The 60,948-nt window shown below is 38.7% G+C and overlaps 2 protein-coding genes and 1 pseudogene across 2 annotated transcripts in view; 1 reads left to right on the top strand and 2 right to left on the bottom strand.

The window, feature by feature from the left end:
• Positions 1-18,887: 18,887 nt before the first annotated feature.
• On the bottom strand, positions 18,888-20,368 carry LOC136774898 (putative nuclease HARBI1; annotated as a pseudogene).
• A 6,766-nt stretch (positions 20,369-27,134) lies between these two features.
• LOC136774897 (uncharacterized) lies at positions 27,135-28,212 on the top strand. The gene is made up of 3 exons (XM_066729372.1): positions 27,135-27,671; positions 27,724-27,921; positions 27,967-28,212. Exons 1-3 carry the CDS (start codon positions 27,135-27,137, stop codon positions 28,210-28,212), a joined length of 981 nt encoding a protein of 326 aa, XP_066585469.1.
• A 29,547-nt stretch (positions 28,213-57,759) lies between these two features.
• The window catches only part of LOC136774895 (uncharacterized), a 3,330-nt gene continuing 141 nt past the window's right edge, over positions 57,760-60,948 (bottom strand). The window contains exons 1-4 of the mRNA XM_066729371.1: positions 60,737-60,948; positions 60,169-60,688; positions 58,506-59,889; positions 57,760-58,265 (exon numbers count right to left, since the gene is read on the bottom strand). The exon at positions 60,737-60,948 is cut by the window's right edge and continues 141 nt beyond it. Of these exons, the coding sequence (XP_066585468.1) occupies positions 57,760-58,265; positions 58,506-59,889; positions 60,169-60,688; positions 60,737-60,948 (2,622 nt within the window). The remainder of the gene's footprint in view (positions 58,266-58,505; positions 59,890-60,168; positions 60,689-60,736) is intronic.

Genomic DNA, 60,948 nt, shown 5'->3' with positions numbered 1-60,948 from the left:
AACGGAGGCGGTTGAGAGTTTTATTTCTCGAACCGATACCGTCCTGAACCTTCTCAGGGTAAGAGATTCCGACCTTGTTGACGTCTTTCCCCACATCCTAACAGGTGTGGCGAGGATGTGGTTTGAGGATAATGAGTTCTCAACCTGGTCTGACATTAAGTCCGTCTTAAGGTCTTATTTCATATCACAAACATGGGAGGAAGAACTGGAGACTGAGCTTCTAACAAGAACTCAGGGTGCTAACGAACCTGTGCGAGTCTATTTGCAGACCATACAGCCGTATATTCGGAAAATAGGCAGAGAAAGATCGGATTGGAGCCGAATCGCTATCGCGCACAAAAATATGTTACCGGTGTATAGAAGAGGCATTGCTATACACAAATATATGACGTATCGAGAATTCGAGCGGTTGGCGCTCAATTTCGAAGCCGTTTATAGGCCGTCATTAAAATATTGTCCACCTGCCGCGCCTGAGGAAAGCTTAGTTCCGGAGTTGGCGTATACCGGCAGTCGTGGAAGATCCCGAGAGTCTAGGCGACACGGTGTGCGTGCCCTAGAAGTGGATAAAACATCCAGCTCTGATACCGACGAATCAACAACGGAGGATTCGAACGATAACGAAGAGCATTTGAAAGCCTTCAAATCAACAAGGAACCGACAAGGAACCAGTTCCAAGTCGAAACCTTCGTTAGATAAGGCAGCTGGCAACAATAACAGCCGGCAGGGCTCAAAACGTAAACAACCGGTCCCGAGCGCTACCTGCTTTAATTGCGGGAAAGCTGGACACGGTTGGAGTGCGTGTAAAGAGCAGAGAACAATGTTCTGTTACCGATGTGGCAGCAAAGGGGTTTCTACAGGGGAGTGCCCTAAATGCTGTTCAAAAAACGCCAAGAGGAGTCCGTAAAATTTCCCGAGAATGTTACGACACTCCAAGAGCGGAAAAACATGATACCGAAAATCTTGGGTGAAAACAAAGATAATATAATCCCGGATAATTATGTCGAAGAATATTCAGTACAGCAATGTGTGAATATTAACCATAATTATCGCTCCCGCGACTTCTCAGACCAATATGTTATGTTGGAGACGGAGAATGTAAACAAACACTCAGAGGACACAAGCGCTCGAGTGGTTGCTACCGAAAATTTGAACGATGATCAATCGGTCGATAAGTTACCGGTCGGTGATATTACTAATATAGTAATTACGACGTTTGGCGATAGATCTTGGAAACTAGCATTCTACACCACGATCACCGTACAAGGGGAAAAGCTGCGTGCGCTAGTGGACTCGGGAGCCTCACGCACGTTTGCAGGCAAAGTAGCCATTGAATTGTTTAATTCAATTGGTATACAAGCCAATAAAATAGAACCCTTAAGAGTTACCGTTGGCAACAATTACACATCTAAACTAATTGAGTCCGCCAAGATCCCGATATTTCTTGAGGGGAAGACAACTATAGTTGACACACTATGGATGCCTTCCTTGTCGGGTGAGTTTATTTTGGGGCTTGATTTCCTACAAGATGCTCATGTTGTCGTGGACTTCTCCACGGGAGAATGGGCTTACAAGGAAAAACCTCAAAATAAACATTGGTTCTCGAATGCCGAATCACTAAACTGTGTAGTGGTGAATAACGGCTTAATGGTTCCCGATAATGATAACGCTAAGAAATTAAAAGAGTTTCTAGAAATTAAACTGCCCCCATTTCTGGAAAACCTGGAATTTCAAAATTACCGGCAGTCATAATTGACGTGCAAGATCACGAACCAATCAGACAACGAGCTCATAGGTGCACGGATAAAATCCGCAAAGCTATGTGGCAAGAGGATGACGATATGCTAACTAATGGCATTATCGAACCGTCGCAAAGTGATTGGGCAAGCCCGGTAGTCATGGCGAAGAAAGCCAATGGCAAGCTCCGCTTTTGTGTGGACCTCCGGCGCGTTAACGCTGTAACTAAAAAGGATGCGTACCCATTACCGAACATGGCTGCGATCCTAGATGAGTTACGACAGGCCAATTATTTAACAACGCTCGACTTGAGTCAAGCGTATTGGCAGGTACCGCTAGCAGAAAAGTCACGTGGTATCACGGCTTTTATTGTTCCAGGCAGAGGCTTATTTCAATTTAAGCGAATGCCTTATGGATTAACTAATGCTCCCGCAATATTCCAGCGTGCTCTGGATAAATTATTGGGTCCCGAATTTTATTCACATGTATTCGTTTATTTGGATGACATTATCATTGTCACCAAAACATTTAACGAACACTTAATATAGTTGGATAAAGTTATCGAAAAGTTAAGGCAAACTGAGCTGACGATAAATAGGGAGAAAAGTTTCTTCTGAAGAACGGAAGTAAAATATCTCGGATTTATCGTAGACAGTCAAGGTCTTCGCGTGGATTCGGCGAAAACAGAAGCCGTAATCACGTTCCCGATACCGAAGAATTTGAAGCAAATTCGTAGATTCCTGGGAATGGCATCTTGGTATAGAAGATTCATTCCAGAATTTGCGACAGTTGCTGAACCGCTAACGAAATTGACAGAGAAAAATCAGTCATGGGAATGGACAGCTAATCAGCAGTCAGCATTCGACGCGCTGAAAGGATGTTTAACAAACGCGCCAACGCTTGCCTGTCCAGATTTTTCGATCCCGTTTGCATTACAGACCGATGCTAGCAATGTTGGCTTAGGTGCTGTTTTGACGCAAGTTATCGAAGGTCAAGAAAGAGTAATCGCCTACGCGAGTAGAGCGCTTACGGATCCCGAAAGAAAGTATACCATAACCGAGCAGGAATGCTTGGCAGTGGTGTGGTCGATAAGGAAGTTTCGATGTTACCTTGAGGGTTATCACTTCACTGTAATTACCGACCACAGCAGTCTCCGATGGTTGCATAATTTAAAAGATCCATCTGGAAGACTTGCTCGTTGGGCTCTCGCCTTGATGGAATACGATTTTACGATCGTACATCTTAAAGGAGCTTTAAATTATGTTCCTGATGCTTTGTCAAGAGCACCGGAAAGTTTAAATGCTTTGCTACCGTCTTACGCCGATACCAAGGATGCGTGGTATTTAAAGCGCGTAAAGGATATCGAAAGAACGCCAGAAAAATTTCTTGATTGGAAATTAGATGGAGAGTTGATGTATCATCAACGACGTTCAGATTTAACAGATGCTGAGCTCGAAGATCTTGATGCTTGGAAACTGGTGATACCCAGGGAGTACAGGCAGAAAGTGCTCGAAGAATGCCATAAGCTACCGCAAGCCGGCCATCAAGGTATCCATCGTACATATCGACGCCTTTCGATAAATTACTTCTGGCCAGGTATGTTCAAAGATGTAACGGCTTACGTCAGTCACTGCGACGAATGTCAGCGTTGCAAGGTAGAACAACAAGCTCCCGTCGGCTTCATGGGACGTCGAATTGTTGAACAGCCGTGGACTGTAATATCGGCAGATATTATGGGCTCACTGACGTCAAGTAAACAAGGGTTCTCGTATGTGTTGGTAATCCAAGACCTATACACAAAATGGATCGAAGTAGCTCCACTTCGACGCGCTAACGGCAAAAAGATTGCAGAGGCTATCGAAGACTTGGTAATTCATAGATGGGGTACACCAAAAGTTTTAGTTACCGACAATGGTACCGAATTTGTAAATAAAGACATAACTGCTTTATTACAATTAACGGGTATGAGGCAAACCACGACATCTCCATATCATCCCCAGGCAAACCCCACCGAAAGGGTGAATAGAAGCCTGAAGATGATGATAATGGCCTTTCTCGATTCGGATCATCGAGAGTGGGAACAGCATTTGGATGCATTTAGATTTGAATTTAATACTGCCCACCATGGTTCACTGCAAGCTACATCTGCATTTGCTAATCTGGGTAGAGAACCAGAATCGGCAAGGTCGACGCGACGTGTATTAGAAGGTGATACCGAAATCATGCAGCAACCGACAGAAAAGTGGTTGACATGCATGAAACGCTTGGAAACACTCAGAACAGTTGACAAGTATGCTCTCGAAGAAGCGCACGAACGACAGGCAAGACCATATAATCTACGTCGTCGTGAAAAGCACTATGAGGTTGGCGAGTTAGTCTTAGTTCGCAACCGACAGCTCTCGAATGCCGCAAAACACATATCGGCTACCCTGAACAAACCATTCGGTGGACCGTTTATGATTGCGAAGAAGTTATCGGAGACAGTTGTAGAATTGTCTGACTTGGCAGGAAACGTCACTGGCAAAATGACTACGGCAGACATCAAGCCATACAAGCCTGAGATACCGCAACAGTAAACCCAGACTGAAGTGCATCACTGCACGCTTGGGCGTGGAAGCGAAAAACGAACTCGTGTTCGGGCGCTTTCGGTTTCGGGTCGAAACCTCCGTTACGGAGGTGGGTATGTAACGAAGTTCCCCGTTACGTATGCAAGATACCGAATAAAAAGTATAAAAGCTACCGAACAGTGGATATTATTAATCCCTATGTTACCGACTCGTGAGATAGGCTCACGAGTGGATTATAGCTAACGTCAAGGATAGACCCCGTTGACAGGCAGAGGCCCGGATGAAAAGACCGGCGCTCCAGTAAACGATGTCCAGGTTGTCCTGAGAAGTAAGGTAGGGCCATGCTAAACAACCCAGGCAACCTGAGATAAGGAGAAGCGGCCTCGGGGAGTCCTAAAAGAATGACAGAGTCTATAAGTCCCCACGTGGAGGGGAGATAGAACATCGAGTCTGGCTTGAACGCTGGTTACGCGCGTCAAGCAGGCTGCGCGAATGTCGTGCGCAGACTGTCATAGCAGGCAGTCGGAACGCGGACACTGGACTGTGCTGATGTGTCCGTGCGTGCTGGTGAGCGCGTGACGCGGCACTCAGACAGCCATGGGTCGGTTCGCGTACGTGAGTCGTGTGCTATAGGCCAGCCTGCATGTACGTCACGACTGGATACCGGCCAATGCATAGTGGGTTGTGCAGGGGCGTAGTTAGCCCGTTGGAATGTGTCCCGGTGCCCTCCGTAATCCCATTGGCTTGCGCTATGGCTGGACGGGCCGCAAACATTGCCTCCGTGGTGGTCCGCTCCTGGCAAACTCTATGCTTGGCAAATGATACCACATGTTCCCGGACTCCTCACCACCACCTGGGTGTGGGTGGTGAGGGGGATAAATGTATGCCCCTCAGCAGATAGGTTTGCGAGGCTCGGACTTCCGTAAGGAACCCTCCCCTCTCTCCACGACATAGCATACTGAGCGACCCTGGCTACCTCTACCGTCCACATGCATGGCCGCAGGGCCGTATAAGACGCATAAAGAATGGAGTCGGAAGAATCTATTGATAACGTAGGGTTGTTGGCCACCCGACTGACCAACTGGCGCCTGATACCGATGGAAAATAAAGGGCGAAGGTAATGAGAAAAAACCCGTAGTGTGAGTGGCCCCTCACACTGACGGGAATAACGTTACAAGAGTCTAAGGTCGCCATTCCTCATGATAATTGTACTAAGTCCGCGGCCTTGAACCGACTCAAGGGAACGTTCCTGTCAACGGCCAAACTCACAACGAATCGATGTAATCGCGAACACTTTTACTAATTCATGCTTTTACACAATATGACGTTCGTTACAGGTCCGACGAAATGACTACTCCGCTAGGTTGCCCGCTTACCCGTGACAGGTGAGTAAGGCCAGCGATTCCCTATAAGACCGTTCAGTGCTACGAGCCCTAAAGCTTTAGCACACCCCGGGACGTCACTGGACTTTTGACAATACGTATAATCACCCTTATATCAGCTACCTAGGTCTGGCTCTCTTCTATATCCCTCTCGTCTCTCTCTCTTTCTCTTTCTCGCTCTTGACACTGGCCCTTAGGGCAGTAGGTTTCCTCTAGTCTGGTATGGGTTCGTGCCCTGGCTTTCCGTTGCTGCACACTTGCACTCCTTTTCAATTACCGGATCGGCAGCGGCGGATGGCTGGGTCACTACTCTTAGCGGCGGGGAAATCTCGCTCCAGGCACTATTTGTCACTTTTGACATCTAAACTATGTGTGTCGGGGCATTTCGCGGGAGCAGGTAAGGCCATGCACCTGTCCCGCCGTTTCCCCGCTACACCCATCGCGCGGCACTAGGGAGCCGACATGTTATCGATCCTAGATCAATACTTATCGGTTGATAACTCCCTAGTTCGTATGCGACCCGTCTATCTAGCGCTTGAGATTAGCAAAACGCTAGATGGCAGCTAATGTAACGCTGCAGGAACGCAACGTTACAATATTAATCAAGAGAATAAATAAGTGGCACTTGTTTAACAGAGAAATAACCATAATGCAAAGTTGATAGTGAGAGTAGCACCTAAGAAAAAGGTATATTTAGGGTGGTAGGGAAGATTGCCAAATAATAAATTGACCAAATGATATTTTCGCCAAAAAACGCTAAATTCACACTAGTCAAAAGTCGGTATTACAGATTATCGACCGAAGCGACTGATTTCCTAAATTTGAGGAGCTGGCAACATTGGGCTGTCATTGTCGAACGTCAAACGTCAACAAATAGCGTTAGAGGTTATGCACAGTGGATTCAATTGTGGATTTATCAGATAAGTATATTGATTGAATAAATTAAAATGAATGAGTTACTTTGTGGATATTTTTGACTTTCTACAGATGAGACAGAGGGAATCTGCAAGTGCTTTAAATGACAGAGGGTGATATGAGGCTATATTGGAAGTGTTTGCTCAGCAATGTCAAATTAAATATTTAGTAGCCGAAGCAGAAGAAGTATACTTATGTTTGATTAAATAGCCTTTGGATAAACTAGACTATGGAGAACACGGTGGTTAAATAATGCTCGGATAACATACTACGATACAGGATGACATACTGTTGGCTAAGATAATCTTCTGCTGTAGCAGCCATCATGGATCTAAAAATCAATAAAGAAGGCACCTTAATAAGAGGTACAGTAAATAGTAGAGATGCTATTACTTGTTCGATTTCTGCAGTGAGTATATATTTAATACTTTTCAAGCATTGAAAAAATTCATAATGGAATAAAATAAATTAGTTTTGTGTGGTTACTTACGCTAACTAATATTTATAGGAAGTTCTAGCAAATATATATCCTTTGTAGGGATATGATATAATTTATTTTTTGAAGGTTCGTTGAAAGAAAAACATCTAGGAATGCATTCAAAATAATCTCTGGTGACTGCGAAAGTTACCTGCTAAATGTGATAGTAGTCTGGTTAACAAAAAGGAACAGGATCATCCGATGAAGTAAAGGAAATAGAATTCATCAAAATGTTTTAAATCTCTTTGGTAAGAAGAATGAGCATTTCATTTCAATGACAGAATTTGCTATAATATTCATTACTTTTTGTAGATGCAGTGATGATAAAATTGTTTGATTGCTTTGCCTTTATTGTGAAAAACCTAATTTAGGTATGGCTACTAGAATCCAGAGAGGTTGGTTGTAAACCTTTTTAGAAGAGATTTCAATATTATCAATAATGGAAGTGCTTACATCGTGTGCAAGCTTGTTGAATCACAAGTACTAATCTATCTAATTGCATTATACTTCATCTTTCTAACTAGATTTTATTTATTGATTTCTTTAATCCTTCTTATTATTCATTAGGTTTCACAATTTTCTTGAAGGAAGAGAATACAATAAGAGGATTTCTATGTTTCAACGAACGTGATTGGAGATTAGTATTCTTACAATATATAAATGAACCGACACATTCCACAAGTCTCTACGTTATTTGCTGATAATAACAAACTTAGCGAAGATACTATAGAGGATTAAAAATTATTAGTGCTATTATTATGAATATTTCCTGAAGTGACTATTACTGATGGAGGATATACAGCTAGGATCTGCATTTTGAATGTTAAAGCTTTAAGAATATTTACGAGATTTAAAGAACGATAATGAAATTTTCTTTAGAGATTTTTTAATTTTCGCATCATTATAGAAACATGCAAATAGACTGAAAACAAGTATTTTTACGTAACAGTACCATCTCACCAAGATAGTATTGAATCGAAATTTTCTGCAGGAAAATATTATTATCCATTTCTTCAGTTATTTCTGCTCTTAATTTATATAGGCGTTGAATATAATTTGTTAGCTTCTTTAATCATTGGACACGAAAGCTAGAAACTTTATCGTTTTGTTCGACTCCATCGTGATTTAAAAAGAGCAATTGAGGAACCAAATCCTAAACGTTATATGGCAAATGTAGGTGGATTAATATCTAATTGCAATTAATGCAGTTACTTCAATATCTAAATCTCTATGGGTCTTTTTATCTTTGCGTTTAAACCTCTTAAATATTCCTGAACTTTTGATATTTAAAATCGACGCTTCCTGCGCATGTAATATTGTACGATAAAATTTCAAATTAAAAACTTTTATTAATAGCAAAACATTATTTGTCCATTTAGCCTAGTCTCCTTGGAATAATTTGCTAACATCATGCGAGTAATTGAGACATACATTTTTACATAATCATGTACATAGGGGACAATTAAAAAATGCTACTTTCAACTGAGATTCCGCCTTAATAAAATATATCATCTTCTTCTTCTTCTAAAGTGTCTGATACACCGTGATTACCTAAATAAAAAGGAAAAAGATAATTAAAATACAAAATTTATAAAAAAAAAATAAATCTAATCCTCTTACAATAAATCTTATGGCATAATCTATATTTTTATTAGTTTTAGATATTTACATTTTAGATGGTATTATTTATATATATAATAGCTTTTTAGAAAATTGAAGAAGCATTGAAATGGGTGATTCATACTTTTAAATTAATTCTGTCTTTTGTTTTATATATTAATTCGTATTACAACTCCTAATATTTTTTCAAAATATTATGTATATGCATGAGTAATCATTTTATGTAGTCTTTCATTAAATATTTCGAAACAAAACTAAAAATTGATAAGCGATTAAATATATTCTCCCAACCCAATTATCAGAATAATGCCGATTACGCGGACACGCCAGATAAAGAGTAAACCGTAAGGGAAAGGTTATTCATTATTACTTTGAAACTACAATTTAGAATGGCCAACCATGCATACAGATTTGTACCTGATACGAACCATAAGGTTAATTTTTTGTATAAGCGTAAACATTTAGATTATATAAAATCCTACAAAATTTTTGATCATTTACATTTTATCTTGTATGAGGTACCAATTGTTCATAGATCTAATAAAAGCAGCATAATTTTAAAATATTTTCATTAAAATGAATAGATACCTAAATTCGGTGTGTTTCTTTCTTCATAGCCGATGTCGTTAAAAATATGTGATGTAAAATTTATTGACTGTTCTAAAAATTCACCAATTTTTTTTCTCAAAATAGTGTCATTTTGAAGAATGATGTATTTATTTAAATCAGTCCACGCTCTTGAAAGCCAATTGCTTAGTGCATCCGTCTTTCCTTGAGAGTAACTTCCTCTCTGTAGCTGGTTGAAAGTTACTTGGTAATTTTTAATTACTTGGATAATTGTATCTGAAAAAAGAGAAATAAACGCACACGTATATATAGATGGATTCTGTAATAGCAGCTTATATTGGCTTATTGCAAAGAAAACTCATATCTGTAGTTTCTCATATATTTAATTTTTAGAGCCTATATTCGTTTTCTCAGAAACTATTTAATGGTGAAATTCCTATTTTATCAATCTGTTTTCATGATTTTATAAAATTATTAACTTTTTCTAAATTATTTAGGGAAATGTATTTTAATTTGTAAATGTTCAATTATTTTGAAATATCATAAATGTCACTTAAAACTTCTTTTCTTAAAGTGACAATATAGAAGGATTTGGAAGATTTTATTATAGCAGTTCAATCAATATTATAATATTTTCTTTAATTTTGTGTTAAATATAAGGACCTAATGAGCGACGCTATACACATATATACTTACAAAAAAACTTGTGCACAGGCGGCTTGATACCTATCATCTCATACAAAAAGAGGTGGTATCTTTCTTGCGCATTGTTCGTTCTGTCTATAGATTTGAAGACAGATATTACTTCAGGGGTGGCTTGGTTAATCCATTGTCTCCTAAAATTTATAATGAAGGGAGCTAAAATATCTAATGCATCTTCATCTTCCTCAACCGCTTCGCACAAATCTATGAAGGCAATTTCGATTAGATTGGGTGGTAAGAAGCAAAGATTTATAAATTTGCGAATCATTTTTTTAAGCTTATTTCCTTCTTCTGGTACTGCTTCTTCTATTTGCCTCTTAATACCCAATTTTGTCAGCTTCTTTCTAACGTTCTGTAAACCAATTCAACATTGAAAATAAAATATCACAAATATAGAATTATGTAGCTATTAATATTTGTAATTATATCACTTACATAAATTAAATGAAAATAACATCCTTTTGTCTCGCATTGAGGAAATATTTCCTTAATTGATGCAGATAAGGCGGTTTCGTAGACACTCATAAAGGTGACCGGGGACATTAACGGAGCGATATGCTGTTTCATTAATTAAAATGTTTTGCAATATAATCTTTTTGTTTTTCGTGACATTATTGCCCAGGCAAATGGTATGATCTGCAAAATAATATTAATTTTAATCACATTATTAAGATTTTCGTCTTTTTCAAAACCAATTACTTATTAACTGAAATGTCATTACAATGTGATAAAATTATTATTATAATGTTATTGCTTCTGTTTACTTGATAAATGTATTTACACTTTTACCACTGAACACAAAATTGATTTGTTGGCCCTTCAGTTATTATATCAATTTAGCAGATAAAGTGTAGACTGAATTTACCTGAAAAGTCGCCGAATCAAAATTGCCCGGTGGACGATATTTGTTGAAAATTGCGAAATGTTAGAAAAGTATTGTAGAGAACAGGATTTATAGGCACGATGGATGATGTGTGGTATACATAAAACGTTTTGGGGGCTAAGGGAGAGAAGTCGTAGATTGGAAATGGATCGTGGAATATTAGAATAGGAAATTATCCTGAGGAGAAAACAGTAACTCTCCCATTTTATGAACTGTAAAGCACAGATTTGTTGGGGAAATAATAATTCTAGAGCTCTACCGTCTGAAGCAACACTTCTACTGACTAAAAAAATATAGAAAATTGTTAAATTCGTACCGATGCATGTATATAGTCAGCATTGATCTTTCTCTTCCTCTCTCCCTCCATACCCCTTTCCATCTTCCTTTTCCAGTCGTGCTAATAAATATATTAATGAGCTTTTAATGATAAATACGATCGAATATGTGCATGCTTCGATAAGAACAAAATTGACTACTTTTTATCAAAATTTGCATTGTTGTTATATGTTTTGAATATCAGCAATATTTGGAGAAAATGTAAGCTTTGATACACATAAAATTGTTATTATACTAAGTGTAATATTAATTAACATAAATATTTTTAAAAGATGAAAAAATTATACGTTTATATTCAAAATATTTCTTTTAGTTTTTATAAAACTGAATGAAACTTACTTTTTCATAGCGCTTTGTCATTACTGTAAGCAACTGGTATGCACCCTCTATATTTGGTCTTGTCTTATAAGTAGCGTCGACAAAAAAGCAAGTGGCATCCTTCAAAATGTTGTCACAAAATTTCTTTATGCCGAAAACAACCGAAACACTCCCATTATCCAACTCATCCATATATTTGACAACATTTAATTTATAAATAATGTTGTTGCTTGTAAAATTGAGTAAATTTTGCCAAATTTCGTTTGAATTCAACATTACATCAATTTCACATAAGTTGGTGGGTAGGGGAGGTCTACTGAGTTGACACCATTTTCGCACAATATTTTTGATTTCATCGAATGACACATATTGTATGTCATCAGGAAATCTAAAACATAAAATCATCGTGCTTTTGATAGAGTACAGTTAACATAAAGCATTAAAAGACAAGATGGTTATTAATTTAAAAAATCCAAGTGTGCTTTTGCTTATAGGTCATATTTTATTCCGCTAATGGCTTACTTGTGTGTGAGCAATCACTTATATTTCACAGCTTGTGTAAAATTTTTTAAAACAGAAAAATGCCCATGGCTTTGGTTGTAGCTTTAGTAAAAAGGATATTATTTTAATAATCTTTTCTTAAATTTTCTGATTGTGGGTTTAATAGAAGCTTTTTAAAAAAGAAACAATACAGAGGGATTTTATAATTTAAACATTTTTGAGTTACTGTAAAGCCAAAGTTAATCCACTAAGAATATGAGGAAATTTGGAACACCTAGCGGGTAAAGTATTCAATATAATCAGTGATTTATATTGCAATAGAAGCCTATACATTCTTTATTACGTATATATTTTACTTTTCAGAGGATTCAAAAATATCCTATTAATGTAGGAATTCAACCAAAGCCCATTACAAATCATTATTTCATCAAAATACAGAGAAAATACCCTCAATCACGAAATAAAAATTATTATAAGCTTTAAAGATATTTTGTCAAATATTATAAAGCAAAATTGTTAAATTTATTGATTTTACACTATAATGTGTACAATTTTACTAAATATTTTAAATATTAACATGTAAAATCAGTAAGTTTAATGACACTACGTGATAATTATTTAAAAAGTTTCTTTCTAAATGATAAGAATTCCCAGTTTCGCGATTAAGCAGATTTTGTAAAGTGCAATTCATGAAACTTGAAATAGAAATTGTTTTCAACGTAAATACACCTATTTACTGTTAGGACTACAGATCTTGTTAACGAAATTTTGGTGAAATATATTTTTAATAATTATTTTCAATAAATCGCTCGACATAACTTTTAAGAATATGTAATAAAACATGTAAATTTTAACTTAAAACAACATAGATGACCTTATGATCATTAAAATATAGCCTTCAAAATAATCAAGAGGGAGAGAGAGAGAGAGTTCGATAGAATAAATAAGACAAAAATAGTAAAGACAAAGTAATAAGGGTCTTCTTATATTAATAAAATGAAAATTATAGTTAAATAATGACAGCTTTTGTGAGAATAAAACATTCAAGAGAAGGAAAGAGAGCATATAGCTGTAATGAAAAATAAGTAGTACATACTTTTCACACATTTCACTGTAAACTTCTCGCGGATTTATCAGACTTTTCTGAGAATGTTTGAATGCGTTTTCTCTCAGCTTTCCTATTTTTAAATAATTTTCATCAGCGTGATGCATGTTGTGTTCTTTAGTAACAACAATCTCATTGTCATTGACCTTCTTGGCACGGCCATTGCACATGCGATCTTTACATCTGAGATATCTAAGATTAAAAGGGAATAATAATATTATATGACTGATTAATATTTTAGGGTGAACCTATAATTGCGCGTTATGTACAGGCAAACATAATGTATGTACATCACACGCGTAGATGAATTCGGTAAATCACTATTGTAATGAACCGTTTATATATACGAGCAATTTTTAACGTTTTGCCAATTTCAAACGCAAGATGAGATTGGTTATTATAAAATATTAATTAGTTAATAAGTTTCGTTAAATTAAAATACTTCAGAATTTATTATATAAGTAATTATACAATTAATATTAATATCTGTATAAAAAATATACGTTTTCCAAATATCAAATCTGTTTGCGTTTCCCCCCTTAATCGTAATTGAACCAACTTACGTTACACATTCATCCTTAGAATTTGTGTGTTTGCTGATTATGTGGTAGACAAATCCTTCATAATATACGCTACTGTCTTTCCGTATTTTATAGCTGTCACGCTTATTAAATGTGCGTTCACGACACCTTCTGTATGCCACATTCATATTTTGATTCATTTTATATATTAATTGCACAAAATTAATCAGCACACGTCTTCCTTTTAAATAATCTTTTGTCTTAACAATTCCGTTTTCATAGAAAGGATATTTCACTTTTGATGTAACCGGTTAATTATATGCATCGATTTTATTTCAATATTAATATTGATTTTTTTACCGCAGGAATAACAAAGAAGATTAGAAATTTTTTCAAAGTACTGATCTACCTTTCAAATAGAAGAATTAAGGAATCTGAATCATAACAAACGACGAATTGAATACTATATAGGGTGTCTCTCTAACAGAGGAACATAGATCTCGTGTTATTTAACTATAGTACTTTTTACTATAGTCAATTTATTGTTTTCAGTTTAATTTGAGTATTAAACATAGTGACCAAGATTAATTAAGTAAAATGATATTTATAACAAAAAACAGAAGCAATTAAACTAAGACGTAATTATCTACGCTTTTATTAATTATAATAATGTATAGTAAGTGCTTCAGTGCTATAGTTAAATAACACAATCCCATGTTCCGCTATTAGAGAAAAACCCTGTATAAACATAAAGTATATCATTGGTTAAATTTGTAACAGAAATTATCTACAACGAATGAAATTCTTATGTCTAATATTCCTTTTCTTATATTTGTCATTTTGAAGAGTTCTGTAATCTATTACTATGAACTAATGGCTGCGTTTCAAAAATTTAGCGCTATGCAATGGTAACGCTAGGCAAAATACGTGTCATGAATGGTCAAATTGATTCATCTGACCAATCATGATATAGCGTATCTTAACGCATAGAATTTGAAACGCAACCAATGTTACCTTAGTAACTAACACACGACGGACTTTTGGAAAGAAAATAAAAATATTAATTAATTACTCAATGGAACTGCTAACGAAATAATTAAATCCAGTAATAACAATACTATATAATTTATTTTTTCCCTCATTATACACTTTAAAATGATCTATCATATTCATAATTATATAATTTCATAATTATGTAGCTGCACTGATTGTGTACTAAATTAGTTCTATCATATTACAAAATAATCTTATAAAAGCTTAAACGCAGGTTCATATGACAAAATCATCATTAAAAATTGATAAAGCATAAAAATTAAGTGGTTTTGTAAAATCATTAAATGTATGTCTCAATTACTCGCATGATGTTAGCAAATTATTCCAAGGAGACTAGGCTAAATGGACAAATAATGTTTTGCTATTAATAAAAGTTTTTAATTTGAAATTTTATCGTACAATATTACATGCGCAGGAAGCGTCGATTTTAAATATCAAAAGTTCAGGAATATTTAAGAGGTTTAAACGCAAAGATAAAAAGACCCATAGAGATTTAGATATTGAAGTAACTGCATTAATTGCAATTAGATATTAATCCACCTACATTTGCCGTATAACGTTTAGGATTTGGTTCCTCAATTGCTCTTTTTAAATCACGATGGAGTCGAACAAAACGATAAAGTTTCTAGCTTTCGTGTCCAATGATTAAAGAAGCTAACAAATTATATTCAACGCCTATATAAATTAAGAGCAGAAATAACTGAAGAAGTGGATAATAATATTTTCCTGCAGAAAATTTCGATTCAATACTATCTTGGTGAGATGGTACTGTTACGTAAAAATACTTGTTTTCAGTCTATTTGCATGTTTCTATAATGATGCTAAAATTAAAAAATCTCTAAAGAAAATTTCATTATCGTTCTTTAAATCTCGTAAATATTCTTAAAGCTTTAACATTCAAAATGCAGATCCTAGCTGTATATCCTCCATCAGTAATAGTCACTTCAGGAAATATTCATAATAATAGCACTAATAATTTTTAATCCTCTATAGTATCTTCGCTAAGTTTGTTATTATCAGCAAATAACGTAGAGACTTGTGGAATGTGTCGGTTCATTTATATATTGTAAGAATACTAATCCTCAATCACGTTCGTTGAAACATAGAAATCCTCTTATTGTATTCTCTTCCTTCAAGAAAATTGTGAAACCTAATGAATAATAAGAAGGATTAAAGAAATCAATAAATAAAATCTAGTTAGAAAGATGAAGTATAATGCAATTAGATAGATTAGTACTTGTGATTCAACAAGCTTGCACACAATGTAAGCACTTCCATTATTGATAATATTGAAATCTCTTCTAAAAAGGTTTACAACCAACCTCTCTGCATTCTAGTAGCCATACCTAAATTAGGTTTTTCACAATAAAGGCAAAGCAATCAAACAATTTTATCATCACTGCATCTACAAAAAGTAATGAATATTATAGCAAATTCTGTCATTGAAATGAAATGCTCATTCTTCTTACCAAAGAGATTTAAAACATTTTGATGAATTCTATTTCCTTTACTTCATCGGATGATCCTGTTCCTTTTTGTTAACCAGACTACTATCACATTTAGCAGGTAACTTTCGCAGTCACCAGAGATTATTTTGAATGCATTCCTAGATGTCTTTCTTTCAACGAACCTTCAAAAAATAAATTATATCATATCCCTACAAAGGATATATATTTGCTAGAACTTCCTATAAATATTAGTTAGCGTAAGTAACCACACAAAACTAATTTATTTTATTCCATTATGAATTTTTTCAATGCTTGAAAAGTATTAAATATATACTCACTGCAGAAATCGAACAAGTAATAGCATCTCTACTATTTACTGTACCTCTTATTAAGGTGCCTTCTTTATTGATTTTTAGATCCATGATGGCTGCTACAGCAGAAGATTATCTTAGCCAACAGTATGTCATCCTGTATCGTAGTATGTTATCCGAGCATTATTTAACCACCGTGTTCTCCATAGTCTAGTTTATCCAAAGGCTATTTAATCAAACATAAGTATACTTTTTCTGCTTCGGCTACTAAATATTTAATTTGACATTGCTGAGCAAACACTTCCAATATAGCCTCATATCACCCTCTGTCATTTAAAGCACTTGCAGATTCCCTCTGTCTCATCTGTAGAAAGTCAAAAATATCCACAAAGTAACTCATTCATTTTAATTTATTCAATCAATATACTTATCTGATAAATCCACAATTGAATCCACTGTGCATAACCTCTAACGCTATTTGTTGACGTTTGACGTTCGACAATGACAGCCCAATGTTGCCAGCTCCTCAAATTTAGGAAATCAGTCGCTTCGGTCGATAATCTGTAATACCGACTTTTGACTAGTGTGAATTTAGCGTTTTTTGGCGAAAATATCATTTGGTCAATTTATCATTTGGCAATCTTCCCTAGCACCATATTTAGAGGTAAATTTAGAAGCATATTCTTCAAAGCGAAAGGCTTTAAGGTGATTTTGGGTATAAAATGTTGGAAATATAATTCAAACAGTTATTGTGAATACTATGTTAAAAGCTTTTAAAAGTGTAACTATGATAGGAATTCATGATTGTAATATTTTGTATTTTATTTAATAGAATAATATATTAATATTTTGAATTGAAACTTTACATTATGGAACGATGAGAATATTGGAAAATGTTTTGTTAGATTGAATTGGTTAAAATAATTTATCAGTTTGAACTCCTATATTCTTACAAAACGTTATAAGATCCCACAAAAAACAAGCTTAGCTTGTAAAGAAAGGACGGCAAGTACATAAGTCGTATATAGCATAATTAATATAGTAATATAAAATATTTTAATTAAAAAAAATAGTGGAATCCAAATGTTAGGCAAGTATAAATTATTGTTACCATGATGAAAGTTAAAATTTGGAAAAAGGAAAATAGTAACATAAAAATTACTTGTCGAGCCCGTAATATTCATGTGTAAGTCGCTATCTTGCAATTTAAGCGTTGAATCTCATAAGTTAAAAATGTGGCTATTTAATACCATTGCATACAAAGGACCACCGGCAAGTAATTTTTGTGTTACTATTTACTTTTTTCTAAATTTCAATTTTCGCCATGGTAAAAATTTATACTTGCCTAACATTAGGATTTCACTATTTTTTTTAATTAAAATATTTTATATTACTATATTAATTATACTAGATACGACATATGTACTTGCCGTTCTTTCTATACAAGCGAAGCTTGTTTTTTGTGGTGGTAAAATAACGCACAAAAAGTGTTGGGAATTGGTAGCCAAAAATTACAATCTAAAGGATATAATATAACTGTATTACAATGTAAGTCGAAATTATCCTCGTTAAAAAGGACATATAAAATTATTAAAGACCATAATGCAAAATCAGGAAATAATCGGAGGAGCTGGAAATATTTGAAGGTATTAATTACTTTATTACGTTATCGTTTATCTTGGAACCATTTGAAATATTGGTTTCAATATATATGGATATATGTTTATAAATAATGTATTTTACTTTGTAGGTTATGGATGAAATCTTTTCTAGAAAAGCTTGGTCTAATCCAATAGCAATTGCTTCTAGTACAGGTTTATTAAAAAGAAATAGAAGTTCATCATTAAGATTACCACTTAAGGAAGTTGTTGACAATAATAATTATATTAGTAACTCTTTGGATCCTTTTAATGATGATGAACCTGAAGCTCCTAGTAAGTTGAGATTTTAGATTGCTACATAAATTTAGAACTAAACTTGTGAATGTTGATAAGCATAAAATTTATTAATATTATAATAAATATTTTTTCAGCTCCTCCCCCAAAATCTAAAAACTTATCCACACCACAATTATTTCAAAAACGATTAGAACAAAAAGAGAGGCATGAAGAAAATAAACAAAAACGTCATGAGGAGAAAATTGCTATAGATGCAAAACTGTTAGAAGTGCTAACAAAATTTCTTGACAAATAATATTAATACTTGTTTTTTTTTTAATATTACCAATATTTTAAGTCTTTAAAGAAATGTGATATAAGTTTTAATTTTCAAAGTTTACTGAAGGATAGACTGCATGTTTTTGTTATTTATATAATGATAAATTAAAATAAGAGATTGCTATTACATTTAGCTATTAATATGTTTGTTTATTATGTGTATATTCTTTATACAATACATTTACATATAATAACAAGTTTGTTCTTTTATGAAACGCATTCTATTATTGTCAACTTTCGTTGACTATAAATGTGTTAGCTATTCTATTTCTTTTATTTTTTGCAATTATATCACAAGTTTGACTTTCACTAATTACATTTTGCACTATAACTCTTCCTTGATTTATATCAGGATTCATTATTTCGGATAATTCATCTTCATGCAATATACAAATGTTGTGTACAACACAACAAGCTATTATGTATTCTGGCATTAAATCTACTAACCTCATGGGTAAACAGTGCTTTAAGCTTCGCATTCGTCCTTTTCATAAATTAAAACTTCTTTCCACGATTACCCTTGCACTTGAGTGGTGGAAATTATATTGTTTCTCTAATGCTGTCAAGTGTCCACTGTCTTTGAATGGAACTAAAAGATGTGCATGTAATTTGTATACTGCATTTCCTACCAAATGGCTACCCTAGGAAATTTCTCTTCATCCTGTAAATAGTCATAGACATCGGAATGTCTAAATATTCTGTTATCGTGAACAGATCCTGGATGACCAACGTAGCAATGGAGAAAAATTCCTTTATGATCACACACTGCCTGTATTAAAACATTAATTACAAAGTAAATTCTAATACATTCAGTATATAATAAGAGCTCACCTGAAGTTGAATGGAGTGGTATCCTTTTCTGTTAACATAATCTGCTGCATTTTCATGTGGTGCTTCAATTTCAATATGTGTGCCATCAATGGCTCTAATTATTTCTGGAAGTGCAGAACTTCTTTCAAAACTTCTCATTATTATTTGTGCTTCATTATGAGATGGCCAATGAATAAAATTTGGTGCCATTTTAAACAGTCCTTGAGTAGTCCTTCGAACAGCCCTTAATGCAATAGCTTTACCCACATTGAACCGATCAGAAATAGATCTAATTAAATAAAGATTTATTATGCAATTTTCTAAAAAAATAACAATAAGATAAAATTTTACCTATAGCTGTCTGATGTTCCAAATTTCTATACGGCGATCACATAAATTGTATACGTGATGGAATTGTTTTATACCCATGCCCTTCTCCTATCAAGAACGATTCAACTAATCTCAAAATGTTTTCAAACTTTGCTCGTGTCAATCTGAAATAATGTTATAAAGAAGCAAGTATTATGAAGTTACTAAAAGGTGGAGACAAAATATTAAAAAAATTTAGCAAACAAAAAATGTATTTATTTAAAGAAATAAAAATGAAAGAATTTAGATTTTTGTATGTCATATATTTAATTCTTATTTAATACAGGTAAGCTTTAAGATAAAATGTGCATACATATTCAACATAATTAACTAACCTGAAATGGCATTTGAATACATTGTCGGTATAAGTAGCAAATATATCACTGTAAATTTGTATTCGTATTCGTAAAACCCGCTTTTTTCTCATTGTACAAAAATTCCATTCCTCATCAGATTCCGACCTTGAGTTGGTTTCTGATTCACTTTTGTGTAAAGATTTTAATATGGAGTATATTGGTAAATTATTAGCCATATTTATAATATTTATTGAGTATTTGCAAATAAACAGTCCTATTCTTTATTCCTTCTTTCCAACAATGGCGGCATGCGTTTCATTTGAGATTTCAAAAGCTCTCCAATTGTTTTTACGTTGAACATTTCTATAGCAGCCGTTTCAATTTATTTTATCAAGATTTGCACTTAGATAGTGGAACGCATAATATCAGCGTTTGAAGTGGGAGTGTTGGAAACCTTGGTTGAAACTTGCCCTATGAGTCTATTAGAATAATTGAAACCAAACTCTAACAATTAAATTGCGGAATAAAAACAAAAGTCGTAAAATCACAATATGGAATTTGGAATGACAATTTTGGCATTTTATTAAAAAATATAAATAATATTTACTTTTCAAACACTTAAAATTATTAGTTTAGTTGACAGGCGTTGATAGTACTAATGTTGGTATATAGAAATATCAAGAGACAGGGCATTGTCTCTACGGCAAGTACATGTGCCTCCGAGCGCTACCGTGTAACATTTCGTGTAACATTTACAGCAAGTCAGTGATGATAGAAAGCGGGTATTCGTTCCCCCCAATATGCAACCATAGGCTCACTACGACTCCGAAAGCCTTCTGGAAATTCTGGCATGCGTGAGACATCCCCACTCGTGCCCCTTCTCGCTGATCACATATACCATCACAGCGATGCATACGTGTCTCGGCTTCCGTCGCTTGACTTCGGCTAGTTTCGTTGAACGTAAGTACGAAAGAGAGCGGTATACTTTTCTCGGACCTCTCTTTCTCGCGCTCGATCTTCGTTCGTTTAGCCAACGAGCAAAGCCGTGCTAGCCGAAGCAAATTAAGAAATGTCTTTTCTGGCAGCGATGATAAAAAAGCTGGCCACGTTGAATGAATATTAAAATAATATTTATAAGCAGCCATTAACTTATTAGATATTATAATAAATAAGGAAATGCGATGATTTTATGTAACATTGATCAATTTTGATGAGACTCATATGTTACGTATTATTGTTAAAAATATTTCATTTTCTTAATTTATTATTTAATGTAGTAGATTAATGGTAATAAAAAAAAAATCATTATGAAAACAAAATTTAAAAAAATTGCACGAGTCTTCGGGAATCGAACCCGAGCCCGCGATAACAGCAGGCAGTCACCTTCCCATCTACGCTATGGCACTTTTTTGGCAGCTTAGAAGCAAAATCGCAAGTCGCTTATTAAAGCGATGGAACCTTTCTCTATTAAGTTTAATTTCCACAAGAAAGTATTAATTATAATCTTATATTTATTTACTTCGTATGTCTTTTCATAATAAAACAAAATATTTTTTTACATATTTCTAAACATTAATGACTTTAATTGCTGTAGCTTCAAAAAGTGACTCTAACATTGCGGAGAACATTTTTGAAAGCTGCAGAATTAAAAATAAGTAACCCAAGAATCGTATTTGGTATTTAATATGTCATTCCTATTGCAATCTATTTAATTTAAAATACCTCATAAATAGAAAAACGATTAATCGTTCTTAACAAGTAAAAGCACGTGGCTGACAGAGATTAAGTCGATATTTATAATAGACAATATATGAAAATAAATAAATAAATTGTGATCGATTTTTTACATTTTCAAATAATAGTATCGCATAATTAAAAGAGTTAGTGCAAAAGTGGATGAGCTAGTCTAAAGGATCGATATCGCAATTTTGGCAAGTCATCGAATAGTTCCTCCCGATCTTTCTCCTTTAATTTTTACAATTTCTGAGAAATAAGCATCGTTTGCTAATTTTGATTTTCTCCTTCCGTACGAACATTAAGGTACGGGTACACGGCGCGTGAAGTGCCTTTTTGAGCCGGAAAAATTGCTTTTATCGAAAAAAGTTGTTTAGACATCGTAGAAAGTAGACATTTAGGGCTACACGTAGATATGCTTATTTCTCAGAAATTGTGAAAATTAACGGGGAAAGATAGGGAGGAACTATTCGATGATTTGCCAAAATTGCGATATCGATCCTTTAGACTAGCTCATCCACTTTTGCACTACCTCTTTTAATTATGCGACTCTATTATTTGAAAATGCAGAAAATCGATCACAATTGATTTATTTATTTGTTTATTTTCATATATTATCTATTATAAATATGGACTTAATCTCTGTCAGCCACGTGCTTTTACTTATTAAGAAAGATTAATCGTTTTTCTATTTATGAGGTATTTTAAATTAAATAGATTGCAATAGGAATGACATATTAAATACCAAATACGATTCTTGGGTTACTTATTTTTAATTCTGCAGCTTTCAAAAATGTTCTCCGCAATGTTACAGTCAGTTTTTGAAGCTACAGCTGTTAAAGTCATTAATGTTTAGAAATATGTAAACAAAATATTTTGTTTTATTATGAAAAGACATACGAAGTAAATAAATATAAGATTATAATTAATCATTTCTTCTGGAAATTACACTTAATAGAGAAAGGTTCCATCGCTTTAACAAGCGACTTGCGACTTTGCTTCTAAGCTGCCAAAAAAGTGCCATAGCGTAGATGGGAAGGTGACTGCCTGCTGTTATCGCGGGCTCGGGTTCAATTCCCGAAGACTCGTGCAATTTTTTTAAATTTTGTTTTCATAATGATTTTTTTTTTTATTACCATTAATCTACTACATTAAATAATAAATTAAGAAAATGAAATATTTTTAACAATAATACGTAACATATGAGTCTCAACAAAATTGATCAATTTTACGTAAAATCATCGTATTTCCTTATTTATTATAATATCTAATAAGTTAATGGCTGCTTATAAATATTATTTTAATATTCATTCAACGTGGCCAGCTTTTTTATCATCGCTGCCAGAAAAGACATTTCTTAATTTGCTTCGGCTAGCACGGCTTTGCTCGTTGGCTAAACGAACGAAGATCGAGCGCGAGAAAGAGAGGTCCGAGAAAAGTATACCGCTCTCTTTCGTACTTACGTTCAACGAAACTAGCCGAAGTCAAGCGACGGAAGCCGAGACACGTATGCATCGCTGTGATGGTATATGTGATCAGCGAGAAGAGACACGAGTGGGGATGTCTCACGCATGCCAGAATTTCCAGAAGGCTTTCGGAGTCGTAGTGAGCCTATGGTTGCATAGTGGGGGGAACGAATATCCGCTTTCTATCATCACTGGGCTCAGCTCAGCCGGTCGACTTGTTTACAAACAAGCGCTCAGCTGTCACTTGCCCAGTCAAGAAGCCTTTTCGGTAGCATTAGGTTTTAACACGGGCGACTATAATATTAAATTATATTTACGCCCGTGGTTCTCATCCAATTTTTCGTTAGCTTAGCATGGGTTGCTCGAATTCTACGTAAACACGTCAATTCGATCAGGCTATCAATTCTTAACAGAGTTTGATCCCTTTTATAACTAGATGATCTTTTCATGCTTTTTCAGGGTTTCCGAGCCTCCAGAAAATAGTGGGCCACCTATTCCCTGAAAACTCCAACACTTCCGGTAACCTCTCGGACTTGTAGATTATTCGTTCGCCGAATAATTAATCTATAACCAGAAACCACGTTGGGCGCCATTTGTAACGTTATTCCCGTCAGTGTGAGGGGCCACTAACACTACGGGTTTTCTCATTACCTTCGCCCGTCCTTTTCCATCGGTATCAGGGCACCAGTTGGTCAGTCGGGTGGACAAAAACCCTATGTTATCAATTGAGTCTTCCGACTCCATTCTTTATGCTTCTCATACGGCCCTGCGGCCATGCATGTGGACGGTAGCGGTAGCCAGGGTCGCTCAGTATGCTAGGTCGTGGAGAGAGGGGAGGGTTCCTTACGGAAGCCCGACCCTCGCAGACCTATCTGCTGAGGGGCATACATTTATCCCCCTCACCACCCACACCCAGGTGGTGGTGAGGAGTGCGGGAACATGCGGTATCATTTGCCAAGCATAGAGCTTGCCAGGAGCGGACCACCACGGAGGCAATGTTCGCGGCCCGTCCAGCCATAGCGCAAGCCTATGGGATTACGGAGGGCACCGAGACACATTCCAACGGGCTAACTACGCCCCTGCACATCCCACTATGCATTGGCCGGTATGCAGTCGTGACGTACATACAGGCTGGCCTATAGCACACGCCTCACGTACGCGAACCGACCCATGGCTGTCTAAGTGCCGCGTCACGCGCTCACAAGCACGCACGGACACATCAGCACAGTCCAGTGGTCGCGTTCCGACTGCCTGCTATGGCAGTCTGCGCACGACATTCGCGCAGCCTGCTTGACGCGCGCAACCAGCGTTCAAGCCAGACTCGATGTTCTATCTCCCCTCCTCGTGGGGACTTATAGACACTGTCATTCTTTTAGTAATCCCCGAGGCCGCTTCTCCTTATCTCAGGTTGTCTGGGTTGTTTGGCATGGCCTTGCCTTACTTCTCAAGACAACCTGGACATCGTTTACTGGAGCGCCGGTCTTTTCATCCGGGCCTCTGCCTGTCAACGGGGTCTATCCTTGACGTTAGCTATAATCCACTCGTAAGCCTATCTCACGAGTCGGTAACATAGGGATTAATAATATCCACTGTCCGGTAACTTTTATACTTTTATTCGGTATCTTGCATACGTAACGGGGAACTTCGTTACACTCTAAACCTAAACCAACCGGGTTGTTTTGGTGCTCGAGTACGCGAGAACGGAGTGAGTGCGAATAACCGTCGAGTGACGCGAACGCGCGGAGGTAGGGACTTATCCGCGTAGCGTCGCGTAGTGGTTAGCCTAGGAATCCGCCGGTGGCGCGCGAGTACCGCGCGACTCGGTGGGGACCGCCGCGAACGCCAACTAGTGGCTCGAGCGCGAGGCTAGCTATTACGTCATCGGGGCTTCAGCCGCGTTCGCACGACTTAGGCCGCGTCCACATTTAGGACCTCGCGTAACACACCGATACCGTGTAAAGAGAACCGGGTATTGTATTGAGCACGGAATTTATAATAAAGAGAGATAACCAAAGGTGAGGAATTATTGTATTAGCACCCCTTCCCCTATATTCGCGTACGAGAGTTAGAACCCCCTCTGTATAAATAAATGTTCGGGTATTATAAAAAATTTACATCAAAGGCGCCCGGGTCTAGTAGGGAGTCGCCTATTGGGACGCGAAAAAGATCGGTGAGTAATCACTCCTCCCTCCCCTTCCACATTATCCCTTGGGAAAGACAGTAGCGTCACAATTTGGCGCCCAACGTGGGGCCCACGAGTGAGGTTCGTACGCGTGGTAGAGTGCTATTTTTTTTGGATTTGAGAATAGTTTTTTTAGAAAAAATTTTTTTGGAGATTGAGAACAATTTTTCTTAGTAGGTTGAGTGGCGGAGAATTTTTTTTTCTTTTCTCGCACCCCTACCGAGGACAGATTTTGTTGTGTGGTTTTTTGCGGAATTAGAAATAATTTTTTTTTGTTTTGGGCGATTAGTATCGGAAATAGTAAATTATGTCGGATCCCGACAAATCGAGTGGAATGTCGATGCGCGATCGTTAAATACTAACGGAACGTAACGAATTACGACGGTACGCGAAAAATATACTGCGCAGTAAACTAATAATCGCATTAGCGGACGCGGCGCTAAATACACGCGATTGCTCAGAAGATCAACTACGCGATCGATTTGTGCGTCATAGGTTACGCGAGAGTTTCGGACCGGAAGCAGCTCAGTGGAATCCGTGAGAGGATGAATTAGAACCATTCAACCCCGCCGTTCCACCTCAGCCGCTTCCAACACCTTCGGCAATAAACACCAGCAATGACGAATTAGCGACACCGCAAACGAACCCGAAATTAAGTCGGCAATAGGAAGATGCGCTTCGCGGGTTATTTGAGATCCCGCGTGGAGGGGAAACGTCGCGACAAATAAACATGTCAGAGGAGAGTAGCTATTCGAATTTGACATGCATTGATAAAAATCGCAAACTAACGCCGAAACCGAAACGAGGGGTTACATTTGATTCAGATTCAGACAGGTCGGGCTTCCGGGGGCGTGATCTTGATGAGCGGTCTTCGGAACCACACGACCAAACCCCAGCGAACCCGGAGTATTCGAGGGAAAGAAATGCGCAGGTAGGAGCGGGGAATCCCGCATTATGAGCGGTCCCGCCCGAATTACTAGCTAGCATTGTGCAGTTAGTAATTGCGTATCAGTCGGCAAGAGCACAAAGGGCACCAGAGATGCCTCAACCCCGCGAAATTAATAGAGATTCGCCAGGAACAAGCCGGGGTGCGACTAGCCGTCGTCGACAACCCTCAGAATACCGATCACGAAATAGATCATCGAGTTCGGTAAGATCGAGTGAGTCTAGCTCACGATACTCCAGCCGGAGAGGAACACGGGTAATAGATGCCTTCCGGAAGTGTGGTATTCGATTTAAGAATCACGATGTTGACGACGCCGAAGACTTTATAGAGAACTTAGAATATTGCCGCAATGTTTTCGACCCAACGTTTAGCGAGATTAGGAAACCCTCCCAGTCGTGTTGAGCGGGGAAGCCAAAGCCTGGTTTAAGGTCGAAGGCAGCTCCTGCTCAACATGGCGTGACTTCCGCGAGGCCTTTCTCAGCCAATTCGGGGATGAGGAAGATAACGACGCGTAATGGAAGAAAGCGCGACAACAGACACAAAGGGAGGGTGAGTCGATTAAGGCGTATTTGGTGCGTATTCGGTCGATTCTAAAAGAAATTAGGCCGACCCCTTCCGTCTCGGTTCAATTGGACCTGGTTTATCGAAACCTACTTCCCAATTACCGCCGTAGAATGTTTCGTAGGGATTTCGATTCATTCACGGGTTTGCGCGAAATAGGTCGGGAAATTGAGAAGAACGCGGAGATAGATGAGGCGTTCAAACCACCGCCTGGAGCTTCGAAAACGCGCGAAGAAGATAAATCGTCGCGTAAAGATCGTGAAGCTATCTCTGCGGTTTCCGATAAAAGCGAGAAAAAGTCGAAAAAACAGCAGAAAAGCGACGCAGCCGGCAAGAACGCGAAGAGATCGGACGATGAAAAGCCGAAAAAGAAGAAATCGCTTTCAAGGAGAGGAAAACGCGGAAAATCCATACGACGCTCGTCTGGATCGACCAGCGACTCTAGCTCAGGGTCCGATAGTTCGCGGGAATCTCACAAGACATCGTCTAAGAGATCGTCCCGAAGACATTCTGACAAAGGGAGTAGGAAAGAGAGCTCAAGCCATAGCGGACACCGTAGCAGTTCGTCGGACGAGCTAGGTGCTATAGCTGCAGCTCCAAAACAAGGTCAGCGAAGACCAAACTCCTCCTCACGAGCGCCGGGAGGACATGTAGCGGGTCAGTCACGATATCACGATCGTGGGGGTCATTTCCGCGACACAGCGATATGCCATCGTTGTGGAGGAAGAGGACACTATGCGAGAGAGTGTCCTTCGCGTGAGCCGACTCAAGCCGCGGGCGCGCGATTACGCCTGCACCTTGGTGGACTCAACAAGCCGCCGGGATGCAAGCGCCAATGCCCCCGCAAACGGTGACCACACCCGCGCTGTCTTATACTCAAGCGCAGTGGCCACCAACAACGTCCGCATCGACAATAGGTCAGAGCCTATTGAATAATGTACACAGGAATGCGAGAAATCCGGGAAACGGGCAGTAGGGCTCGCGGAGGAAGTTCGCGCGGGCCCGACTAACAGTCTTCGTGCATCGGGTAGGACGGTACGAATCATCGACCCCAAACCGTTGAGGGACTCGTCAATGAGTAACACGGATTACGAAGATTACGCGTCGGAAAGCGATCAGATAGATTTGCGGGACTCATCAACCTCAAATTCGGAGGACGAGTCAGTAGTGGTAGCTAGGGGGTTCCTGTGACACGGTGGTGAGGGGAGTGCGGGTGTGCGGGGGGAAGTGTCTTCTTAAGAGCTAGGGTTTATTGGGTGATGAGGAGGGTGCGGGTGTGCGGAGGAAATGCTTTGGCTACGGGGAGTGAGAGAGAGAGAGATCCCTCTCACCCTCTCTTTCTCTCTTAGAGTCTCTCACCCCTCTCCCATCAGTCTAGGGCCCGGATGGTTAATTATCCTACGGGTCCACTAGTTCTCCAAGGCTTACCCCCTCTCCCATGTCACTAGGGTCCGGATGGTTAGTTATCCTACGGGTCCACTAGTTCCCTAAGGGTTACCCCTCTCCCATCACCCTAGGGCCCGGATGGTTAGTTATCCTGACAGTTACCCAGAGAACTTTTTTTTGTATTTTAGTTGGTGGAGGAAAAAGTTTCTTTTTTCTCCACTAGGTGGCGATCACGAAAATTACTGGGGCAGCTACACCGCTAGGGGTCCTAAGCATCTTACGGACTGCCATTTTTGTTTTCTTAGTCCTGCCCTCGGAGGGTCTTTTCTCCCTCCACATACTTATCCTAGACCCTCCCACTATTTTCCTACTATGGACCCGCCATTTAACTTGATTTCACATTTAACCATTTTTCTTCCCTCTCAACCTACCTCTACACCATTGAAGGGTCTTTTTCCCTCCACATACCCATTCTATTCCCTCCTACTATTTTCCTCCTTGGGTCCTTCTTTTAATTTCACATTATACCTTTCTTGAACCTTGGATACAGATTCCTTTTTTCTTATACAAGCTGTCGATAAATATAAAGTGAAAAAATATGCAGTATCAAGTGATTATTAATTTAGCGTATAGACAGAATTCTCCAGTAATTCATATAATTACAAGAATAATAGATGAAATTATGCAAAATTTATCACGAGCGATAAATGAAGAAACAATCGAGACGCATGGAATGGAGTATAAAAATAGTAAGTTATTATGAATGAGATTACATCATACATTTTTTTAAATCTGATGATTTTTTACAGTAACACGATGTATACAACTGTTGATGAGAGGTATCAGAATGATTGAGATAGAGGCAGGGATAATTCCGCAGGAAGAGGAGGAGGAGCAGGAGGAGGAGGAGGATGAGGAGGAGACAACGATGGAGGTAGCAAGGGCAGAAGAATAGCTTGATATTTTAAAATATTATATGTTAAAACTCTTTTTAGTTATATATATATATATATATATATTGAATAAAAGTATTATATGTTAAATCTTTTGAATATTGAATAAAAATTACTGTAAGCATATTATAAGTGAATAGATTATTCATTACATCTTCCTGTAAGCATGCTCTACATGTCACATAGTTAACAGACATTATTTTTCCTTTTGCGAAACAAAGGGGAGTGAAATTCTAGGGACCACCCAATGTTCCTCCTATGAGCTTTTCCAGGTCTCTCTAAAACTGACCCGATACCTTCTGCCCATATTTTACCCTCTCAACCAGCCTCTAGCTATTTTTTTCGAATTTTCTCACAAACAGACCAGACAAATGAGCCCACGTGCTAAATTGAGTCACAGTGTGAAGTAAGATTGTCAAGAAGCCATTGATGCGCTCGATACTTTCTGACCATATTTTACCCTCTTAACCAGCCTCTAGCTATTTTTTCGTGACTTTTCCTCCCTCAAGCAGACCAGACAAATCATTCAGCCTCTAGCTATTTTTTTCTCAAGACTTTTCTCACAAGCAGAGCAGACAAATGATCCCACGTGCTAAACAGAGTCACAGTGTGACGTAAGATTGTCGAAAAGCCATTGATGCGCTCGTAAATTTTAAGCTGCACTCAGGATATGTCCTTAAGATGCTAGTATTCCCAACCCAAGTAATAATGAACGTATATTTCACGACTCGTTTCTAAATAATGAAAAGTTTATATTTTAAACTGTCATTACTTTATCTGAGGAACATGACTATCTGCACCATCTAGTACGTGTTATGACACGTTTGAATTAAATATATTTGTTTTAGATGACGGTTATTTGATCTGAAGAACGTGTATCTCACGACTTGCTTTTAAACAATGAAAAGTTTATATTCTAGACTGATGTCACTTTATATAAGGAATGTGTATATAATTAAATGGATTTATTTATTTTAATTAACAACTACTTGATCTAAAGAATACATGTATCAACAGGTTTAAAATAATGAATTCTCTTTGAAATCTACAATCATGAGTGAGTAACCCATCAAAAATGTCGTTCGCCTGCAACAGTCCCTCCACTCTCAATTTCCAATAAGCGTGTATATCTTATCCCTTCCTACGATATTATTCAAAGCCACCCAAGTTTCGTTTGCCTGCTACACTTCCCCTACTCTCAATTTCCAAGTGTGTATATCTTATTCCCTCCTAGGATATTATTCAAAGTCACCCACGCTAGCAATTAGGAAATTTCATTCAGTCTCGATTAGAAGCGTGAAGCAGTCGAAAGTTCAAGTCTGTAACGCTGCAGTCATAATATTTTATTGTGGTGTAATAGCAGTATTGAAGCTTCAAGCAGTGCAAAGTACCAGTTTCACGTTGCAGATAGAATATTTTTTTATTGTCACGTAATTGTCGTAGACAATCTTTAGAAGGTAAGAATTATTTTTTCTTTTTTACGTTATTCTCTATTCTTAATATTATTTTATTATTATAGAAATGGATTTAACTAAGATTAATGAACTCGCAACTGTAGAACCAAAAACTTTTATAAAACTGAATACTTTGGAGATTGGGGGGTCATACCGAATAACTGAATTATCGAAAATTAAAACCAAATATGGAGAGAGAATAATAGCAAAGCTGCTTACGAAGGAATGGTTCTTCTTGCCTGCGAGGATGATGGCATTACTGGAAAAACCAGAACAATTCAATAATTTTCAAGATGCAGCTTCAAATCAAATATTAACATTCACGTATCATGGTGGAAATTAAAATAATATGACATTTGCAATTGTTAGTCAAATTTCAAAAGATTAATTTAGAAAACATTTGTAAGGAACAATTTAAACACAAATAAATGATTACTATATCTTATTTATTATTTTTTTTTCTTCATTATGATGATAAGCTTAACTATAGTCTATTAGCGATTAACATACATTCCTAACTATTAGCGATTAACTTACATTTCTAACTATTAACGATTAACTTACATTTCTAACAATACTTGTAAGCGGGTTATATTCAACAATTTTATCATGTATAATTAAACAATATGCAGTAGTATTACTTGCAATATTTTTAGAACAATCGATCTCTATTTTAACGTCAACTGTGCCAGATTTAATAGATTCGTTTTGATGCGAACAATCAATGACAAAGAGAGGGCCATATTCTAAGAAATTGTTGTAATCAAGCATTGGTTTCGACGGTTTTTCTCCAGCATAATAGGATTGGATAAATTTAACATACATATCATATAGTACAGAAAATCGTGATTTTTCAGTATCAGTATCAAGTCGATCATACGGATAAAATTCAGAATTAAGATAGACTTTAATATCACGAACAAAACTATCATCGAAGTCAAGCACCTTCATATGCTGCTTATTCTTCTTATTTGTTCTAAATGCTAGAATAACGTATCGAGGCTTCTCCAATTGTGTTGCAGCTTTTACAGCCCACGTATGCCTCTGTGTTTCTGGTAGAAGCGGGTATTCGTAGAGTTCCCAGGATCGAAAAGCCATGGTGAGGCTTTTGTTTTGGTCGATAATACGTAGAAATTGAAGTTTTGTGTATTCATTCAATGATATATGAGGAATTCTCCATTGCACTTTTTGAACATCAATTTTGGAGTCGGTGATTTTCGTTGAAGAATATATCGAATTTGTATCATTACGCGCTCGAATGAGAACGAGCTCATGACGTGCATTTATAATGACTCTTCTATAGTCTTCACAAAAACTCAACAGCTTTTTCAGTGGTACGCAAAAATTAAAATATTTCGTAGGCTTATAATCTGATAGAAACCATCCTGAATGTTGTAGACTCGTACTCTCCTCCCCAGTCAGAGAAATGAGATTCTTCATGGAACTAGTAATACCCACATTCTTACTGCGGTCAATCTCAATACCATTCAATTCATAGCGAATTTCATCGAACAAGAATGCCATGGAATTGCAGTCAAGTCCCACTGTATCTTGAACTGTTGCACCCTGAGCACGAGTGCCCTCGATTAATTTTCCCTCTATGTATAGGTAACTCTCACATGGTAGAAGAATTAAATCTTGCTGTTGTATTGGAATTCGAATTTCGTCACTATTTCCCAATGATGCATTTGCATACGGATTGTAAGCATGTATTTCCATTTTAGTAATGCGATTGTCGTACACAGGTTGTGCGGTTACGTCCAACAGGTCCATTTTTATTTCTGACCTTGAAACCCAGTGACTGAAGAAAGGTTATATTTTTTCTTGTTAGCGGTCTTCTAACGTAATCCCCACCCAATGTATCTGCTCCTGCAGCAACTGTTGGACTGATGATAGGCTCATCTGGTATCGGTGATTTATAAGTATTCTTGTAAATTAACATTTTCTAATGTGTAATCGAATTGTAATTTCTTCCCCACCGAAATTTACTAGACGGTTTTCCTGATCGAGAATGCGCAAAGTAAGACGGTCAATTACTTTCACAATGACTGGCAAGTAAATGACGTTTTTCGGTGTTTCCGAGATTTTATAGCCTGGTGGCACGCTTGGAAAAAATTCATGTATAACATGTTGAGGTTTGCCGTTTGTATATGCACCAGCAGTAATATTACATTCAATTCGTAAAATATTGACCCTTATAATGTTTACGGGCTGGTCTGATTCGGCTAGAGTGTTCGGCTGAATAATTCGATCTGACGAAAAACCCAATAAAGAGCCTATATTATTAGGTTTTGTAAAATCGATCAGATATTTACACTTTATTTCACTTTTCAACGTATTATTATTAGCACGTAGAATAATGACATCTTCATTATCCGCCTCATGCATCAATGTACGCAAAAGATCATTTATAGCACTCAATTCATAACAACCTGTAGGTATAGTCAGATCTTCAGTATTGTAGTAAAACTTATTGTTCGACTCATCAACATTAGCGATTAAATTGAAGCTCTGAAAGTCTACGAGACTAAGTTCATATTGCTCCTCCCGAAGATTGATCGGTGGGAAAAAATCTGCCTCTAATATGGACTCGCGGTCAGACAGCGTAACCGTTAAAGACATTGTTCACGTAGAAACTTGACACACAACTGACCGCATATGCTTGTATCATACGATTGATATTGATCGTGGTTGTAGTAGATTATAGCACAAGGACCAAAATAATCTAAAAGTTCAATTGGAGGTTTCAAATTTCCGAAGGAGTCGAAATACTTTACGTAATTATTACGTTTAACGTAGGCAACCCAATGTGTACCAGAACCTTTATCTTCATCAAGATTCACGATAGCACACTCATTGCATAGTACGGTTTGTGGTAGAGATGTGCGCATAAAAACTCCTCGAAAATGTGGTATATTCTGACATGCATGTAATAATTGAATATTACTAGTAGCTCCAGATTTCGGGAGGTTGCTTATTTTTTTTTGCGAGGTTTTTTTCCTCCTTTTCAAACCCTCCCCCCTTCGTCCGTAAGGGGTTAGGTATAAACCATGTCCACGCCTGCCTTCTATTACACGATTGTGACGCTGTATCTCTTCCAATTGTCTCTTGGATGCTTTCGCATCGTTTACAGCTTTTGTTATACTTGCTGCGCCCCCAGCTAATGCGCCCACTGCACTCAACAGTGGGAGCAGAGGTAATAAACCCCCCCGTTTTTTTTTTTTGAGTAAATTGCTTTTTCCTCAATAAACCTCCTCGTTTCTTCGGTACACGAATTTTTCTTTTCTTCATGCTTCTTCCATGCACTTGTAGGCCTAAGCCAAGTTTTCGTTTTACATTCATGGATGCCCAGACTGCTGCTGCAGCTGCTCGTTCACGTAAAGATGAGTCACTAGCAGTAATACGTTTTCGTGCACGCTGTGCAAGAACTTTATCAGCCTGGTGACGTGGTGGCAGATCCTTATATATTGAATATGCGATATCGTGTTCACGACAGGCTTCGTCTAGAGGATTTATACCAGGATCACCACGTGCTAACCGTTCTCGAAGTCGAGTACCTGGTCCGCAATAATTGTAGCCAGGTATGTGTACTTCGAACGGTAATTTATTCAGTATTTTATTGAAAAAAGTTCCACAACCGTAGCTTACCATGTGGAACTTTCTTTCTGTTTCTCACACAGAATTTGCTGACAAGCCCAGCAATCTTTTATTGAAGGGACCGGTCCATCAACGTGATCTGTATTAGGTAGATTATGATGTTTAAAACACCAGCGATATTGTTGTACTTCAGGATCTGCACGAATATGTTCAGGCAATTTATTCCAAACCTCTTGAATACTACGCGGAAAGTACTTTAAAAGTAAAATTTTCGGTATGTATTCAAACTGCTCAGCGGTTAATACCTCCAAACTTGACACATCTAACACTAATAACGGCATGATGAGAACTGATCAAACAATTCATTTCATTCCTATAAATAGGTTGTATGACCACAGAGTTTTCAGTCATGGACTTCGTAAAGCAGCCGCTCGGTATTCGTGTTTCTAATATAGATTACCGAACAACCGATAAATGCATGAGACGTCACGGACCTCTACTCCCATCAACCATACGCTGTATAGTTTGTGGCCCTTCAAATTGTGGAAAAACAAATGTATTGCTGAGCCTTATAGAAAGCCCTCAGGGTGTGAGATTTGAAAACCTATACGTTTATTCAAAAACGTTGCAGCAACCAAAATATCGATACTTGGAGCGACTATTATCGGACAATGAAGAAATTAGTTATTTCCATTTTTCTAATAATAGTGAGGTTACAAAAGTAGCTGAAGCAAAACCAAATTCAATTTTCATATTTGATGATGTTGCAACCGATAAGCAAGACAATATAAGAGACTACTTCTCCATGGGTAGACATTCTAAGATTGATTGCTTTTATCTTTGTCAGACTTATGCAAGGATACCAAAACATCTAATACGTGATAATGCAAATTTTTTAATTATTTTTAAACAAGATGGAACTAACCTAAAACATATATATAACGAACATGTAAATACAGATATGGCGTTTGAAAAATTTTATGAATTGTGTTCAAATTGTTGGAAGCGTGATTATGGATTTTTAGTAATTGATAAAGACAGTGCAATGCAAAATGGACGATATCGAAAGGGTTTCAATAAATATGCTGTGATTAAAGAGTGATGTTAATGGTCAAAAATGTTAGTTTAACCTTGAACGTTGAACAAGTCTATATATTGAATAGAGAATAGCTTTACAAAATGAAGGAGAAAAAGCTTCTAAAGAAGATTGCTGAGGCAAGTGAAGTAATTCGTCAAAAATATCGCGCACTCAAATCAGACAGAGTAATGATGGAAGACAGTTTAAATGAAACTTTTAAACCAATAGTTGAACCATTAAAGAAGCTCACCGAAAATAATCAAGCAATTTTCGTTGCACCGAAACATGAGATGAAAATGGAACCTATAAAGAGATCTCTCTCACACGAGGAATCTTTCATAATTCCGATGAAACGAAGAAAGTCTTATCTCACATCGACTCCACAGCGGAAAGATTTCATACGCAGCTCCAGAATTAACGTTCAAGGTCATTCATCGGATGATGAGCAGGAATATCCACAGTCGCACGAAACACAGTACCTTTCTCTGGAAGATGATGAAGAGGAGGAGGAGGAGGAGGAGGGGGAGGGGGAGGAGGAGGAGGAGAAGGTGAAGAAGAATAATGAATGTGGCACGCAAGATTTAGCGAAACAAATAGAATTACCTGTGCATACATCCATCGAGGATGTAAAAGATGCTAATCGAAGTACGATAAAGTCTGGTTCAATTGCATCCAAATATATAGAATTGTTGACGAATAATGCTAAGGATAAAATTGACAGTAATTTTGGAGTTAAGTTAGATAAAGTGACGAATAAAATGTGGCTTGCGAAATGTGCTTTTAATGTTGATGATTACAGTAATTTTATTATTATCGATAAGGAGTATTATCCTGGCACGAAAGGTCTATTTGAATTGATCTTCATGAAAGAACCTGAAGACTATACTAAAGATGATTTAGACACATATAAAAGTATTCTTTCTCAAACTAATGTGCACAGAGCAGATAACATTAGTACAGGAAAGCTTCGTGGGAATAAGGGACATAAATGGAAGAAAATAATTAGTGAATTATTTCCACCGAAGACAAAACTTGTACAAGGCAAGGAATATATGCGTGTTAATAATAATCCCGTGAGCTATGTACATTGGAACGATCCAAACGAACTGGTCGAGCGATTAAAACTATTAATTGCATCATCTGCTGCTGGTCATACGAATCACCATAATGAGATACAGTCAATAATTGAGGAGCTCCATGAAGAAGGTATCATCTTATAAAAGAGATTGCAGTTTCAAGATTTTCTCAGTTAAACGTACTACTTCACTATGACGATAAATAAATTTGGAGCTGGTTTCAATACTGGTAAAGTGAGAAATTATTTTCACAAAATTGATGATGATATGTTAAAGTTTGATAAATATAAGAATGCATTTAATGCCAAAGAAGAAAATAATTTCAAACTTGGGATCTGATGTTACTGATGAGACAAGTGCGGTGAATATCAGTGTTCTGATGAGTAATTTGACACCATTGCGTGATAGCTTTACAAAAGAAATGAATGAATATAGTGTGAAGCTGAATGAATATGCATTAAAATGTGAAATTCTTGAGGAAAAAATGACAAATCTGTTGAAAAAACGTATCGACGAAATTGATGAAAGAATCGAAAAATTGAATGATAAAATCGATCATAATAGTTACAAATTGGCAGGATCTAAATAAGAGAAGAAAGCGTTATTCTATATAAAAGAGATTGCAGTTTCAAGATTTTCTCAGTTCCACGTACTACTTCACTATGACAATAAATAAATTTGGAGCTGGTTTCAATACCGGTAAAGTGAGAAATTATTTCCACAAAATTGATAATGATACGTTAAAGTTTGATAAACAAAAGAATGCATTTAATGCCAAGAAGAAAATAATTTCAAACTTAGAATGTGATGTTACGGATGAGACAAGTGCGGTGAATATGGCTGCTCTGTTACGTAATTCGATGACTGTACGTGATAGCTTAATGAGAGAATTGTTTGAATACAGTGAGATGCTAACTTACTATTACCTAAAATGTAACATTCTTGAGGAAAAATTTACAACTCTAATGAAAAAAATCGATGAAATTGATGAAATTGGTATAAGAATCGATAAATTGATTGATAAAGTCGATCATAATGATTATAAATTGGATCGAAAAGACAAAGAATTACGAAATGATATGATTGTTGGATTGAAAATTGTTGTAGAATATTTCTCTAATCAGCTGGCAAAAAAAGATTTTGCAAATGAGAAGAATAGAGAAGACGATATAAATTATGCCTTGAAGAAACTTATACTACCGCCAGTGCTTGATGACCTGCTGTAAACATAACACGTAGTGGAATAATTATGAGTAGTGAGGAGTAGAAGCAATTGGTAGAAGTGTTGCATGTGCCTGCTAAACGGAACTTTTTACGTAGACGGGTAATAATACGAGGCTTCGATGACCTCTGGCAAGCAGACCTGGTAGACATGAGAAACTATGCAGACGCAGGCTACCACTACATTCTCACAGTTATTGATGCATTGTCGAAATATGGCTGGGCAATAGCCCTGAAAACCAAGTCAGGCAAGGAAGTGACAGCTGCATTGCTGAAAATCCTAAAGAGTGGGAGATGTCCGAAAAATCTACAGACCGACGATGGCAAGGAATTTTATAATAGTGATTTCCAATCGCTTATGAAAAAGCATGGAATAAATCATTACTCAACATACAGTGTATTGAAAGCAACCATAGTCGAGCGTTGGAATCGAACGTTGAAGACAGAAATGTGGAAAGGATTTACGTTGAATGGAAATTACAAGTGGAGAGCTATGCTACAACAACTGGTTGACAAATACAATTCAAGAAAACATCGTACTATAGGAATGCGTCCAGCCGATGTGAAACCTGAACATGCTAATAAGCTCTTAGCAACAGTATTCAGTAATATAAAGATCGTTGGTCGTGCCAAGTTCAAAGTCGGTGATTTTGTACGAATCAGTAAATATAAGAATGTATTTGCAAAAGGCTACACACCAAATTGGACAACTGAAATATTTGAAATTATAAAAGTGCAGAAAACAAATCCTGTTACATATTTACTAAGGGATTCTAGTGGTACAGATATATATGGTGGATTCTACGAATATGAACTTTTAAAAACTGCTAATCCTAATGTATATCTAGTTGAGAAGGTATTACGTAAGAAGGGGGACAAAGTCTTTGTAAAGTGGTTAGGATTCAATAATACACATAATTCATGGATAAATAAAAACAATATTTTGTAACATACAATTTATTAATAAAGAAGCAATTATTTAATCTTCATTTAAATCTACTTCACTTAATTCTATTTCATTTATTCTATAATGACCCCATGGTAGAGTTGATACAGTACCTTGTACAATATAGCGCTTATCATCATGTGGACTGAGAGAAATTTTTTGCTGTACAATTGAATAAACATTATGCAATTTTGAACGAATTAAATTTTGATTATGGATATGAACAGTAAAATTTTGTAAGCAGTCTCTATAATCTTCAAACGTTATTTTTCTAGCGATAACGCAACTCTTAACGCCCTTAGCTTTTTTAAAAATTTTATCTTGTATTTTAAATGTATACATTTTCGATCTCAGCCTAATAAACTCAGTCATAATTCTCCCGTTATTCTCATCTTTCATCAAACCAGGCACTTTTTTGTTTACTAGAGGTAAATTATACTGGTTATTAGGCGAATAATATCTAGTATCGAATCTTGAAAGATTTTCTCTCATGATCGTGTAAATGTCATCGCATTCGATACTGTATATCAAACTATCTGTATCGGTATACAATGCTCTACATTTACTACCAAACGTTGGAAGCATATATTCATAATGGAATTCGTATAAACATGTTTTTGAAATATCTAGAATACTCATACCTACATATATAGGTTTATCAAATTTCGCCGTTAATTTTTTTAATTCTATCGCAACCAAATTTTCGTTGAATATGGCGCTACTGTGAAAATTTGGTTGGGATATCAATGCTTCTGCTCCATATCTTCCTTCCCACTTACTAACTAGCCTCACATCAACTCTATTTCTTACATTTTCCATCGTCTTACCGAAAACTGCATTGTTCATTAGTTTGAAAAGATTTTTCTCAAACTCATTTTTAGATGCAGCTCGCAAACGTGTGTTTAAGTCTATATATTTGTTTAGCCATGCAGATTGCTGGAATCTTAATCCGCGATGGATACGTTTCAGTGCCATTCCATGACGAATACATTGTTGTAAAGCCCGATAATGTATAACATAACGCTCCTTATTTTCGACAGTTACAAGTAGCTTTTTCTGTCGTGCTCCGGGCGGAGCCTCACGTACCGGACAAAATGGCAAGTCAGAGTGATTATCATGAAGTACGCTTGGATACTCCAAGTCTACCTCTAAAATAAAACCCTCAGATGAATCTATAGGTATGCTAGAGATATCAAAGTTGTTAGTATCTTCAATCCAGCGAAATCCATGAGTAGGTAGAGCTTGACACATTGCCCATCCGTATAGATTATTTACATCATAGTACATTAAATATTTGCTTGGTTTTGTTGAGTCATAATCATTCATATACCGATTGTTTGCTTTTTCATAGCGGTGAGAGCACTGACTCAAACCACCACGTATTCCGCGTTCTACGAAAAGCAACATTTCAACATCAGTGAAAAGTTCCAATTTTATTCTAGTATATTTATGCATTGCATCACAAGTGAAGCCTGGGAGTGTAAAATAATGTGCAGGATCCAAATTATAATTTTCCATGCAGCTATCGCGAAAATTTTCAAAAACGTCTGTCAGTAATAATACGTCAGTTTTTAAATAGAGATCGCTGTACTCCCCTAGTGTTTGTATTTGAAAATTGATCCACACCTCCTTAGCATGATTATATGCCTCTTCACTAATATCACTGTCAGTTAATTTATTATAGAATAACTTGCGAGGCGGTAAAGCATTTTCTTCCAGACGATTCAGATTATCTACGTAATCATAAGGAAAAATACCTTTTCTTGTTAGTAGATTAAATTGTTCCGTATTTAAATTCGAAAATTCTAACTCTAAGTTTTTCAATTGAGATCTCTCCAAGTATGAGCTCAATTTGTCTAAACTTGATGCAAGAAATTTAAATGAATCAATAAATCTGAGCTGAATATTATATTTCCGTATGTATTTTGTAAATGAAATATACTTTTCCTTATGTACAGGTAGCAGGTATACTGAACCCTCATACATGTTAGCGATCGCATTGAAGATGAAATGTGCATCGTAATTAGATAAACTATGAAAAATTACTGGAATAACGTGCGAATCTTTATAGTTTAAATTACAATTGTTGTGAGAGGGTCCTCTATATTTACCTGTTAAATGATCATGATCGCGAACACCTATTTGATTTGGAAGAAATGGCTTTTTACATATATGACAGTCGGGATCATTGTTATGACGAAAATTTTCGCTAATACTTAGCGTTCTCATAGGCACTACAGTCTTTAGTTTTTCGCTCGCTATGCTAGCAATTTTATCGAGTTCTCGCACAAACCATTCTATACACTCGAGTCCACGATATGATTTATAGGTTGAGAGCGATGAATCACGAACGCTTTTAAAATAATATCCTACACTAAAGGGTAAATGTTTTTGATAAATACTACTATTACCGCTCGTTTCATTCACTTTCTCTAATAAACATTCAATGTCTGCTTATACGACGAATGGGGTCCTCTCATTGTTCTTGTCATTTTTAAAGGACACCCAACGGTCCTCTTCAGGTAGCAGTATACGGACGTTTATATTGAGCTGACTGCAATCACGTTTATGAGATTGAAGTTTATCCTCATTGAAGAAATAGTGTAAACATCTAAGAGAAAAATCATATTAGTATATAAACATTAAATAAAATTATATTAAAATATAAACAGTATAACATACCGATTACAAATAAGATGAGATTGTTTTTTTCGAGTTAGTTGTTTCTTTAGCAAGCGAGAAAGATTCGTGATACATAAAAAATGTGCTGCACCTTGATGTTCGAGAAGAAGAAGATTCGCATGTCTCGATTTCTCACATTTTGTGAGTTGAAGAGGTGCAATAATTTTATTCTCCTGCCCTTCCTGCTCATCCACCATGGTGAAAACATTAATCGACACATCATTATCTTCTTCAAATTTAGGTATCTGCCTTAATGTGGTTGGAAATGTTATACTTCTGACGTTGAAAACAGATTTAAAATGGGGGTATGAAGATTGTCGTTGTGGGTTTTTAGTTGAAATAGTCGGATAGAGTGCAGCCGTTACAGCCCATGCAAAACATGTATTATCATCACTCTGTATGTTTATCACTGCATGTTTCTTCTTAATATATTTTGGAAGGTCGATTCCACAGCCTGCATGTAGTGGATTATAGTGATTAATATTCACAATTAAATTTAATATTTCTTCCAAAGCCCACCCACTATCACGCTCTTGAAATTCATCTAATTTTGTTAAAATTTTATCTATGACGTTTGTTTTATACCAATCACTAAAAGTATCAGTCTTGAATAAAATCACATTTTTTGTGGAAATATGTTTGATATCACTAATTTCCTTGCAAATAAATTGTCCGTTGAATACCATATTTATCTTAACAGCGCTTACTTTACTGAATACTTTGTTCATGTAGGATTGCAGCATTTCTGATGCTGCCAATAGAAATTCATGTGGTTCGATATAATTAGTGTTTACTATCATACCACTACACACTCGACTTTTAAATGATGAATCAAGATCTTTCCAAATAAGCTTTTCCGCATTAATGCCCGCTCCAATTGAATTTTTATTTTTCGCCGTATGGAGAAGTAACTTTCGAATACATTTTATTTCTGCAAGATTTTTCTGTATAGCATCTGGAGTTGCATTCCGGTTGGATTCTCTCAAATCTCAAATATAATCACGACACTTGCAAACCCACTCGCGATAATCATGCTGAGTTCTTAAATCGGGATTCTTAAGAGCGTGATTTGAAGAATAACTTTTTTCTCTTGCTGCTCTGATTAATCGGCACTGTATCTGAGCAATTTCCGTAAGTATTTTCTGCATTGCCCCTATACGTGCATTGCGGCTAGCAACTCTCAATTTTTTAATGTAATCGCGACAATCACGTACCCACTCACGATATTCATCCTGGCTATTTAAAACTCTATTTAGAAGCGACATCGTAGTTCTTTCCGTTTAAATGATCAGCGTGAAACTAATGAAAAATCTTAGATGGAGAACCCTTCAAATAATCAGTCTCCGAGACACTTCAGTAACATAAATACTTTACGGATCAGGTTTCGCGTTGAAGTAAAAAGAATGCATTCAAGTTTAAAATATACATATATTCTAGATTTTTGATTCATACATTGTAACGTTGCGTTCTCGCAACGTTACTATAGCTGCCATCTAGCGCTTTGCTAATCTCAAGCGCTAGATAGGCGGGTCGCGTACGAACTAGGGAGTTATCAACCGATAAGTATTGATCTAGGATCGATAACTTGTCGGCTCCCTAGTGCCACGCGATGGGTGTAGCGGGGCAGCGGCGGGACAGGCGCAGGGCCTTACCTGCTCCCGCGGACTGCCCCGACACACGTAGTTTAGAAGTCAAAGGTGACACAGTGCCCGGATCCTTCCCCGCCGCCGATAACTCCGCGACCAAGGCTACAGCCGCTGCCTAGTACAAAAAAAGTGCAAGTGATATTGCAGCGACTGCAGCCCGGCCGCGAACTCATACCGGACAGCGGAGAATACCAGCCCTTTGGGCCAGTGTCAAGGACAAGAGGAAGAAAGAGAGAGGCGAGAGCGAGAGCGAGAACGAGAGAGAGAGAGAGAGAGAGGCGAAAGCGAGAGAAAGGGAGAGAGAGAAAGCGAGAGAAGAGAGCCAGCCGAGAGTAAGCAGAAAGTAGGGTGATTATTCGTTCTGTGAATAAGTCCTGTGACGTCCCGGGGTGTGCTAGGGCTTTAGGGCTCGTAGCACCGAACGGTTTTATAGGGAACCGCTGGCCCTGCTCACCTGTCACGGGTAAGCGGGCAACTTAGCGGAGTGGTCATTCCGTTGGACCTGTAACGCATGTCATATCGTGTAGAATCGCGAATTAGCCAAAGTGTTCGCGATTACATTGACTCGTTTTGAGTTCGACCGTTGACTGGGACGTTCCCTTCAGTCATTTCAAGGCCGCGGACTTAGTATCATTATCGTGAGGACTCGCGACCTCAGGCTTACAGAAGTAAACACTCCGGGTCGTTGTTGTGTTTAAGTACGCGGGAACGGAGCGAGTGCGGGTAACCGTCGCGGGACGCGCACGCGCGGAAAGAGGGACTTATCCGCGTAGCGTCGAGGAGTAGTTAGCCTAGGGATCCGCCGGTGGCGCGCGAGTACCGCGCGACTCGGTGGGGCCGCCGCGAACGCCAACTAGTGGCTCGAGCGCGAGGCTAGCTAGTACGTCATCGGGACTCCAGCCGCGTTCGCACCACTTAGGCCGCGTCCACACGTAGGACCTAACGCAACTCCCCAATACCGTGTAACGCGAACCGGATATTGTATTGATTAGTGATATTGTAATAAAGAGAGTCTAACCGAAATTAGCGATTCATTGTATTAGCACCCCATCCCCGATAGTCGCGTACGAGGGTTAGAACCCCCTCTGCATAAATAAATATTCGGGTATTATCAGAAGTACATCGAAGGCGCCCGGGTCTAGTAGGAAGTCGCCTATTGGGACGCGAACGCGATCGGTGAGGGATCACTCCTCCCTCCCCTTCTATACTATCCCCAAGGATAGCCAGTAGCGTCACAACATATATTTCATATAATATACATTTCTCAGTGCGCATATACCTTCATGATTCATGCAAATAGGAAGTTGTGAATTATATAAACCATCTTCTAAATTATAATTTCCCCACACATATTCATCTACATTACTAATTTCTAAATCACAAATACTCTTTAACCAATTTAACTTTTCCACCCCTTTTACAAAAACCGTATCCTCATATACATATTTTTTTATAATATCTTTATATTTATAATATGGTGAAAAACCATCCATCCAATTTAAGCCATGATGATTGAAAAAGATTGAACTGAAAAAGAAATTCCTTATTCATTGAAAATAATAATTCGTTGTTTTTTATAAAATATACTTACTCTGTTTTCTTTCTCTCCTCTTCACTTAACCAAGTATGTGGAAAGGGGGGTGAAAATAAAATATGATGCACTTTTAGTTCTTGTAAAACTGGAAAATTCTTTAACTATAAATGTCTTATCCATTAAATGGAATCCTTGAAAATCGACGAACGTTGGGATCATCATGTTAGCGTTTTTAATACTAAATTTATTACACTTTGCCGTTATTTTAAATATATTCTTTTTTTGTTTCTCCAAAGTTTTCCCCTTCTCTTCAAACCGAGTATTTCAATTCTCCCACTATCCTTAACTATTCTCTCTTTGGACCAATGGTGTTTCTAAAAGTGTCTGGTTAGTCACCTCCCACCACAGACCAAATTTTTCACATCCCTTACAGCATTTAAAGAATCTTGAGGAGCGTGTAGGGTAGTCTTCAGTTCAGTTCTAGCTTTAGAACATTGAATACTACTTTATTTTTTCGCTCAAGTTAGAAAATGTTCAGTTTAAACAGTATCACCCATATAATAGATACTGATGGATTTATGGTGAACAAGAAAATAGTATATAAAGAAGTAGCCATAAAAGATGTAAAAACTGATTACACATATTACGCCTCGTTTAAAGTGAATAACACATTTCATGATTTAAGTATTAAAGATCAAAAAAGTGCTAACTATGTGTATAGAAATGTACATGGCATAGAATATGGAAATATGGGTTTTGAAAAGTATATACAAAGTGAAATATATGACTTCATAAGAATTATGCAACGAGACTATATGTATCCAGTAGTTGCATACAAAGGGGGCACTATAGAACGTGATATTCTAAATTTAATGGGCATTGAATGCATTAATTTAGAATATTACAAGTGCCCCAAGTATGACAATTTAAGGCAACATTTAACAACTTTCAACCTCCCATGCGAACTGCATAAATTAAAATTCAGTGGCAGATCAGGAAAACCAATCCACTGTGTCTACCAGGAGGTGGATGTTTTCGCAAAGTGGGTGCGAAAACAAATAGAAGGTAAATAATAAAAATTAAGTTCGCAATTTACTTGATATTAATAAATTTTTTGTATGTTTCAGAGTCTGTTATTAGCTGAATGGGCTAAATATTAGTTTAATTTGTATTAGTGTTTTATATAAGTTTCATATGTATTAGTTTTTATATAAGTTTCATGTTCGTTTTTAATTATATGATAAATTTTATTTAAAAGACTCTTTCTTTTCCTCTACTCCTATTTCCCTTAATTTAATCTGTAAAAAACAAAAAAAAACAGAAAAAAGAAAAAAGGAAATAAATTTGACATGATTTCACCTATTATTCTTGTAATTATAGGAATTACTTGAGAATTCTGTCTATACGCTAAATTAATAACCATTTGATACTGCATATTTTTTCACTTTATATTTATCGACAGCTTGTATAAGAAAAAAGGAATCTGTGTCCAAGGTTCAAGAAAGGTATAATGCGAAATTAAAAGAAGGACCCAAGGAGGAAAATAGTAGGAGGGAATAGAATGGGTATGTGGAGGGAAAAAGACCCTTCAATGGTGTAGAGGTAGGTTGAGAGGGAAGAAAAATGGTTAAATGTGAAATCAAGTTAAATGGCGGGTCCATAGTAGTAAAATAGTGGGAGGGTCTAGGATAAGTATGTGGAGGGAGAAAAGACCCTCCGAGGGCAGGACTAAGAAAACAAAAATGGCAGTCCGTAAGATGCTTAGGACCCCTAGCGGTGTACTGCCCCAGTAATTTTCGTGATCGCCACCTAGTGGAGAAAAAAGAAACTTTTTCCTCCACCAACTAAAATACAAAAAAAAGTTCTCTGGGTAACTGTCAGGATAACTAACCATCCGGGCCCTAGGGTGATGGGAGAGGGGTAACCCTTAGGGAACTAGTGGACCCGTAGGATAACTAACCATCCGGACCCTAGTGACATGGGAGAGGGGGTAAGCCTTAGAGAACTAGTGGACCCGTAGGATAATTAACCATCCGGGCCCTAGGCTGATAGGAGAGGGGTGAGAGACTCTAAGAGAGAAAGAGAGGGTGAGAGGGATCTCTCTCTCTCTCTCACTCCCCATAGCCAAAGCATTTCCTCCGCACACCCGCACCCTCCTCATCACCCAATAAACCCTAGCTCTTAAGAAGACACTTCCCCCCGCACACCCGCACCCCCCTCATCACCCAATATACTCCAGCTCTCAAGAAGACACTTCCCCCCTCACACCCGCACCCCCCTCACCTCCATGTCACAGGAGCCCAAGACACTTCCCCCCCGCACACCCGCACTCCCCTCACCTCCGTGTCACAGGAATCCCCTAGCTACCACTACTCGAGTCCAATCCGTCGCGACCGGACTTTAGCGCTGAAGATTCTAGTGAAGAGAGCGTTTGTAGTTTTACCTCAGAAGAAGGAAGACGACTTTCATTAGAAAATGACCCCGAAGATTTGATAAACGAAATTGAACCGAGTAGTTTATCCTATCATTTGTGTGCTTTGGACGAATAATTGTCCAAGGAGCGCACCGCGACTCTTGGCCAGGTAGGGGGAAAAGGGAACATCATATTCCGAACATGTCGCTGTATTCGGAGTGATGCGTTCCCTAATCAACCGAATACTGATGGCCGCTATTATTTGCAGCTAGAATTATTTGGACAAATTTTTCCTGCACTAATAGATACGGGAGCATCGCGATCATACCTCGGACATCGAACGCTAGAAAGAATCCAAGCGAAGATTGACAGGTCGCAAGATAGAGTAATGCGTACTGCCGATGGTACAGAAACACGAGTAATTGGGGTTATTGCGCTAGAATTAGAGTTAAGAAAAACAAGAAAAGTAATGTATTTCAGCGTGGTACCGGTGTTAGACTACGACTGTGTCCTCGGTATGGATTTTCTTCGATTATTCGGAGCTATAATTGATACTTCGCGCGATTTATGGCAAACGCGCGACTGAGTAAATTTGAGATTCGCGAAAATAAACGCGGCAAGCTCAAATGAGATACACGTATCTTCGTGTTTTGCTATCGCTGAAATGACTAGCGAGCAAAACGCGATATTAGAGAAGTTTCTAAGTGATATTTTTCCCGAGATGGTTGGACCAGTCCTGGCGACTACCCTGGTCAAACATCACATACATGTCCATGGTCAGGCTCCAATCCGCCAAGCGGCAAGGAGAGTGTCGCCGGTGATCTATAAAGTAGCGCACGAAGAGGTCGATAAATTATTAGGTGAAGGGATTATTAAACCCTCCACGAGCGCTTGGGCCAGCTGTCCGGTTATAGTACCAAAACCGGGTGGAAAATATCGATTTTGCATAGATTTTCGACGAGTGAATGAGGTAACGCGCAAAGACGTGTACCCGATTCCGCACATCGATAGCATTCTCGATAAACTCCGCCACGCGAGATACATTTCGACGTTAGATTTAAGTCAAGCGTACTTGCAAATACCGCTAGGAGACGAGAGTCGGGAAATTACAGCGTTCATAGTACCCGGAAAAGGACTCTTCCAATTTAGGCGTATGCCGTACGGTCTTATGAATGCTCCTGCGACGTTCCAGAGAATGATGGATCAATTAGTTCCGCCTGAATTCAATCCATACGTGTTTGTCTATCTGGACGATATAATAATCGTAACGAACACGTTCGTAGAACACCTAGGATGGTTAGAGCGTGTGTTGAATATTATTCGATTCGCGGGTCTAGAAATCAATCGCGAGAAAAGTAAATTTTGCAGGTCGGAGTTTCAGTTCCTTGGGTATCTGATAAATCGTAATGGTTTAGCTCCAGATCCCGAGCAAACTGCGCCATTAATGAATTATCCGCCGCCAAAAGACTTAAAAACACTACGCCGTTTCCTAGGGATGGTTGGGTGGTATGCACGCTTCTTACCCAACCTGTCGAAGGACAAAATTCCACTCGTCTTGTTATTGCATAAAGGTGTGAGCTGGCATTGGGATCAAGAGCAACAGACTGCCTTTGAGCGATTGAAGGAAGCGCGGTGCTCGGCTCCGGTCTTGGCAAGGCCCGATTTTTCGAGACCTTTCCAAGTACAGACAGATGCTAGCGACTATGCAAGAGGAGCTGTATTAACTCAGCGACACGGAACTGAAGAGCATCCGATTGTATTCGCTAATCGAGTACTGTCCAAAGAGGAGTGGAATTACACGACGACCCAGAAGGAGTGTCTCGCTGTCGTGTGGGAAATTCGGAAACTAAGACCGTACTTAGAAGGCTATCATTTTACGGTTGTCATGGATCACAGTAGCTTGCGTTAACTATATAACTTGAAAGATTCAGTAGGGAGATTAGGTCGATGGGCCCTCGAATTACAACATCATTCGTTCGATGTGGTTCATCGTAAAGGCGCATTGCATCGCATACCTGATGCATTATCACGCGCCCTCCCAGTAGGCACCGAAAATGAATGCGTCTCCGCGGTTAATGAAGAGAATAGCGAAAATTCGAGCGAAAATTTGGTCACACAGTCGCGTATCGACTTCGAGAGCGACCCGTGGTATACAGCACGACGCGGAAAGGTAATTCAGCGACCACGGGCTTACCCGGACTGGAAAGTTGAGGGAAACCGGCTGTATTGCCACCGACCGGACGTGATACTCGAATCGATAGATGCGATTATGATGCGCGGAAGTTAGTCCTCCCGTGAGAGACTCGACTTTTAGCCATACAGGAAGCTCACAATAATACTTCCACAGGACATGCTGGCGTTCAGAAAACTCACGCTAGAATATGTACAGATTACTATTGGCCGGGAGTTTCCAAAGACGTCGTAGCATTCGTACGCGGGTGCAAAGTATGTCAGCAACATAAAGCTGTACAGCTTGCCCCTGTAGGACTTATGGGAACTCGGGTAGTGGAGCGACCATGGACTGTTATTGCGGGAGATATAACGGGCCCCTTCCCCCCGAGTAAAGCCCAACAGCGTTATGCAGTAGTCTTCCTCGATAACTTCAGTCGTTACAAGGAAATGCGAGCGATCCGCACAGCTGACGCCAAAAGCATCTTGAAAGCTTTTAGCGAGCTGGTTATTTTTCGTTGGGGATCACCGGAAATATTTCTTTGCGATAACGGTACCGAGTTCGTAAATAAGGAAGTGAACAAATTTCTAAATGAGCATCAGATTAGGCAATTTACTATTCCGCCGTATCACGCGCAGGCTAACCCGGTAGAACGCGTGAATCGGGTAATTAAAACGATGATTAGGATATTTGTAGAGAGCGACCACCGAGACTGGGACGTACATCTCGCAGAATTCCGTTTCGCGATTAATTCCGCGATGCATTCGTCGACTGGAGTATCTCCCGCAGTAGAGTAGCAATGCGGTTCCGATGACAGGGAGTAGGGTTAGCTATTTTGTGGGGTGGAAGGGGGATGGGTGGGGATAAGACTCTCTTAGTATAGTAGTGGTGGGGATGAGGAAAGAAAGGGTCTTATAGTGGGATCGAGTTTGGTTAGGGAGGGAGGGGGTATTTTTCACCCTATGTCACAGTTGGAAGGTCTTATAGTGGGACCGAGTTTGGTTAGGGAGGGGGTATTTTTCACCCTATGGTACCGTTGGTTAGTTATCCTACGGGAACCCTAGTTGAGGGAAGGTTTTTTCACCCTTCGAAGTCGATGGTTAGTTACCTTACGTAGCCTAACTATTTCCGACTCTGCTACACAGATAAACTAGCTTGAGTTAATTGCTAGTTCCAGTAGTCATCGCTAGGTGACTGCCTTCCTTAATCTTCTTTCGCGCTAATGGTATGGTTTTTAACTAAACCTATGCAAAGAATAACAAAATATCCTTTAAATGAAAGGATACAATTTTAATAGTCTCCCCTGTTGGGGAGAATAACAATTTAACATCAATTTCAGGAATATTAACATTTTTTCTAGGACAACTTATTTAGTCCTAGCTCTTACTACACCCCAGATCAGGTTCACCCTTTGCATGGAGGCCCTCCATTGTATTAATATTTTAATAGGACAACTTATTAAGTCCTAGCTCTTACTAAACCTAGGTATCTTATAAAAGAGATTGTGTGCAGTTTCAAGATTTTCTCAGTTCAACGTACTACTTCACTTTGTCGATAAATATATTTGGATCTGGTTTCAATAAAGGTAAAGTGAGAAATTACTCCCACAAAATTGACAATGATACGTTAAAGTTTGATAAAAGAAGGAATGCATTTAATGCCAAGAAGAAAATAATTTCAAACTTAGAATGTAATGTTACTGATGAGACAAATGCTGTGAATATGGCTGCCCTGTTACGTAATTCGATGACTGTACGTGATAGCTTAATGAGGGAATTGTTTGAATACAGTGAAAAGCTAACACACTATTACTTAAAATGTAACCGCCTTGAGGAAAAAGTTACAACTCTGTTGAAAAAAACTGATGAAATTGATGAAATTGATGAAAAAATGAATGGTATTAGTGAAAGAATTAATCAATTGAATGATAAGTTTGATTATATTGAAAATAAATTGGATCGTAAAGTTGAGGCATTACGGAAAGATATGTATGGTAGATTGAAAATTGTTGCAAATTATATCTCTAATGAGCACCAAAAAGAGGAAATCACGACTGCCAATGAGAAGAAAAGGGAAATGATTGGAATTATGCTCTAAAGAAACTTATATTACCAACAGTGATTGATGAGCTAGTGTAAACATAATACGTAGTGGAATAGTCATGGGAAGTGAGAACAAGAAACAATTGATAGAAGAGTTGCATGTGCCTGCCAGATGGAATTTATTAATATATACAAATATATAAAATGTTTTTACTATTAAACTTACAATTAAACAAATATGCATAAAATTTATATAAATGATAGAAACTTATAATTGTTCGGATATACAAAAATGAAGCAAATATGCATAAATTTATACAAATATATAAAATTAAATGTTTTACAATTAAACTAATAATTAAACTTATATCAATGTATATTTTATTAAATCATCAGAAACAGAGAAATCCAGTTAATATTTTTACCAATTGTAAGTTTCACAATTGATACTCACATCTATTTGATGCTGTATCCATCGTGCGAAAACGTTTACCTCTTGATATACACTATGTATAGGTTTTTTCGTATGATCGGTAAACATTTTTACGTGTAGTTTACACGGGGTGTTGCAAGGTTTTATAGTGGCTATCAAATTATCAAATTTTGGACAACCAAACCTTTCCAAATTTATATTTGGGATATCCAAGTAATATACAACATCCCGTTCTACATGTCCTCCTTTATACGCTACTAGGGGGTATTCACAATCCAATTTTATGCTATTCACAAATTTGTAAATATCTTCTTGATTATAATGTTCATGTCCTGTGTTGCAATATTTTATCCCGTGAATATTTTTAAAGACGAAATTTACGCTTTTTTGGTCCTTAATTGATAAACTTTTATACGGCTCACGAACACGAAATGCACCGTATTTCGTATTTCCCGTAGTTAAGTTTTTAATTGCCACTTCTTTATACACAAACTTTCTGTTTATCATAAACCCTTAAAAATCAATTATATGTGTAATATGTAACAGTGAAGACATTTTTAAAATGGAATGTTATTTGTCGTACGAAGCAAAACGTTCAAGCAATACTGATGTCTGTCCTACGATTTCTTCGAGCTTTTAAGCGCTGTTAGGGAGGTGTCAACAATTTTTTTAATCTACGGTAGGAAGATGCCTATACTACTCTTAGAAGAATGGAAACGTCATTGGCTCTAAGAGAGAATGTTTTCTGCCCTATGCTACATGTAGTGGGCGGTAATTCTAAGATGCTTTAAGAGTTGACAAAATTTTTGCCCTACGGTGGGGAAATGACTGACCTGCCACTCTTGGAAGAACGGAAACGTCATTGGTCCTCAAGAAAATATTTATGACCTATGATACGTATAGTGGGAGATAGTTTTGACCTATGGTGAGGATAGTAGGAGGGATGAAGAACAATTAGCTTGAAGAGAGGGAGAAATTTTCATGAAACATGCATATTTAAATAGAATTATTTTAGTATAAAAAACGTAGGCATAATGGCACCATCGTTCGTTGATTTTCAAGGATTCCGTTTGACGGATAAGTTATTTATAATCAAAGAATTAGCTGTTATACAAGAACAAAAAGTGTTCCATATTTTATTTTCACCGCCCTATTCATATTCGTGGCTAAGTGAAGAGGAGCGAAAGCGGACAGAGTAAGTATATGAAAAAGAAAAAATATATATTATTTTTGTTTAATATAATATTTCTTTTTTAGCTGGTTCTTTCTAAATTATCACGGCTTAAATTGGGCGGATGGCTACTCACCCTACTATAAATATAAAGATATTATAAGGAAGTATATTTATGATGATGAGGATGAGATTTTTGTGAAAGGAATTGAAAATAGAAATTGGTTAAGAGATATTTGTAATTTAGAAATAACTGATGTAGATAATTTTATGTGGGGAGATTTTGATTTAGAAGATAGCTTGCATAATTCAAATCTTCCAGTATGTTTGAATCATGAAGGTGTATGTGCCTTAAAAAATGTCTATTATATGAAATATATGTATGAGCAAAAATCTGGAAAATATGTATAACTGAAAAACGCTTGCGTCTATTTTCTAACATATCGTTACCTGTCCTCAATGTTCTCTTACCCCCTGAAGTGTTTCAGAGATCCGTTATCTGAAGAGCTCAGTTTCCCACCCGCTTTTCCTCAGTTCCTGATTAGTCCTCTCGAAGAAAAGAACAAAAGATGTCTCTACGAAATAGAGTTTTGAGAACGCAAGAAGAATATCGCGAGTGGGTATGCGAGTGTCGTAAATATATTCATAAACTCAGAATCTCTAATTGTAACGCACCTATAGGCACGCTGCAGAAAAATTTTGCAGAAATTGCACAAATACAGTGTCTTCTACTTAGAGCAGCTAAGGATAAGAGTTATTGTTTGAATCATCCTCTCAAGAATCCTGACTTAGGAAATCAGCATAATTATCATGAGTGGGTACGCAAGTGTCGTGATTATATTCGAACTTTAAGAGATGCTAATAGATCTGCAGCTTCCGATACAGTACACAAAAATCTGGCTGAAATAACCACTATCCAACGTCTACTTCTGCATGCAGCAAAAAATAAGAAATCAATTGGAGCGAGAAAGCTTCTTTGGAAAGATCTCGAGTCTTCATTTAAATCTCGAATATGTAGCGGAATGGTTGTAAATTATAATTATATAGAACCACGTGATTTTCTAACAGGTGTAAAAGACTTAGTACAGACCTACACAGAAAAAGTGATTAATAATGTGAACGCAGTTAAGATAAATTGCATCTTTAACGGCCAATTTATTTGTAAAGAGATTAGTGATATTAAACATATCTCAACCCCCAATGCAGTCTTATATAAAACTGATAGATTTAGTGATTGGTACAATACAAATATAATAGACTGTGCGAAACAATGTCCCAAGTCGGCTCCGAACCTGTGGTCAGAAGGGAAGGTTTTTTGTTCGTGAAATAAAATTGTCAAAACATAGGTTAATGGAAAATAGGAGATTTATTCAATAAATAATATGGTACAAATATATACAATAAAGCCGCTATACTTAATTATAGACTTCCTAGGGAATTTGTTGGCGTCAAATTCTAGGGAATTTCGGTTGACGAAGATTCCCAAGAACCCTATAGACGAAAATTCCCCAAAAAAGAACGCGAACTTAAAAACTCCCGGACTGGACAATTTTCCCTGGGGTATTCCCCAGAAAAATCCCCAGCCTCGGGAGGGAGCAGATGTGGAGAAGTGGTTTTAGGGAAGGGGAAGTCCCCTTACCCCTCAGCCGCCTTCTCCAAGAGCTCTAGTGGCTCCGAGCCACTCCAACCCCTAGGGTGAGTCTACCCCTCCCACTACCCGACTCTTTCGAGAGCCCTGGATTGAGGGTCGGAACACTGGGTCTAAGGTAGTCTTCGGAGGCAGTGTGGAGGGGAAGGAAAGGGTTTAATTCCTCCCGGAAAGTCCCCGGAGAAATCTCCCTTAGGAGGGAGGAGATTGCCGCAGAGGGGAAGTCCCCTCTTGGTAGGCGGTGGGTGGTTTGGTGATACTTACCAAAGTGATTCACCAGAAGAGTTCGCCGGTAGAGGCGCTCGTTTAGATGGCCGTGGAGGCGATGCCGTAGAGGCGTCAAAGGCCGGTGAGGCGGGTGCCGGAAGGCGGAGGTTGCCGAGAAGGCGTCAAAAAATGCTGCTGTTGCTGCTATTACACAGCGGTCGAGCCAGTTTGGGGTGCGATGGGTCCTTATCAAGGATCCATCTAAGTAATTACGCGACACTAATCTTGCCAGCGAGAGAGCTGCTGCGGGCGCTGGCCACCTAGTGGCCAAGCGCGCAAGTAGTGTCGCTGTCGCGGTCGCGACGCGCTAGGGCCTGAAGACGCGCAAGCGCGCCGCGGAGAGATAAAGACAGATAGAGCGGCTAGACGCTGTCGGTCTAGCCGTCTACTGTCGATGCAAGAGAGAAAGGGAGATATAGCAGAAATGTGGAATCTACTTCTCAGCATTTTGCTCCTCCCAATCTCGAACAAACTCCCCCCGTTGACGCGATGGCGTCAAGACAAGGAAGAATAACGTTAACTCAGTTTAACAAGTTTATTTACAAAAAAAATAAAAAGATATAAAACAGATAGGGACGAGACAACTAAACTTTGGGCTTCACGTGGAGCTTGGCGAAGTGAAGCTCCAAAGCTGGGGACCACCTCAGGGTGATCTTGCCCTGTGGGGCCCAGGTCTTCCAGCGCCGTAGTTTGAGGGCCGTGTAGAGGGGCACCTCGATGGTTTGCCCGAATGCTCGGACCAGGATTTTTTGCGCATTGCGCTCAAGCTCCCTGGAGCTGGGATCGTCTAGGACTTTCCCAGCCCAGTTCACTGAGGCAATGCGGTTCTTTGAGGCAATAGCGGGCCTCTGCCGTCGAACCCGTGGTTTGGATGGAGGTGTTGGCGGTGCTGGCGTCTCCTTTTGCCCCTCCAGGAGAATATGGCCGAAAAGCCGCCGAAATTCAGACTCCTCCCGGGAGGCATGTAACTCGAGGAAATCGTCCCCCTCGTCTTCACACCCTACGCCCAATAGGTGAGCCCAGGGATAATCCGCCATGATCAAATCGCTGCACCAAAAAGGTATATGATGAGTACGAAGACTCAGTAAGTATTTTGGGAGTTTTGGAAGAAAAAACATGGCGGCAATCATAAGTGTTCCTGAAGGTTTGGAACAGGAAATAGGGCGACCTGAAAAGTCCCAGGAAACCAGGAAAGAGAATAGACAACCTGAAGAGTCCCAGGAAGCTTGAGAAGGAAAGAGGGCAACCTGAAGAGTTTCAGGATGCCGAATAACAGGGTAAAGACAGTCCCTGATAAGGCCCGAAACGAGGGCTACGCAGGGAGTTTGCAAAGTTGCGAGAGACTTTTCTCGCGGTTTTGATTATAGCTACACGAGCTACCCCGTCTACCCCAGGTACTAGTTTAAGAATCCGCCCCAAGGTCCACGTGCGCAGGGGGTTGTTGGGTACTTTGATCAGAACCAAATCTCCTTCACCAAATTCCGAGTTAGTGTTCTGCCATTTTGGCCTATTCTGCAATGTGTGGAGGTATTCGGAAGAACACTTCTTCCAGAAGGTCTCGGTGATTCTAGTCACGTTCTACCAACGATTTAATGAAGATTCGCGTAAATTCAAGGTGGAAAATTCCGGGGGGGAATTTAACGCCCGACCTGACAAGAAATGCCCCGGAGTGAGTACGTCCAACGACTCTGGATCATCATGTAACCGCGAGATAGGCCGTGAGTTGAGGCAGGCCTCAATCTTGGTCAGTAGAGTGGTCATTTCTTCGAAATTAGGCACGAAGACTCCGAGGGAGCGCTTTAGGTGGTGCTTCATACTTTTTACAGCACTCTCCCAAAGACCGCCCCAGTGAGGAGTGGCGACCGGAATGAATTTCCACTCGATTACACCGAGGGAATCAGTTTTCTGAGTGCGGGCGGCTTTTAGAGCGCATTGGTAGGCGCGTTTGAGTTCTGCGTCCGCTCCTTGAAAGTTAAGGCCGTTGTCGGAGTACATAACGGCGGGTTTTCCACGACGAGAGATAAACCGGGACAGCGCGGCGAGGAAGGCCTCGGTATCCAGTCGAGAGACGAGCTCCAAGTGAACAGCACGGGTAGATAGACATACGAACACTGCCACGTAGCATTTTATGGCTTTTGCATTACGACCGTGATGTAGTTTCACCAAAAAGGGCCCGGCATAGTCTACTCCGGTGTGTTCAAAAGTGAATCTGCGAGAAACCCTAGCGGCAGGAAGTGAACCCATAAGTTGGCTACCGAGTTTAGCACGTTCGCGAACACACGTGATGCATTTGTGAACAGAGGATTTTACTAGATTTCGCGCATGCACGACCCAAAACCTTTGTCGCAACGTGGACAAAGTTAATTGGAGTCCCCCGTGAAGTGTATCTAGGTGGGTTTTCCTAATGAGTATGGCAGTGAAGTGACAGTCCGATAGAATATTGGGATGTTTCGTTAGTTCAGAAATTTCGGCGTTTCGAAGCTGCCCCCCTATTCGTAATATTCCTTGTGGATCCATTATAGGATATAAGGAAAGAAGCTTTGATAGCGACGGTATACGTAACCCATGACTCAAGGCTGAGATTTCGTTGGCGAAGTGTGTTCGTTGAACAACCTTTACCAAGGCTTCAATTGAACTGCGAATTTCCAATGCAGACAGGAGGGAGTCCTCCCCTTGGCCGGTTTTCCTGGACCGCTGGACAAATCGAAGAACATAAGCCATAACTCGGACCAGTTTAGACCAAGACGAAAACTTATCAAAAAACCAACACTGAGTTGTATCTAGTTGAGCGGATACGCTACCTTCCGACTTTCTTCCGTGGTTTTAAAGACCTGAACAGGATTGACGATTGGCTTACGGAGAAAAGCAGGCCCATGCCACCAAAGTGAGTCCTCTGATAACTGTTGAGCACTGGCTCCTCTTGAGCACAAATCTGCAGGATTCAGCTTAGTAGGTACATGATGCCAGCTGGCTTCAGGAAGATGCATTTGAATATATGAAACGCGATTGGCCACAAACGTCTTAATGTACGGGTTGCTTTGCTATCCAAGCTAACGCGACCTGCGAATCCGAATAGCAACGAATAGCATCACAATTCCCGACAAGACTTCCTTTTACATGAACTAATAGCTTGACTAGGAGTGCGGCTGCAACCAACTCCAACCGAGGTATTGAGGTGGTCTTAATCGGTGCGACTTTTGTTTTAGACATTACTAAATGTACCGACAGATGACCGTTGTCATCCGTAAGACGTTCGTAGACTACAGCACCGTAGGCCAACTCTGATGCGTCGCAAAATCCGATCAATTCGCGTTCTCCAGTATTGGGAGTTTGCCCGGTCCAGCGGGGAATGCGTAAAGACTGTAAGTCGCGGAGCTGCTCATAACTCTTGAGCCATTTAGACTGCGCCGGCTCAGGAATCTCTTCATCCCAAGAGAGTTTGAGTAACCAGGTGGATTGCATTAACTGCTTTAATGTGATGACTATTGGAGAGATCCATCCCAATGGATCAAAGATCTTAGCATTCTCTGATAAGAGGATGCGTTTGGTTAGTACACCAATAGATGAAGGAGAGACACGGAGGCGAAAGCTATCATCCCCGTGATCCCAATATATGCCCAAGACTTTACTTGACCCAGCAGGATCCTCAAAGAAAGAGTGCGGCTCGGTAGGTTCAAGCGGGGAAGTCCCCGGTTGATTGAATGCCCATTTGCTCAAGGAGAAGCCCCCTTTCGCTAGTAGAGCGATGAGTTGTTCCCTGACCGAACTGAGTTGCTTTAAGTCATGAGCCCTGAAAAGTATATCATCTACGTATGTAAAATTTAACAAAACATCCTGCGCGAGAAGGAATTCAGCCCCGTCCGTGGAAGCTAATTCGCGTATAACTCGCGAGGATAAAAAAGGTGCCGGTCCCGTACCGTAGGTCACCGTGTTGAGTTCGAAAGCCTGAAGCTCACCGGAATCAGTCTTCCATAAAATGTTCTGATACTTGCGGTCCTCAAAACGCACAAGAATCTGTCGGAACATTTTAACAATGTCCGTCACGCCAACATATCGAAAGGCACGCCAATTCTTTAGGATCCGCGTGATGTCCTGCTGGAGCTGGGATCCAATGAATAACGTGTCGTTAAGCGAGACGCCCGTAGATGTTTTAGAAGATGCGTTGAATACAACGCGAATCTTTGTCTTCTGGTTCTCGGTCTTAAAAACTGCATGATGATGCAGGAAGACGCGAAAATCAGAGCTCATAGAAACAGGAGACATATGTCCTAACAATTGATACTCCTGCAAGAATTGAGCATAACTTTCAGCTTGTTCTGGAGAGGTTTCCAATCGCCGAAGTATTCGTGTTAAGGTTTTCTCTGCTACCCGAGAGGAAGAACCTAAGCTGTGCTTCTCGATGTCGGATCGAAAAGGTAAAGCAACGACAAAACGACCTGAGGAGGTGCGTGATACCGTATTCACAATATGTTGTTCAAACAGGGAGTCCTCTGTGGACATGGGTTTGACTTCCGGAACTTCTTCCAGTTCCCAGAAGTCGCGAAGAGTTTTTTCTACCTCAAAGCAATGATGCACCGTGACACTATGAGAGCGACCAGTCTTGGGTACGACCCCAGCTACGATCCACCCGAAAATAGTCCGCTGAGCAAGCAACGTATGATCAGGAGAATGCATGTACGGGCCTTCCATCAATGCTGCAAGATAGTCTGCACCAATGAGCACATCAATTGGAGCCCAGGTTGAAGCGAAGTTATCAGCAAGATCAATTTCGCTAAGTGCTGGAAACGACGACGGAGAATTAGTCGGAGGCATATATTGAGTAATCCTTGGTAAGATCAATGGAGTTATGTCCAACGAAACACCGTGTCGTGATAGAGAATGAAGCGTAATCTGTACCTCTGCGCGAACGTTTTGACCCGAATTCACAGAGACGCCATGAATGGTCGCGTTGACACGTTTTCGTGATACCCGTAGTTGCTGAGCTAGATTTTCCGAGATAAAGGAAGTTTCTGAGCCCGTGTCAACTAAGCCGCGGACTATAATACGAGAACCGTCATGAACGTCAATTCTGGCAGAGAAAGTGGCCAATAGAACTGATCGTGTGTCGGAAGCACTGAGATGTGTTGTAGTATTCGAGCTAGAGGGTTCTGGCTAGGGAGAGGAGTTGACCGCGGGGGTAGTCCCCCGTGCTTTGCTCCCCCCGGTGCCAGATTTGTCAAAATGCAATAAAGTATGATGCATTTTACTACATTTCCTGCATCGTGATGAAGAAGAACAATTGGAGCAACTATGCCCGGGCTTCAGACAGTTGATGCAAAAATTCTGTGAAAATGCAAACTTTGAACGGGCCTGAGGGGTCAATGCAAGGTAGTCCTTGCACTGATACAAAAGATGGTTACTACCACAGTGAGCGCAACCGGTACTATTCACGCTAGTAGCGTGTGACTTCAAGGATCTCCCCGATTCCTTTTTGGAAGTCTTAGGTTTGTTACCTAATGATTGCAAGGAGTTAATATGACGCGTTAGAAACTCAGAGAATTGAATGAAAGTGGGATAATCCTTGCTGCTTCCCAGATACATCTCCCAGGCCAAACGAAGGGTGTTATCCAGTTTGTTTTTCAGCGAATGAACAATTATGGGATCCCATTGGTCGACGCCGTATCCCATAGTTTTAAGGGCGTTGAGAGCAACCGTCACTGATTCCCTAACTTCTTTCAGAACCTTAAAATTGTCACCCCGAAGCGTGGGTACTTGCGAGATCTGATCTAAGAACGTATCCGTGATCATCCGTTTGTCAGTGTACCGAGCTACCAGAGTGTCCCATGCTATCTCATAGTTCTCGGAGGTGATCGCTAAAGATTTAATGACCGTTGCTTCTCCTTGCAGACAGGATTTTAGGTAATGGAACTTGTCCCGACCGGAGACATACACTTTGTCGTGAACAATGGAACTGAACGTTTCATAAAAGTTGTTTCATTCTAAGTAATCCCCGGAAAACTTTGGTAAATCGATAACTGGAAGCCTGATGTGGTTTATTTCGCCTGAAGGCGCAGTGGGGCCTGATGCAGACATTGCACCACTGGATCGGAATTCGTCTAGATGTCCCAGAATAAATTCCTCAGCGTCACTGTGGTCATCAAGGGCTGCTTGATACCAGTTTTCAGTCACGTACTCCATTTTAGCTAATTCAGCCGGTTTAGTGTGAGTAGT

The sequence above is a fragment of the Prorops nasuta genome, unplaced genomic scaffold (genome assembly GCF_024137725.1).
Source record: "Prorops nasuta isolate Cenicafe-Biocafe unplaced genomic scaffold, Cenicafe_Pnas_1.2 PNAS00007, whole genome shotgun sequence".
In the NCBI taxonomy this organism is placed as follows: domain Eukaryota; kingdom Metazoa; phylum Arthropoda; class Insecta; order Hymenoptera; family Bethylidae; genus Prorops; species Prorops nasuta.
The sequence above is the reverse complement of the archived record's forward strand: the minus strand, read 5'-3'. Positions and strand labels throughout refer to the sequence as shown.

Coding starts and splice junctions, on each gene's coding strand:
- LOC136774897 (XM_066729372.1), top strand. CDS start 27,135: ATGTTTCGTAGGGATTTCGATTCATTCACGGGTTTGCGCGAAATAGGT. Junction 27,672..27,723: donor CACGAGCGCCGGGAGGACAT/GTAGCGGGTCAG, acceptor TCCGCGACACAG/CGATATGCCATCGTTGTGGA. Junction 27,922..27,966: donor GCGCAGTGGCCACCAACAAC/GTCCGCATCGAC, acceptor TAATGTACACAG/GAATGCGAGAAATCCGGGAA.